The sequence below is a fragment of the Ictidomys tridecemlineatus genome, chromosome 13, assembly GCF_052094955.1.
Source record: "Ictidomys tridecemlineatus isolate mIctTri1 chromosome 13, mIctTri1.hap1, whole genome shotgun sequence".
In the NCBI taxonomy this organism is placed as follows: Eukaryota; Metazoa; Chordata; class Mammalia; order Rodentia; family Sciuridae; genus Ictidomys; species Ictidomys tridecemlineatus.
In genome coordinates this window covers 65,866,132-65,931,608 of record NC_135489.1, presented here as the reverse complement: position 1 = coordinate 65,931,608, position 65,477 = coordinate 65,866,132, and the positions used below count along the sequence as shown (strand labels likewise).

Sequence of the window (65,477 nt, the reverse complement as noted above, 5' to 3'; positions counted from 1 at the left end):
GTAATCCCAATGGCTCAGAAGCTGAAGAAGGAGGTTCACAAGTTCAAAGCCAGACTCAACAACTTAGTAAAGCCCTGAGCAACTTAGTGAAACATATTTTTATGTTTTATCTAAATAAAACATAAAAATAGCTGGGTATGAGGCTCAGCAGTTAAGCACCCCCTTGGTTCTATCCGCTTACTGAAAGAAAGTAAGTCAATAGATGTGGCCAGCAGCAATATTGTCATGAGGTTCCAATGGTGACTTTTTACTCCCTGCCTTTCTTCTACATGGGTTTACTATAGAAGACTTGTACAGAAGATTTTTTTGTTTTTTTCCCTTTTGTTAATTTATTTATCCAGTTTGTTGGATATAGAATTGAACTCCAGAAAGATTAAAGGTCAAAAGAAGAAAAATGAGAATACAAAGCCAATCTGTGAATCCAGAAAACATTATAAACACACCAAAATACAAGTTTAATCAACAACCAATTGTTACCAGAGACATTAATGGGCATGGTACAATGTATTTGAGGCATACTTTAGTGTTTTGAAACTAAAAGATAATAAATCAATCTAAAAAAGATAATAAGCCAATATCTAGAATTGCTAAACATTCGTAGACAGGAACTATAAAAACCACAATAATGACAGCAGAGGTAAGAGGTTGCCATTTAAAAAATCCACAAAGAATGCCAGAAAAGGAAAGGAAATCTAAAGATATGCTTAATTTTCTAGTAACCACCTTGGGCCAGCAACCCTGGCAGGCGGGGAGCCAGGCTGCAGATGTGCGGCGGCGGCGGGAGGCAAAGTCCCGCTCCCTACTCCTGCTCCCTGCAGCAGGGGTAGGCTGTGGCATCTCATTGGGGCCTGCCGCCCAGGCGCTCTGAGGTGAGTGAGCGGCGGGAAGTGTCCAGCGGTCCGCGCCAGCACCCGTCTGCTCTGTCTGCCAGGGACACTTGAGAGGTGAGGACACGCGGTGGCGGAGCCCACCACGGCGGTAACCTTGGCGAGCCACTTCCCTGGAGCCCAGGTGTCTTCGCGGTGCCAGCCCGGCCGAGGGGACCTTGTGGCACCCACCTGCTCCAAGCCGCGCCGGCTGTGGTCTTGGAGCGTGTTGCTGGCGGGAAGTTCCTGGAGGCCTTTGGCTCCTCCAAGCTCTGTGCTCCTGTGCCTATCTGTGTCCCTCTGCTGCCCTGACAGGTGCAGGAGCTGGGCGCTCCTTCTCCTTGCTGAATTCTGGGGGTAGGGGGCGGGCAGAACATTTCCACTGCTGGTCCAAGGACACGGGATTTGGAAATCCTGGAGAATTACCTGTGTAAGAAGCTGGGAATAATTTCTTTAAATTTTAAATTTCATCTCTTAGTTTTCCATTTTGTTGCATTTCTGAGGCAAATGGAGAATCCGTGAACGGCTTTACTAATGAAGAGTTCCACTGCCACTTCCTTGAGGAAGGCTTTACTGTCAAGGACATTCTGAACCACAAAATTAATGAGTGTCTTCTTCTGATGATAAGGGTGCCTTTTATGTTGCAGACCTTGGAGACATTCTAAAGAAATATCTAAGATGGTTAAAAGCTCTTCCTCATGCCACCCCCTTTCATGCAGTCAAATGCAATGATAACAGAGCCATAGGGAAGATCTTACCGGCCATTGGGACAGGATTTGACTGTGCTAGAAAGACTGCACAGTGAGAATTACCTATGCAAATCCTTGTAAACAATCTTCTTAAATTAAATGTGCTGCCAGTATTGGAGCCCAAATGATGACTTTTGACTGAGAAGTCGAGTTGATGAAAGTAGCCAGGGTGCATCTAAAGGCAAAGTTGGTTTGCAGATCAGCTCTGATGATTCCAAAGCAGTCTGTCACCTCAGTGTTAAATTTGGTGCCACACTCCAAAACCAGCAGACTTCTTTTGGAACTAGCTAAAGAATTAAATATTTATGTCATTGGTGTCAGCTTTCACGTGAGGAGTGGGTGCACTGATCCTGAGATCTTAGTTCAGGCCATCTCTGATGCCCACTGTGTCTTTGACATGGGAGCTGAGGTTGGTTTTAGCGTGTATATGCTTGATATTGGTAGAGGCTTTCCTGGATGTGAGGATGTGAAGCTTAAGTTTGAAGAGATTACCAGTGTGATAATCCGAGCACTGGATAAATACTTTCTGTTGGATTCTGGAGTGAGGAACATAGCTGAGCCAGGCAGTTATTATATTGCTTCAGCTTTCACTCTTGCAGATAATCTCATTGCCAAAAAATCATGTTAAAGGAACAGATAGGCTCCGATGATGAATATGAGTCAAGTAAATACACCTTTAAGTATTATATGAATGATGGAGTATTCACAGATCATTTAATTGCATCCTTTATGATCATGCACGTATAAAGCCCCTGCTGCAGAAGAGACCTAAACCAGATGAGAAGTATCATTAATCCAGTATAGGGGACTGACATGTGATAGCCTTGAATGGATTGTCCAGCACTGTGACCTGCCTGAAATGCATGTGGGCAATTAGATGTTTTCTTAAAACATGGGCTCATACACTGTTGCCACTGCTTCTACTTTCAATGGATTCGAGAGGCAAACAATCTATTATGTGATGTCAGGACCAACATGACAATGCTTGCAGCAAATCTAGAACTATTGTTTCCCAATAGTGCAGAAGCAGGACATCAGCACTCTGCCTGTGCCTTGTGCTCAGGAAAACAGCATGAAATCTTATTTGGCAGCAGCAGCGTGTGCCTCCACTAGTAGCTATAGATGCCACTCTGTAGATGTTAACTGCAAGGTTAGTTTAAGTCAAGGGATCTGGGGGGACCATGTTACTTAATTACTGCTACATTTGAAATGTCTTTGTAAGTGCAGGTTTGGCACAGGTGCCAGAAACATGGAAGACTAGAAGGTGGGGTCACACTTATCTGTGTTCCTATGGAAACTATTTGGATATTTGTTTTATATGGATTTTTATTCATTTTTCAAACAAGCTATTAAATAGGGCCCTCTAAGCTGCCAGCAAGCATTTATAGCTTGAACAATGGTAGAATGGGCCAAAAGCTTAATGTTTTGACCTGTTTTGAACATATGTATCATCTAAGAAAGAAGTTTGGGCAATTATGTGCTTCAGCCACAAACAAATTCAAACAAATTAGAGGGTGTTCAAAGAAAATCCATGTATCCATTTTTTTTCCTTAGACAACAAAATCAGAATCTCCAAATGTGTTGATAATAATATAAGAGCTTTAATCAATGTGATAATCAATATGTTCTCATGTTCTGGGTAAGTTTCCTCTAAGTCCTTTGTTAAGTTCTTTGTTATAGTTTGGATCTGGAATGTTCCCTTAAGGCTCATCTGTTGAATACTTGGTCCCCAACAAAGCAGTATTCAGAGAAAGTGGTTGGATAATGAAGGCTTTGACATCATTGGCTGATTATTCCACCAATAGATTCACAAATTGATGGCATTACTGGAATGAGTTGGAGACCATAGGGAGTAGGGTCTAGTTGGAGTAAGTGAGTCCATGGGAACATGCCTTGGAAGACTGTATCTTGTCTCCAGCAGCTTCTTTGCCCTTTGCTTTCTGGCTTCCATAATGTGAGCAGTTTTCCTTGGTCACACCGTCCACACTATGATATTCTGCCTCATCACAGGCTCAGAAACAATGAAGCCAAGTACCATGGATTAAAACTCTGAAATTATAAGACAAAATAAAACTTTTCTCCTGTTTTGGGGTGTTTTTATTAGTGCCTTATAGTTATACATAACAGTGAGGTTCATTGTGACATGTTCATAAATGCATGTAACATAGTTTGTTCTCTTTCAATCCACAGTACTTCCCCCTTCCCTTCCCTCCTTCCTCCTCTTGATCCCCTTTCTAGACTCTATTGGTCTTCTATTTATTTTTTTTAATTTATGCATTAAAGTTATATATAAAATTGTGATAGAACATATTATATTTGGGTCAACTTTATTCCCCAGGTCTTCCCCTTTCATCACTCCTCCAACCTCTACTCTACTGATCCCCTTTTATTTTTGTGAGATCATTAAATTTTTTTTTCTATCTTCCACATATGAGAGAAAACATTTGACCTTTGACTTTCTGAGTCTGATTTTTTTCTCTTAGCCTGACATTCTCCAGTTGCATTCATTTACCAGCGTATGACAAAGCTTCATTTTTCTTTATAGATGAGTAAAACCTGTGTGTGTATGTGTGTGGTGTGGTGTGGTTGTGTGTGTGTGTGTGTGTGTGTGTGAGAGAGAGAGAGAGAGAGAGAGAGAGAGAGTGTACATATACCACATTTCTTTATCCATTCATTTTTTAACAGCCACCTAGGCTGGCCATGAGAGAACATCTTTCATCTGTAGGATAAGTATTTACACTCACTCCAATACACATCAGTCCAAGTGGGATTGTAGAACATTCATTCTTGAGCTATTTGGATCCTCCTGTGAGAGGGGCAACTAATGTAAGCCTCCCACTGGGCCCACCCTGCTTAGAGCCTGGGTCTGAATATGGAGTAGGAGTCCAGGGAACCTGGGAAGGAAGTGAGTCAGAGTGTCCTAGTACCAACATTCCCGCTTCTCTGTGCCCTGGTTAACATTAACATTTTCTACTCCTTCCTAGGCAGGGATCCAGAGGTTTGCCTCCAAGAGTCCAAGACAACTGGGTACCATGAGGAAACACTGGAGAAAAAATGCTGAGGGAAGAGTAGAAATGGGAAGTTGGTCATGTGGAAACTGAATTCTTAAAGAGAGAAGATGCCAATGGGGTGAGTGGCACTTTAAAAATTTTGTCCTTTTTCTGTGTGTGTATATACACACATGTGTGCACGAGCACACTACTGGCATAGAATCCAGGGCATTGCACATCAGATCTCACATTAATATCACATTCTGTAAGCATTGGTATGTATTTATCCTATAGTATGCTGATTTTAATTCTTTTGGCTAAATAACTAGGAGTGGGATATCTGGATTATAGGGTGAATTCATTTGTGCTCATTTGAGAAATCTCCATACTCATTTCCAAAGTGGTGGTACTAATATGCAGTCCCACCAATAATGTATGTGTACCTTTCTTCCCACACCATTGCCAGCAATTATCATTAACTCGATGATTGCCATTCTGAGGTGAGATGAAATCTTAGTTTAGTTTTTTTTTTTTTGTACTGGGGATTAAACTTGGGGCACTTGACCACTGAACCACATCCCCAACCCTACTTTGTATTTTATTCAGAGACAGGGTCTTACTGAGTTACTTAGCACCTTGCTTTTCCTGAGGCTGCTTTGAACTTGCGATCTTCCTGTCTCAGCCTCCCAAGTCACTGGTTTTACAGGCATGTGCCACTGCACCCGGCAGCTCTTAGTGTAGTTTGATTTTGCTAAAAATGTTGAACATTTTTTTCCATAAGTTTTTTGTTCATTTGTTTTTCTTCTTTAGAAAATATCTAATTAGATCTTTTTGCCCATCTTTTAGTGGGTTTTTAAAAACATTTTATTTATTTATTGGTGTTAAGTGTTTTGAGGGTTTTTTTGTTTGTTTTGGGGTCTAAATGTTTTTATTTGAAACAAACAGTTGTACTAAGCAAGATCTTACTTTCCCCACTCCAAACTAAAATATCACAATAGCTGCAAAATTCATTAGGTAAGCACAACCTTCTCATCATGGTTGGGGTAACCTATTTATAAGCAGTTGTTCTTATGTAAAATATTACCCCAGACTACTAGCATCATACAAAATGGTCTTAATACTGTGTGGGGGCAGTATGTTCTGTATGAATTGAAAGGTAGAAGAAGCACAAACACAACCCATTGTTTAAAAAAGCTAAATAATTCAAAGTAGAATTTTCAATCCTCACAGCCACCATGCTGTTTGGCTTCTTCCAAAAACTTGTCAAAACCCAAAGGATTTTATTCCAACTGAACTGGTCTTCTCGGCCTCTCTAAGGTTGAAACCAGAAAACTTGTCAGGAACAAATCTGTTGGTCTTTGTTCTGGTTTCTAGGTCATTACCAAACATGTTCTTGTCCAGATTTTTACTGAGCCTATAAATACTCTGGGCCATATCTTTACCACCTCTCCAGGCTTGATCATAAACATTGTAAATTTCATTCTCTGCACCTAGGAATCCACTGTCCATACCCTTGAATTGGCTGAAAAGCTTTTGGTTATAATGCACTTCACTAGAATTCAAAGGACTAGGTACACCAAGCACTGATATTTCTATTCTCATTTCTCTGCAGCTTTGACCTCTTATCAGAAGCTGCCCTAAGAATATTCCAGTCATGCAGTTTCTCTTATTGTCTATCATGACCGATTTCTTCTCTCTCATGTGCCTAACTATCCTCTTTTTCCACACAGGTCTTGATCCTGCTCTTTTCTCTCTGGATTTTGGGGCCATATTTTAAAAATTTTTCCTTCATATTTCTCCTTTTTTTTTATTTTGTGAGCCATCTTTTGCTACATGTGCATCCATTTCCACAGCTTCATGAACCTTCCGATCAGCAATGTTTACTGTCCAAAGTCCTCTTCCATCAGCAGCTAGACATTTATCAAATGAAATTTTATAATCCTTTGCATTTTTCCAGTTGGAAGTACAAGGAGGAATCTGCCACTCTTGTTGTTCCTTCACAGTAACCTTTTGACTAGGAGAATGCATGAAAGGTGTAGGAAGAATGCAAGACAGGTGTAGGGAATTTTCTTATTAATCTTGAATCTTGAAGGTACCATTGGATCATTCTGCATTTCTATCATTCAAATAACCATCTGTTTATCTCCAGAGTTGAAAGCCACTCCCTGCTGAGATGGTGTGTAGGGGATGTCCTGAGCAGGAGCCAGTTTATAAGCTGCTGGTATTAGCGTGGCTGCGGCAAACTTTTTGCTTACTGATTTCTCTAAGGCTACCCTTGACTTTTCTGTTATCTCTTTAATAGCTTCTTCAGTAGGTCTTTTCTGGATCATCTATATTCATAACCTTCTTTGGAACCAGGTCAGTGAATTTGCTATAAATGACCTTGTCTTTTGACTGTCATTTTTGAGCAATTGAATTATATTTAATTTTTCCTCAGGATCCACCTGAATGGCCAGTGCATTTGACATTTTTTCCCTTTGGTCTCATATCCAATGGATACTGCACCACATGGATCTCAGGAAAAGAACTTAAATTTCCAAAATTCTCTAACAACTGAGATATCCATCCTTTTCTGTACCTGTATCCAGGTGAGGCTTCTCTTTGGGAGGAGACCAGTGAGGTCTGCCATGACCTCCGAGATCTTGTTTTTTTTTTTCAGCCTCAAGCTGCTCTTGAGACAGCTGAGTAGGTGCCCATAAAAAGCTGAGCTTTGGGCAGGCGGGAGTGCCCTCTAACCTACCTGATGCTTCAGGGAAGAACACAGGACACTGCGGCCAAGCCATGGCTCTTGGCCACAAAGACCCTGAGGGAAGACCCCAGCTTCAGTGAGGCCTAGTTCCCACAGCGGGCAGCCGGAAGATGTAGCCATGATCTCAGCCCACGTTGTTTGGAGTTCCAGGCCAGTTCACCGCCTGGGGTGTGTGGACAAAGAAAAAGAAACATGCGGTTACTCAAAGACCTTCCCCCATATGCAGGACCCGAATCCTTTTCAGTTTTTATATACTCTGGATATTAACACCCTGTCAGAAGAGTGACTGGCAAAGATTTTCTCCCATTCTGTAGACTCTTTCTTTACACTCTTAATGAATTCCTTTGCTGAGCCATGGTGTAGTTGGCTGCTGGAATCTCATGTATTCTTCGCTGAAGCATCCGGTGGGTTAGAGGGCACTCCCTTTGCTGTGCAGAAGCTTTTAAATTCAATGACATTGCACATTGATACTTGTTTTTATCTCTTGAGCTTTAGGAGTCTTATTAAGGATATTGAACCAATATTGCATCCTTTGGATGAATCCAACTTAATCATGGTGTACAATCTTCTTAATGTGTTTTTGAACATGGTTTGCTAATGTTTTACTAGTATTTTTGCAATCAGGGATCTTGGTGTGTATTTTTCTTTCCTTGAACCTATTTTTTCTTCTAGGAGTTTTAATGCTCCTGGTCTAATTCCTATGTTTTTTTTGTTTTTTTTTAATCCACTTGGAGTTGATTTTTGTAGAGCAGGAGGCATAGGGATCTAGTTTCATTTTTCTACAAATAGATACATAGTTTTCCCATCACCATTTGTTAAAAGAGTTTTGTTTTTTTCCAATGTATGTTTTTGGCAACTTGGTCAAATGATGACTGTGTTTATGTCTGGTGTGTTTGTCTATGTGTCCTCTAGTCTATTCCATTGATCTTTGTATTTATTTCATTTTTTTTGGTGGGGATACCAGGGATGAAATTCAGGGGCACTGAACCACAAGCCACATCCCCAACCCTATTTTGTATTATAATTAGAGACAAGGTCTTACTGAGTTGCTTAGGGCCTGGCTTTTGCTGAGGCTGGCTTTGAACTCCCCATCCTTCTGCCACAGCCTCCTAAAATGCTGGGATTATAGGAGTGTACCACCCCACCCAGCTTAATCTTCATATTTATTTTTATGCCAATACTGATTTTGTAATTATAGTTCTGTAATATAATTTGAGATCAGTTATTGTGATGCTTCCAACCTTGCTTTTGTTGCTCAGGATTGCTTTGGCTATTCTGAGCCTTTTATTCTTGCATAAAAATTTTAGAGCACTTTTTTTCTGGTTCTGTAAGGATTACATTGGTATTTGATATGTATCTCTAGATTGGTTTTGGTGATATGGTCTTTTTGATTATTTTAATTTTACCTACCCTAAAACATGTTCATTTTTTACATCTTCTAAGGTTTTCTTTAATTTATTTCTTCAATATTTTATAATTTTCATTGTAGAGGTATTTTACCATTTTCATTGTAGAGGTATTTTACTTTGTAACATTTATTCATAAGTATTTTTTTTGAGGCTACAGTGAATGAAGTAGTTTCCTTGTTTTTTTTTTTAATATTTATTTTTTAGTTTTCGGTGGACACAACATCTTTATTTTATTTTTATGTGGTGCTGAGGATCGAACCCAGCGCCCCAAGCATGCCAGGTGAGCGTGTTACTGCTTGAGCCACCTCCTCAGCCCAGTTTCCTTGATTTTTTTCTGGGTAGGTTAATCATTGACACATAGGAAAGCTATTGATTTTTTTTATATGTTAACCCTGCTGATTTGCTGAATTTGTTGATCAGATGTAGACATCTTCCGGTGTGTGTGTGTGTGTGTATATATATATATATATATATATTTTTTTTTTTTTTTTTTTTTGCAGGGGGGCTGTCCTCTGTGTATAGGATCATGTCACCAGCAAACAGAAATAGTTTGACTTCTTCATTTCCTATTTGCATCCCTTTAATTTTCTTCTCTTGCCTCATTGCTCTGGCTAGAATTTCAAGAACCATGATGAATAGGAGTGGTGAGAGTGGACATCCTTGTCTTGTTCCTGATTTTAGAGGAAAAGCTTTCAGTTTTTAAATTAGGTTTGGATTTGTCATATATAGACTTTATGGTATTTAGGTAATTTCTTTCTATCCCTAATTTCTTCAATGCTTTTTACATAACTGGGTGGTGAATTTTGCCAACGGCTTTTTCTGCATCTGTAGAGATGATTGTGCAATTTTTGTTCTTGAGTCTTTGTGATGAATTACATTGATTTATGTATATTGAACCAATATTGCATCCTTTGGATGACTCTAACTTAATCATGGTATATAATATTCTTAATGTGTTTTTGAACATGGTTTGCTAATGTTTTACTAGTATTTTTCCAGGTATGTTCATCAGGGATCTTGGTCTGTATTTTTCTTTCCTTGATGTGTGTTTTTGTGCTTTTGGTATCAGGATGATACTGCCTTCATAATATGAGTTTGAGAGTATTCTTGTTTTTTATTACATATAAGAATATGAGGAGAATTGACATTAGTTATTTAAGAGTCTGATAGAACTCAGGTGGACTTTTCTTTGTTCAATAACTTTTAATTGCTGCTTTAATCACATTGTTTGCTATTGATCTGTTTATATTTCCTATATCTCTTTGGTTCAATTTGAGAAAGACATATGTGTCTAGAAATTTGTAAATATTTTCTAGATCTTCCAATTTATTGAATATAAGTTTTTAAAATAGACCTTAAAGGTCCTCTGAATTTTAGACATGTCTGTGGTGATCTCTCTTTTTTTAATCTCTAATTTTGTTAATTTGCGTCTTTTCTTTCTTTCAGGTAAATTGGCTAGAGGTTTATTAATCTTATTTATCTTTTCAAAGAACCAATTCTTTAGTCCATTGATCCTTTGTATTTTTTAAATTCTCTATTTCATTGATTTTGGCTCTGATTTTTATTATTTTCTGTCTTCCATTGGTTTTGGTATTAGTTTGTTCCAATATTTCTAGGACTTTAACATGTAGCATTAGATTGTTCATTTGGGATCATTCTGATTTTTTTGTGTGTGCTGTTATTGTGTATGTGTACATGTGTGTATGTATATAGGCACTTAATGCTAAATGTTCTCTCTTAAAACTGCCTTCATAGTGTCACAGAGATTTTAGTATGTTGTATCTCTATTCTTGTTTGATTCTATGTTTTATTTATTTCTGATCTCATTTTTCTATGACCCATTCATTTAAAAGATAATTGTTAAATACCCATGTTTTTATGTGGTTTCTATACTTTTTTCCTGCTATTGAGTTCGAATTTCATTTCATTATGACCTGATAAGGTACCAAGGACAATATAATTTTTTCTTTGCTTCTATCAAGACTTGCTTATTGACCTCAAATATGGCCTATTTTGGGAAAAATACCATGAGTTCCTGAGGAACAAAAATTCAGCTGTTGTTGGATGAAATATTATATAGACATAAAATATGCATTCATTTGATTTATAGTATTGTATAAATCACAATTTTATGCATTGATTTTATGCCTGGATGACTTATCTATTGTAGAAGTGGTATATTCAAATCACCCAATGTCATTGTATTGGGGTCTGACTGGACTTGTACTAAAGAAGTGTTTGTTTCATGTAATTAAGTGCACCAACACTTTGGGAATAAATACTTCTTATCATTATATCTTCTTTTTTGATCATTCCTTTTAACATTTTATAGTGACTTTCCTCATCTCTTCTGATTAATTTTTGCTTAAAATCTATTTTATGAGCTATGAGAAAAACTATTCCTGCTTGTTTTTGGATTTCATTTGAATTGATTATATTTTTTTTCATTTTTTACTTTAAGTCTTAAATATATTGGTATTTAATATGAGTATCTTACAAACAGCATATGTTGCTTTGGGTTTTCCAATACATTCTGCCAGTCAGACCATATATATCCAGAATTACTGTGAGATGCCTACTGTTCTGAGACTTTTTGTTTCATAGATTTAATTTATTCATAATTTTACATATTTAATTGCTCTTTTGGAGAGTTTCAACCATTTGAGAGCTCTGGTATTTGTTTTTGAGTTCTTTGTATAATATTTCTTTGGTTTAGTGATCGTGAAATATTTTAATTTATAGTTCCTTCTTTAAGTTGATTTATCATGTATTTTTGTCATAGTAACAAAAGCTGACTAATAAATCTTTCAACTTGCTTGGACTTCTGAAGGTGCGGAAGGCTAATTAGTTTCCTCCTATTAAATATCCTAATATGTTCATTTTATTATTCTTATTTTTTCTCTGCCCAAAATTTCTTATACTTTTGTACATATTCTGGGTATTGACCACAGCCTACCAGATGAAGAAAATGAAACTGAATGTGGTGGTTACATAATATATATATATATATATATATATATATATATATATATTTATATATATATATATTTATATAAATATATAATAATTGGTTATTATAATTAAAGTTATATGACAAATAACTTTAAAAGCATTTTAACAACCAAACACTACCATACATAGGGCCTTGATAATAAAGGTCAACTCACTGAGTGACTCTTTTTAAAGAATCTCAGCTTCATTTATTCTACACACTAGCAATATGCCATATGATGGCATTATACTGTGGTATCCTTTTATTAATGTTCCACTTTCTCTCCTCTGTTTTGCTTTTTAATGGCAATCTTGCATTTTTATATTGCACTAAGCCAACAGACTGTATGGTAGCTAATGACATGTGTTTCTGCTGTCAAAACACATTATATGAAGTCTTCCAGAATTTGAATGTGAAGTCTTAGTTAGCAAATATTTTGCCAATGCTAAAGTATATGTATGCTCATAGATGAAAAAAGTTATTCTAATATAAAGAATATAAACATGATAATGCAGACAACCTATTAAATGCTCTTGTAATGAGAATCTTTTTAAACCTTCTAGTTACACTTTATGCGAATTTCTAATTCCCAGTCTCTGCCACCACCTCTTGTCTGCTAATAAATCTGTAACCATAATACTAAGGCCAGATGTAATTCTGCATTTGTGATGGATGAATCTCATAGAGCAAGTTAAAATATTTTTCCAACTTCCCTGAGTCTTTTCCTGGAATTCAGCTTCAGCTGGGCAGATTTCTCTGGTCACTCTACTGTGCTAACAATCTCACAGTGTGTGAAATGACACCTGCTGAAGATGACTGGTAGTGCAGGCAATATGAAGTACATCAAAGAATGTGTTCTCTTTTGTTCAAATCATAATCTCTGTTCCAAAGAGATTGATTTTAACATTAGAATAAAGTTAGTCTTCTGTCTGGGCTTGTTCTTAACACATGGTTCTTCATCATGCAAGTGACAGCACAGGACTGTTTCACCAAAAACTTAACTATTGATTAAACACCTCTGTCCTGGAGAGAAGCCTTATTTCCTCTATTGATTTGTAATGGCAGAAATGGAGTTTCAGATCTAATACTGCTTAAGTGACACATAAATGTTACTTTGCCTGTTAGCTATGGCTCTTTTTCAAGAAAAGCAGTTTGTTAATTAAATTCTCATTAATGATTTTGTTAAGAAATAATTTCCCACTTCTATGTTCTTTATCTTCTTGATGCTCTCTAATTCAAAATTTTTATCTTCTTTTTAACTTTTCATCTTCATCATCCTTCAATGTTTTCATAATAGATTCTACTTCTCCATCCATGGAGTTTATATTATTGGTTTTTCTTCTTTCCATCTTGAAAATTCTCTTAATCATTATCTGACCTTGGTAGTACTAAGCACAGAAAGGCATTTTTAGTAGAGAAAATGGGGACAATACTGTACTAAAAAGATAGACAATCATCACTGAGAGTCTCTCAAACCCCTTTCTTTTAGCACAAACTATAGTTGTGTTGGTTAAATTGGAAGAATTTTGAAAGCCATCAGACCATCAATGCAGATATGTCCATATGAAATTCACCACTCTGCACTATTTGATGGACTCTTCTCTGTCACACTTCAGCAGCATCCTGAGTTTGTTCCCCACTCCATCATCCCAGATCCATGAACCTCTGGTCACCATTCACCATCAGCCAATGAAAAGCACTGATGGGAAGTGCTATGGGCTATGGATAAATAGACCAGAGTGTTCATTCCATGACCTTTCTTGTCTTCCTAAAAGGTTTTCTAAGGCCACTGCTGAGGTGGCAGCTGTTCTTCCGTGACAGCCTCAGGCCAAAGCCCAGGAATACGTCTTTCTCTGCACCTGATACCTGGAAATGTAATCATCTTTCTGCTGTTGCTGATCCATCAATGGACTCCTTACCACTGCCCACACTTCTGTGAGATATCCCTGCCTCAAAGACCATTCAGCAACTTCTTTTTGTGTGCCATTTATTCCAAGGTGAGGTGATTTTAACTTTGAAATTTGAATGCCATTCTTTTTCTATGAACCTTGGAAGGACCACAAATAGTCTCTGAGAAAACACTTATCTTTCATCCAATTGTGAACATGGCCCTTGAAAGACCATTCCTATTCAGAAAATAGTTCTTCATGGGTCCTTGTACATTCTTTTATAATGTTCAAGTTACATGGAGATAAGATGTTTTCTTCATTCAGTTAGAGCACCAGCATGAAGGTAAGGCACTGAGCCCTACTATAAGAATGTAAAGGCAAACATTATGTGGGCTAAGCCTCAAGGATGCCTTATCTATACTCAGGCCAGATGTTTATTCATACATACATGTCACCTACGTCAGAGTGCTTCGGAGTGATTGATTCCACTTGTGCCTGCAGGCTGCTGTTTCATGGCTCCAAAGAGAATGGCTATGACCTGCATGGCAGTTAATTCTAAAACTGGTGAGGGCCGATAGATAAGAAAAGACAAACAGACACATGTAGAGAGAAAACTAAGACCAGGTGGATTATTATGTGCTTATGGAGGTATAATGACCCAGAGCTAGCTCAGGACATTCATTAAATAGATTTTAATATCAAAATAATTTTTTTGTGTAAAAGTTTCTTCAAAGCATGCAAGATGAAGGACAAAGTTCTGGGTTATTCCAATTATAATTATCAACTTGCACTCATAATTCCCAGCAGCTAGTGTCTGAATTCAGGGTCAAGACCAATAGTGCCATGGCATGCATGGGACCACCTTTCAGAAGGGTGTCATCATAGCAACTGGGCAGTCTAGCGATTTTGCACAAGGAGTTTGCAGCACAGTTGCACTCCTGTGGTCTGCCAGTCAGAGACTGTGATTCAAATCACCACGCCTGATAGATAGTTACAATACTGAAATACTTCTATAGTGGTTGATTAAGAGTCCTGAATGATCCATCCCCTATTGCTGGCATCCCACTGACTCTCTTCTGTCATGATCTATATAGTTCCATGTTCTCCTTGCAGCTAAAGCCTTCTGGGTCAACTCTAGCCCTGCAGATGGGGTCCATTCTCATCACCTGCAGTCTATGGCATTCTTTGGTTAAGTTTCTGAATAGAAAACATTCTTGGAGATCCTGTTTTTATTTCAATTTTTGACATTTTGGAGTTCCTCAGAATTTGGACATTATAATTTAGATTTTTGGAACTAATACACTAAATATTATTTATTTTGACTACTAATGTTTTGAACCCCTTGAATTTTGTACTTGGTCTTCATTTTCTTCACTCTGGAACTCTCCCATCTGTATCCTCACTAGCATTCAGTTTCAAATTGGATAGTGCTAACTGATGTCATCAAAAGGATTAAGATAATGAGAGTGGTGTTAGTTACTTCTGGACACAGTGACAGACTCATGTGGAATATCAGCCAGGGTTTGTTATGAGAAAATAAAAGAGTCCACTTTCTCTGGTTAGAACTCTCTGTCGAAAGGTGTGTGTATTAGGCAGCTTGGGTTGCCATAGCAGAATACCATGACAAGGTGGCTTGAACAACAAACATTAAATGTTCTGGAAACTGTGAGACTGAGATCCAGATGTCATTAGAGTGGGATACTTCTGAGAATTTTCTCCTTGGATTATAGATGACTATCTTCTCCTTATGTCTCCATATGATCTCCTTCTGTATAAGTGTGTCTGTGTCCTCTTCTTTATATGAATATATGTTTTATTATCATTGTAATTTATTAGTTGTACCAATTAATAGACTTCATTGAGCCATTTCCACAGGTGCATTGATCACGTGCACTCTCCCCTTGACCCTCTCTTACCCTCTCCTCTGTCACCCTGTACTGTTCCTGGTCCATAGTGGTCCCTATTCTACTTTTAGGACATTTTTTAAATCCCCCTGGTTTTTGTATTTGAGAGAAAATAGGCTATGTGTGCCTTAACTGTGTCTGACTTATTTCACTTAACTCCATGCCCTTGAGTTCCATCAATTTTCCTATGAATGATGACTGTATTACTCTTTATAGCTAAATAATACTCCTTTGTGTGTGTGTGTGTGTGTGTGTGTGTATTTTTTTAAATTTGTGAATATTTTGAGAGGCATCTAGGCTGATTCCATATTCCCACTGTAAATAGTGCCACAATAAACATGGGCATTCAGGTATCATTTTGTGTGCTGACTTTATTTACTTTTGATAAATACCCAGCAGTGGTATACCTTGATAGTATGGTAGTTCTATTTTTAGATTTCTGAAAAACCTCCATGTGTTTTCTACAGAGGTTGTACTCATTTACATTCTTACCATCAGTGTAAAAGAGTTCCTTTTATTCTACATCCTCACCAGCATTTGTAATTTTTTAAAATTATTTTTTATAATAGCCATTGCAGTTGGGGTAAAATGAAATCTCATTGTCGTTCTAATTTGTATTTTCCCGATGGCTAAAAATGTGGAACATTTTTTCATTTATTTACTGGCCATTTGTATTTCTTCTTTTGAGAAGTATATCAGGTCACTTTTTCCGATTTTTATTGTTTTTACATATTTATTGGTTGTTGAGTTTATGAGTTTTTTAAAGTTTATTCTGCATATTATTTCTTTGTCAAATGAATAGCTGAAAAATATTTTCTCTCACTTTCTAAGTTGTCTTTTCAGTCTGTGAAACTACCCTTCACTGTGCAGAGGCTTTGAAATTTGATCCATTCCTCATTGGTGGTGAGCAGGTGGTATTAGTGCCTCCCTTCCCCTAAGAAATTCAGGTCCCTGTGGACCTGGAGTCCATGATGAGGAGGAGCATCCCCCATGCAGAGGGGCTGAAGGTGGGGTCTCTGTCTATCATTCCTTCTAAACACAGGTGATGAGGGGACATGGGTGCCCCTCTATAGAACTTGCCAATGACATTATCTTGTTAAAACTACATAACACAGAGTGTCCTTGTGCTTAAAAAGTTTCCTTCCAAGAACCTACAGGCTAAGATGCAGGACTAGGGAGCAAGGAGTGTTGAGAGCCACAGCAGAATGGGCCCCAGCAAACTTCCAGCTGCCAGCAAACTTCCAGCTGCCAGCTGATGATTGGCTCCCAGCAGCCCCAGCAAACTTCTAGCTGCCAGCTGATTGGCTCCTCTGCGGTGATGCTCATTGGGCTGTTTCCCTGCCCTTTCAGACCATAGAGCTGCTCATTGGGGGACTTTTTTTGGCTCTGCCCATGCGACCCAGCCAATCGGCCTCAAGAGCAGGAGGAGTTGGGGGGTTGAGAGGCTTGTGGGAATCCGGTGGTGGCAGTTGGGTTCTGAGGAAATTCCTGAAGAGCTCTGTGTGGTATGGCGTGTGTTCTAAAAATAAAGTTTGTTTCTGCTTGATAAGTGGCTGGTGAATTGTGCCTAGCCAGACTGTGGCAAAAGAGGACATGGTGGCCTAGAGTTGTGCTCCTCAAAGGAGGGCTTCATCTGCCAATTGACCAGTAAAACTAATGGCAAATGATCAGACCTGCAAGAAATGAGCCATGTCTGTGAGGACTTTGGAAACTCATTTATTACCCTGCCACCAGCAAGGAACCTTGCCCTGAGGTTTGCAGAAAAACCTTTGGCTTAGAGGTTTTCATTTGTAACAAATACTGAGCAGTCTCTTTTGTGTGTGTGTGTGTGATCAGCTTGTGGTCTTGCTCCACCTTGGGGACATAGTCTGGCTTCGTTGAGACTTTTTGCAATTTTGATGCTCTCTCTAGATACTTGAACTTGTCCCCTTTCACCAAGCTCTCCATCTCTGCCTTCAGAGTCTGGATCTCTCTTTTATTCTTGAGGAGAATCTGGTAAATGGAGTTAAACTCATTGATGATCCTCTTCTCGTCTTCCTTTATCTTGTGTATAGAGTTCGCCTCATAGGCATCAATGGGAACGTTCATTTACATGTATTCCTGTCTCAGCTGTTCCATCTTCCTGTCTGCAGCCTTCCACAAGCTCTGCTACCTGGTTCTTATGTCCTCCAGTGCTCTTGATGCCCGTTGATACAACTGTATGTGATGGTTAGTTTATGTTTCAGTTTATTTTCCAGATCGGGGCAGGTCAGTTTCTGGGACACCAGAGAGGAGGCCTTGTGCTCCACCAGGAAAATGTGGCAGATACACTGGGCATATCTGGGGCAAAATAAGTCCTGCAGGCAGTTGTGCTGAGAGCATTTGGAGTGCAGCAGGTTTCCTAATGGCAGCTGCAACAGATGGTCTTGGAAGGCAGGGCTCTCTCGGGATGTGACAGCAAGTGCTCCTGATAGAAGGAGGCCATGCACACTAAGCAGGTCTTCACGGTCTCCTCCACCTTCAGACAGTGGTCACAGACCACCGGGTGTCTGGTCTGGGGGCCACCAGGGGAGCGTGGTGTCCAGTTAATGGTGGGTGCCTGCTCCAGCGCGGCCTGTAGAAACTGGTTCACCAGGGCGCATAGTGTCATGTTCTTCTGCTCTAGGAACTCTGGGGAGACAGCGTGTTACTTGGGCTCTGGTATGGCTTGCCCTGAAAGGCCCATGTATCGTTCAGGCAACACCTGCAAAAGTTGTGGGCACATGGGGTGGTGGCCGGCTCCATGAAGTGCTCCAGGCAGACGGAGCATGACAGCTTCTCACCAGCAGGAACAGCTCCACAATGGCACCAGACTCCTAGGCCGGAGACCAACACACAACCATCCCCAGGCTGCCGAGGACATTGTATCCTGTTGTACTCAAAGTTTAAATACTCATACACTGCTGTCCTGGCACATCCAGTGGTCTTATTATGGTAGACATAAAACCTACAAGCCATCTAACTGGAGATTGATCCCAGGGGAGTGTTTTACCACTGACCACATCCACAATCCTTTTTATTTTTATATTGTATTTTTTTTTATTAGGGTCTTGCTAAGTTACTTCTGCTCTCTAAGTTGCTGAGGCTGGCTTTGAATATATGATCCTCCTGCCTCTGTGTTCTGACTTGCTAACATAGGCATGCACCACTATGCCCGGATGATCCAAGTAACTTGAAGTTGTGAAACTGAAATCTGAACAGAAATCAAGAAGATCCATTTTGACGAATTGTAGAAGATAGTGTTTCTGTCTAAACTCAAGGATTTAGTCACTGTGTGGAGATTTGAAAATATGAGCAAAATAGGGCTAATGCTTAAACTAAGTGTGTCCTAAACATGTCTCCCAGAGTGGCTTCTGTATATGGTGACCAGTAACCTAGCTTGTTATACAAATTGTAAACCAGTCTAAGGTTAGGAATGCACTTTTAACAAAGCAACTAATTCTCCGTCAGTCACAGCAACTCAGCTTCAGACCATCACAAGCTCTCGACTGATCTGACTATTAGCATATAGGTCAGAAATGCTTACTGCACCCAATCAGAGTGTTTCCATATGGCACTTTCTTTTCTCTGGCAGTGAGTGTAATCTGCTGAGGTCGTCTTTGGTCCCAAGTGCAACCCTGTGCTAGATCCTTTTTGTTTTCTTTCCTTAGGCAAGTTTTGCTAAATTAAGTGTTCTCAATTTTTCTTAAAACAATTCCCATGTATGAACCAATTGTGAGAACCTGTCAATGTTTGGGAGTGACTCAAAGACTATTTTATGACCATCTTTGAGCCATCTAGGAGTAGGGTGAGCTGAAGGACCCAGAAACACAGAAGAGGCTATTTTAGGAATAACTGCTTTTCCCACCACAGGGTCAAAAGATAGACCACAGCTTAAGAAATCTGGGATGGGAGAGATGGTGATACCAAGAGTACTACCAGATGAGGGGATCTAGGGAAAAACTGAGAGGACCAGCCAGAGGAAATACAGGAGCAAGGCCCTGGAAACCCCAGGAAATGCCCATGAAAGTGTCCCCTCTGAATGCATGTGCAGTCCAGACAGTATCCTGTGGGCTCAGGGAAGAGCAACAACCATCAAGTGAAATTTTCTTGCTTTTTTACTCCCAGGGTAGCTGCTGGACTTGAAGACAAGACCACTAGGCCTGTTTGGCAGAAGAGGTAGATGTACCACATACAAATGGAGACATCTACTTGTTGTTTGCTGGCCTGGCTCTGCAAAATTCCAGCAAGCCTGGCTGTTCCTGAGAGAGAAACTTCATGTTTTAATGCAATGTCAAGTTTTGACTATTAACCTGGGACTGGCAGTGTAATTACTGCTACTGAACCTCATTTTGTTCCTGGAGAGAACTAGTGGATTTTTTCTTATCTGAACACAAGCAGGTGAGCCATGGGAACCCTAAGTTTCACCCAAGAGCTGGAGACACCAGTACCCAGGAGCTGGTGTGCATAGGCAGTGTGGAGGGAACAAAGTCAGTTTTGAAGAACTCTATGAATGCAGCTTATTCACAGTGAAAGCAAAAGTAACTAGGATTACAGAAAACAGTCCTTTAACACCAAAGTAAATTAGTAGAAACCCACTAAATATCATGTTAAAAAAAGTGATTTGTAAAATTGCTTGAAAGAACATTTATTTTTTTTCTCAGCACTGTACATATGTAGTGTGTATTAAACATTAGTTTTTGTGCTACAACAGTGTTTAATTCTGAAAACAATATGCAGCAATTGTGTGTACTTTATTTAGCAAGTAAAAGTTAAGTTGGCAATCATGCAGTAAAAATAAAAACAATGATAATATCAACATCATCCAATAGGAATTATGCAAAGTGTTTTAATATTGTAACTCATTTCCTGTTCACTACAATGTTATTAACATTCATTCTTATTTTAGAAAGTGATGTTTGGAGACACTAAATGACTTGCTTAAGTCATACACCTAGAATGTGGAAAGTTTCTGTCACTCTAGGGACCACAGCATACAAAAAATTTGTACACCTCATGAAGTTTTTATTGATATTGGAAATAGGTATTTAAAGTGTTCCTAGCAACAGATTGTGGCAGAAATATAAAAGAGTAGAGGGATGGTATTACTTGTAAAGTTTCAGGAGGATTCCTAAAAGAGATATCTGAATGGTCAACTGGTCGATGGAAAAAAATGGTAGAGATTGTTGAGAACATCAAGGAGCTGGGGGCAGCAATTTCAAGTATTGGACAAAGCGGGGAAGAATAACTTCAGACATAATGTAATGTCACAATGAGAATGAGAAAAACTAATGCACAAAAATGTTTCCTAGAGGAGAGCTTAGCATCTTCTAATTCCCATTCACTGTGGCTGGCAAAGCATTGTTTTATAGCTTTCTGGATGGTATCACTTGTGATAGTATCACTTGTGTTGTTTGCATAACTGTACCATGGGGGTGAGAAGCATGGGTCACATGTTTATGGGGAGATAGATTGTTCTGGATATGACAACTCATCCCAAGGAAGGGGGCCCCAGCAAACCTCTGAGTAATCACAGAGTCCTGTATTTGTTTGTAAAATGCAACAATCCACCTTGGCTCTGGAAATAATTACAGCAATTTATTGTGTTACAAAATGGTTATGAATGTGACCAATCTTGGAGAACAGGGAAGCCATTGGGACTATCTGGAGCTGGATGTGTCATACTGTTAAGGTGGTGAGAAGGACAGAATGTGTAGCTGTGTTTGGGAAAGCTTGGAGTAATTTCTTCCTGTGGGAATTCTTTACATGTAAAAGTCCTTGAAATTGTCAACAGCATTGTAGTCTATTAAGGGGAATTATTCTTAGAGATAACATTGTAGAATGCCTTCCTGTTTTTGTTTTTGCTTATTTGCAAAAGAGCTTTTTCCCTTGGAATATGAAGAAGGAATCACATATTTTACCACTCCACATTGTATTCTGGAGTGCCTGATTCACTGAAGTCAATATGAAACCTTATTAAATAAGAGTCTATTTCAAAACCAAATTTGTAATAGATTCTAGATGTCATTTAGAGAGTCTTTCATCTCTGGATTTAAAAAGGCACTTCAAGTTGGGCAAGGTGGTACACACATGTAATCCCAGATATTCAGGAGTCTGAGGATGATTGCAAGTTGAAAAACAGCCTCAGCAACTTAGCAAAACCCTGACTCAAAATGAAATACAAAGGGGGCAGGGCTGAGAATATAGCTCAGTTGGTAGAGTGCTTGCCTTGCATGCACAAGGCCCTAGGTTAAATCCCCAGCACCACAAAAAAGAATGAAAGAAAAAAGGGGCTTGGGGTATAGCTCAGTGGTATAGCATGTGTTCATACTAGGACCCAGATTCAATCTCCAGTACTGTGAAACAAAACAAATTATTTGCATCAAAAGATTTTGATGTGAAAAATTTGAAAACAAGGGAGATGTATTTTTGTTCTCCAATATCTTAATTTTTTTTGGTTATCTATCTCTTGGTATGTTTAAAAATGCTGAAATATTTATAAGTTTTATAGTAGGTAAATTTTATTAAAATAAAATACAGGTAGCTATGAAGTTTGTAGTATAAATATCTTTGTAATGGATTGAACCCCTGAATTACTTCTGAATAAGGTTCTGGGTTTCTGCCATGAAAATTAGACACACATATCATCAAGGTGACATGTGACAGATGGATATATACAGTGAGTTATGGGAATTTTGCTTTAATGCAAACTGTTCATTGCTGTTTTGCCCAGCTTATTGAACTATGAATTTCTACCGAGGGACAATACATTCAGCATGTCAGAGTAATTAACTATTATTATGAATGCTTATCTGTTTTCAGTCTTTATAACCACCTCTAAAGACTGAGTAGTAATCAATTAATAATGTTAAAAATCAATTTGAAAAGGATGCACTATTCTTTGTAAAGCATTTTCCATATAGAATATTTCCTAATTTGTTTCCTGTTTCTTTGATAACCTAAACTTACCCTGTGTAAGTTCCACTATAAAAAAAACAAATAGTCCAATGAAGAGTATTAGAGGACATCCATGATCATATTTCTCTATTTTATGATTTGATGACATTACAAGGGAGTAGAGTAGAAAAATTAATAGGTGTAAATTTTTAATTATGGAGAATGGGACTTCTTATTGAAACAAATAGACTTAAGGAGTCCTTGTGTCAGCTCTACTTCTTTTAATAAAAGGACTGTGATGCTTTTATCATGATGGATAACCTGAGAGACCCAACCAGTGACACATGCTTGACAGATGTCTTTAAAAAAAATGAGATAAGTACATTGCTTATAACTGATAAGAAATGTGTAATTTTACCAATTGCATCCTTTGGAAAGTGCTGAGGTATAATAATTGAAACTTTTCATTATGGATTATTCTAATATAAATATGATTAAATGTACAATTTTCTCAATTCAGATGTTTCAATGTTCCCTACTAGGAGTTTCATTAGTCTCTGTGTGTATCTCAAACATGGATTAAGTGATATATTTTGAAGGATTCTAAACTGTTTGAAGTAACGTGTCCTTTTCAGCCCTATAATGAATATATAACAGAGCTCAACTGCCTGAGTCTTAGAAAATATTCATTTCTTAGAATTCTTTCCAAATGAAATCTTCTACATAGCTTAGTTTAAGCTATGTTCACTGAAAATTAACACTTTATATTTTGGAAATGTGTAGTATCATTTCACAGCTGGGCAAGGTGGCACATTCCTGTAGTCCCAGAAGTTGGAGAGGTGGAGGCAGTAGGATCACAAGTTCAAAGCTAGCCTCAGCAAAAACAAGGCACTAAGCAATTCGGTGAGACCCTGGCTCTAAATAAACTACAAATAGGACTGAGGATGTGGCTCAGTGGTAGAATGCCTCTTAATTCAATCCTTAGTAGCCCCTCCTCTCCAAAATATATTATTTGAGGGCTTTACCACATTTTAAGGAACAAAACATTACAACAATAAAGGATTAAATATGAACTTCCCAGAGGATAAACTAAGAATATTTTCAGAAATCTTGTTTGTAAAAAAATCTTTTCATGATACTTAGCTTTTTTTATTTGAAAAATATAGCTAATTCTCCAAGTTTCATATTATCTGCTATGTGCAGAATAATGTGCTAGCTGGACAGCCCCCTGGGAGATAGATATGAGTCCAGATGCCTCTTTGCTGCTCAGTTCTTGTCTCCAATGAAATAAAATATGACATTGATGCATTTTACTTGTCAATACTAAAGCTGGACAAACAAGATAATTTCTCTCACTGAAGATTGGCAGCATTTTATTCACGTTTAAAATTCGAGATTCTCTAAAGTGTGGGTCAGAGGTGAGACTGGTGAAAACCCATAGAGGAAGGAATTTGGCAGGTCTGTATTTGGAATCTGCAGTTCCTCTATTCAGAGGCAATGGTATTACCATGGAACCAAAGTTCCAGAGGATTTTCCCAAGCAGAGAACACCATTTGGGAGGCCGTGTCTCAGTGTCTTGGTGTTCTGGGGACAGGACAAGGCTGGTGGTGTCCCTCTTGTGCTTGCAGTTGGTGAAGTGGTTTCAGATCTACTAGGAAGGAGGAATGGATGTGGGGTCTCTGTGAAAGTTCTCCATGTGTTAGGTTTCTTTGGGAACTCTATGAAGTGCCTGTGCAGGGTCTCTTGAAATCTGTGTGAGGTCTCTGTGGAGCTATGTGTAGAGGATTCTCTATAAGAATCTTCTGTGAGGACTCTCCTGTGGTGAGATCTTTATGTATGTCTCTGTGGATTTTCTATGTAGGAGGAGGTCCCTGTGGGAGACTGTGAGGCTTTTGTAATCCTGGGAGGCACTGTAGGACATCTCTGTGGCATCTCTGTTAAGGACTCTCTGGGGCAGGAAGAGGGCTTCATGTTTTTTCTCTGGGTGAGTTCTGTGCGGACAACTCTGTAGAAAACCTGTAAAATCACTGTGGAGGTTCTCTGGGTATGTGGGGCAATATGAGGTCCTGTGAGAATTACTGTGTAATGTTGCCCTGAGAGGTTACAGTGCCATCACCTGATAAATGTGTGTGGTCTCTGTGGGAGGTCACTCTATGGTTCCTCTGCACAAGTTTCTGTGTGAGGTCTTTCTATGCCTATTCTGTGTTAGAGATCTCTTTGGGAGAAGTCTCTGAAGGTGAGCTTTGTGAAGTCCCTGGGAAATCTCTGTGAGGTTTCGCTAATTGCACTGAAAGTCCCTGTACTGTCTCTACTGGTTCTTGTATGGTCATCTTTCCGGGGTCTCTGTGAGGTCTCTATGAGAATCTTTGAAGCTTCCATAGAGTCTGGGAGACTAAGTGGTGTCTCTGTGAGGGAGTGGTGTAAATACTGTGGCATTGAGAAGTTACTGAGGGAGATCTCTGCCTTAGGTCTCCATGAGAGGTCTCTGAAATTTCTCTCAGTGCAAGTCTCTGTCAGAGGCCTGTGTGGAGGTCTCTGTGAGATCTGTGTGAGGATCTGTTCTCTTATTATTTTTTGGGTGTCTCTAGGGATCGAAATCAAGGACACTCCACCTCTGAGCTGCATCTCCAGCCCTATTTTGAATTTCATTTAGAGATAGGGTCTCACTGAGATGTTTAGTGTCTCACTGCTGCTGAGGCTTGTTTTGAAATTGTGATCCTCCTGCCTCAGCCTCCTAAGCTGTTGGAATTACAGGCAAGCATCACTGTGCCAGGCTGTTCCCTTATTTTTTTTTAAAGAGGAGGGGGAGAGAGAGAGAGAGAGAGAGAGAGAGAGAGAGAGAGAGAGAGAGAGAGAGAGAGAGAGAATTTTTTAATATTTATTTTTTAGTTATTGGCGGACACAACATCTTTGTTTGTGTGTGGTGCTGAGGATCGAACCCGGGCCGCACGCACGCCAGGAGAGCGTGCTACCACTTGAGCCACATCCCCAGCCCTCCCTTATTTTTAAGGGGAATCCTTGTGAGATATTTTCTGTGGTGGCTGTCAGAGGTCTCTGTGATGTTCACCATGGCTCTTTGTTGGGGTCTGTGTATGGTTCTATGTGTGAGTCTTTGTGAGATCTCTGGGTGTCAATGGCTTAAGCAGCAGACACTTATTTCTCATCTTGTTGCAGGGTGGAAATGCAAGATTAGAGGGATTCTGATGACCCACATCCTGAATTATAGATACAGCCTTTTCCTTGTATCTTCACAGAGTAAAGAGAGAGGAGAAGTAATTTCCCGTGTTTATGAGGGTTAAGCTCCACTTTCATAACTGAGCTCCTTCCCAAAGGCCCCAACATCCTAACACCATCACATTAGAGATTGAGTCTTCAATATTTAAAGTTGGGGTCAAGACATTTAATCCACAGTGCCCCATATAATAGGAATGGAAGTAGATAATCACACAGACAATGGGCTGAGGAATGGATAACACTTAAAATTCTGAAGATTCATGTTTCAATTTGTTCTTGGTTCATCTTCTCCTGACCAGTGTCTTGGAAGCAAGGACTCAAGGCAAGACTTGGATGACGACTGTAGTGACTGACATGCACTGTACACACCCAGCGCCAAGCTGCAGCACACAGGCAGAATGCGCTAGCAACAAGATTTAAAGTGAAATTGTTTCAAGATTATAGAAAACATCTCTCCTGGACAAACAGTTTTAGGATCCTGTGTATCCATGAGTTTTTCTCTGTTTTGCATAGTTGCCTCCCAGTTTGTTAACTGATATTCTTTTATCAGCACATAGAAATTACACAGAATAGTGGGTTTCATTTTGGTATGTTTGTATATGCACATTGCATAATTTGATAAATTTAAATGCTCAGCACCTCCTTACTCTCCTTTCTTCCCTTCCCTTCATCCCCTTCCTCTATGTTACTGCTCTCATGAGATCCTTTTTTTTCTGGCTAAATTCCACATTTGAGAGAAAACATGATTCTTGCCTTTCTGAGTGTACTTATTTTGTCTAAAAATGGTCTCTAGTTCTATCCATTTCTCTGCAAATGACATAGTTTTATGATTCTTTAAGGCTGAAAAAAAAAAACTCCGTTGTGTCTATATATCACATTTTCTTTATTCAAACATGTATTGACTGATACTTAGACTGGTTCCAAACTTGGTAATTTATACAGTAATTCAAAATTGCAGTTGTGAATTGCTCTTCTAAACATGGACAGGCATAGGTCACTATTCTATGCTGACTTAAATCTTTTAGTTAAATACTGAGGATGAATGGTATAGCTGGGTCATATTGTGGTTCCATTCCTAGTCTTTTGAGGAATCTCTATAATTACTCCCATAGTTGCTATCCTAATTTACATTCCTACAAAGGCTGTATAAGGGTTCTTTCCTCCCACATTCTGACAGAATCTATTGTTATTTGTAATTTGAAATGAAAACTCATTGTAGTTTTGATTTACATTTCCCAGATGACTATAGTTGTCAAACATTTTTAAAATATAATTTTTGGCCATTTATACTTTTGCTTTTTGAAAATGTCTAAAATTTTTTGCCCATTTATTGAATGGGCTTCTGATATTGAGTTTTTTGAGTTCTTTATGTGGTCTAGATATTAATCTTCTGTTAGAATAGCTGGCAAAGTGTTCTTCCCTATTCTGTGGATTCCGTCCTTGTGCTATGAATTGTTCCCTTCACTGTGATGACATCTAACTTTTTGCTCTTATTTACTGAGTTATAAAGTCCTATTGAAGAAATCATTACCTACACCTATATGTTGCAGCATTTTCTTTTTTAAATTGATTTTATTTTTAAATACAAGATAGTGGAATGTATTTATAATTCTGTTTACACATATAGAGCAAAATTTTTCATATCTCTGTATATAAATTATGCTTATACCAATTCATGTCTTTATACATGTACTTTAAATAATGATGTCCACCATATTCCACCATTATTGCTAACCCCATGGCCCCCTCCCTTCCCCTTCCACCCCTCTACCCTATTTAGAGTTTGTCTATTCCTCCCATGCTCCCTTTCCCTACCCCACTATGAATCAGTCACCTTATATGAGAGAAAACATTCAACATTTGTTTTTTTGGGATTGGCTAACTCCACTTAGCATTATCTTCTTCAACTCCATCCATTTACCTGCAAATGCCATGATTTTATTCTCTAATTGCCGAGTAATATTCCATTGCGTTTATATGCCACTTTTTTTTATCCATTCCTCTACTGAAGGGTATCTAGGTTGGTTCCACAGTTTAACTATTATGAATTGTGCTGCTATAAATATTAATGTGGTTGTGTCCCTGTAGGATGTTGTTTTTAAGTGCTTTGGGTATAGGCTGAGGAGAGGGATAGCTGGATCAAATGGTGGTTCCATTCCCAGTTTTCCAAGGAATCTCCATACTGTTTTCCATATTGGTTGCACCAATATTGGGATTTGCAGTCCCACCAGCAATGAATGAGTGTACCTTTTTCCCCCACATCCTTGCCAACACTTATTGTTATTTGTCTTCATAATAACTGCCATTCTGACTGGAGTGAGATGATATCTTAGAGTAGTTTTGATTTGCATTTCGCTAATTGCTAGAGATGATGAACATTTTTTCATATATTCTGAGAAGTGTCTGTCAAGGCCCATGGCCCATTTATTGATTGGATTATTGTTTTTTGGTCCTTACTTTTTGAGTTCTTTCTATACCCTAGTGATTACTGCTCTATCTGATGTGTGAGGGGTAAAAATTTACTCTCAGGATGTAGGCTCTCTATTCACCTCACAAATTGTTTCTTTTGCTGAGAAGAAATTTTTTAGTTTGAGCCCATCCCATATATTGATTCTTGGATTTAATTCTTACACTATAGGAATCTTATTAAGGAAGTTGTGACCTAAACCCACATGGTGATGATTAGGGCCTACTTTTTCTTCTATTAGACACAGAGTCTCTGGTTTAATTCCTAGGTTTTTGATCCACTTTGAGATGAGTTTTGTGCATGATGAGAGATAGGGATTTAAGCTCATTTTCTTGGGCATATAGATTTCCAGTTTTCCTAGCACCATTTGTTGAAGAGGCTATCTTTTCTCCAATGCATGTTTTTGGCCCCTTTGTCTAATATAAGATAATTGTAATTTTGTGGGTTAGTCTCTGTGTCCTCTATTCTATACCATTGGTCTTCCAGTCTGTTTTGGTGTCAATACCATGCTGTTTTTGTTACTATTACTCTGTAGTATAGTTTGAGGTCTGGTATAGTTATGCCACCTGCTTCACTCTTCCTGCTAATGATTGCTTTAGCTATTCTTGGTCTCTTATTTTTCCAGATGAATTTCATGATTGCTTTTTCTATTTCTATGAGGAATGTCATTGGGATTTTGATTGGAATTGCATTAAACCTGTATAGTGCTTTTGGTAGTATGGTCATTTTGATAATATTAATTCTGCCTATCCAAGAGCAAAGTAGATCTTCTTATCTTCTAAGGTCCTCTTTAATTTTTTTATTTAGGATTCTGTAGTTTCCATTGCATATCTTTCACCTCTTTAGTTGAGTTGTTTCCCACGTATTTTATTTTTTTAAGGCTCTTGTAAATGGGGTAGTTTTCCTTATTTCCCTCTTAGAGTATTTGTCACTGATATACTTAAACGTCTTTGATTTATGGGTGGTTATTGTATATCCTGCTACTTTGCTGAATTTATTTACTAGTTCTAGAAATTTTCTGGTGGAGATTTTTGGGTCTTCTAGATATAGAATCATATCATCAGCACACAGTGCTAATTTGTTCTTTTCCTATATACATCCCTTTAATTTCTTTTGTCTAATTGCTCTGGCCAGTGTTTCAAGAACTATGTTGAATAGAAGTGGTGGAAGAGGATGTCCCCATTTTGTTCCAGTTTTTAGAGGGAATGCCTTTAATTTTTCCCCATTTAGAATGATGTTGACCTGAGGCTTTGCATAGATAGCCTTTATGATGTTTAGATATGTTCCTGCTATTCCTAGTTTTTTTTAGTGTTTTGAACCTGAAGGGGTGCTCTATTTTGTCAAATGCTTTTTCTGCATCTATTGAGATGATCATATGATTCTTATCTTTGTGTCTGTTGATGGGATGAATTATATTTATTGATTTCCATATGTTGAACCAACCTTGCATCCATGGGATGAATCCCACTTGATCATGGTGCACAATCTTTTTGATATGATTTTTATTCAATTTCCCAGAATTTTATTGAGAACTTTTGCATCTAGGTTCATTAGAGATATTGTTCTGAAGTTATCTTTTTTTTTTGGTGTTTCTTTGCCTGATTTTGGAATCAGGGTGATTTTGGCCTCATGAATGAGTTTGGAAGGGCTGCTTCTTTTTCTATTTCCTGTAATAAATTGAAAAGCATTGGTTTTAATTCTTTAAAGGTCTTGTAGAACTCAGCTGTGTATCCATCCAGACTTGGGCTTTTCTTAGTTGGTAGGCTTCTGATGGCATCTTCTATTTCATCACTTGATATTGGTTTGTTTAAATTGTGTATATATTCCTGGTTCAATCTGGGAAAATCATATCTTAAGAAATTTGTCGATGCCTTCAATGTCTTCTATTTTATTGGAGTATAATTTTTTCAAAATAATTTCTAATTATTCTCTGTATTTCTGTAGTGTCTGTTGTGATATCACCGTTTTCATCATATATGCTGGTAATTTGAGTTTTATTTCTGTCTCTTCATTAGCACAGCTACCGGTCTGTCAATTTTTTTTTTCAAAGAACCCAACAGTTTTGTCAATTTTTTTAATTGTTTCTTTTGTTTTGATTTCATTGATTTCATCTCTAATTTTAATTATTTATTGTCTTCTACTGCTTTTTCTGTTGATTTGTTCTTCTTTTTCCAGGGCTTTGATTTGTAATGTGAAGTCATTTGTTTGTTAACTTTTTCTTCTTTTAAGAAATAAACTCCATGCAATAAACTTTCCTTTTAGAACTTCTTTCACAGTCCCAGAGATTTTAATATGTTGTATCTATATTCTAATTTATCTCTAAGAATTTTTTCATCTCCTCCTTGATGTCTTCTGCAACCCATTGTTCATTCAGTAGTAATTATTTAGTCTCCAGGTATTGGAGTGATTTTTATTTTGTCATTGGTTTCCAATTTCATTCCATTATTTTCTGATAAAATGTATGTTAGTATCTCTACTTTTTTGTATTGCTAAGAGTTGCTTTGTGACATAGTATATGGTCTATTTTAGAGAAGGATTCATGTGCTGCTGAGAAGAAAGTATATCCACTTGCTGAAGGTTGAAATATTCTATATATGTCAGTTAAGTCTAAGTTATTGGTTATATTGTTGAATTCTATAGTTTCTTTATTCAACTTTTCTTTGGAAGATCTGTCCAGTGGTGAGAGAGGTATGTTAAAGTCACCCAAGATTATTGTGTTGTGATCAATTTGACTCTTGAACCTGAGAAGAATTTGTTTGATGAACATAGCTTCACCATTGTTTGGGGCATATATATTTATGATTGTTATGTCTTTTTGGTATATGGTTCTCTTGAGTAGTATGTAATGTCCATATTTATCCCTTTTGATTAACTTTGGCTTAAAATCTACTTTATTTGATATGAGTATGGAAACCCCTGCTTGATTCTGCAGTCCATGTGAGTGGTAGGATTTTTCCTAACCTTTGATCTTCAGTCTGTGTATGTCTTTTCCTATCACATGAATGTCCTGGAGGCCGTATGTTGTTGGGTCTTTTTGTTTGTTTTTTATCCAATCTGCTAGCCTATGTCTTTAGATTGGTGAGTTTAAGCCATTAACATTCAGGGTTATTATTGAATGTTGAGACATTGATTAATATTATTGAGAAATGTTTTGTATTCCCAGCCATATTTTTAACTTTTTTGTTATTTAACTTGACTTGATTTTTTTTTTTGATTAGTTTTTCCTTTAGGGTACTACCTCCCTCTGCTGATTTTCATTGTTGTTTTTCGTTTCCTCTTCATGGAATATTTTTCCTAGCATGTTTTATAGTGCCAGTTTTCTAACTATAAATTCTTTTAACTTTTATCATGGAAGGTTTTTATTTCATCTTCAAATATAAACCTTAATTTTTCTGGATACAAGATTCTTGGTTGGCACCTATTTTCTGTCAGAGCTTAATATATATTGTTCCAGGATCTTCTACCTTTCAAGGTCTGTGTTGAAAATCTGTCATTACCCTAACTGGTTTTCCCCTATATATAATCCGATTACTTTCTATTGTGGCTTTTAAAATTCTTTCCTTATTCTTTATGTTGAGCATTTTTATTAAAATGTGCCTTGTTGTGGATCTGTTGTGACTTTGTATATTTGGCATCCTGTAGGCTTCTTTAATTTAGATGTCCAATTGATTCTTCATGTTTGGGAGGTTTTCTTATATTATTTCACCGAATAGATTGTTCATTCCTTTGGTTTGGACCTCTATGTCTTCCTCTATTCCAACAACTCTTAAATTTGGTCTTTTTTATGTTATCCCATATTTATTGAATGTTCTGCTCATGTTTTCTTACCATTATCACTCTATGGTCTATTTTCTTTTCAAGATTATATATTTTGTCTTCTTTGTCTGATGTCCTATCTTTCAAGTGGTCTACTCTGTTGGTGATGCTTTCATTTGAGTTTTTAATTTTGCTTATTGTTTCTTTCATTTCAAGGATTTCTGTTTTGTTAGTTTTTGTTTTTTTAGAACCTGTATCTCCCTGTTGAGTTGATCCTTTTCCTTCCTACTTTGTTTATGTAGCTCCTTGTCAAAGTGATCTTTCACTGCCTGTATTTGCTTTTCTATATCTTCCTTGAGTTTACAGAACATTTTAACCATGTACATTCTACACTCCTTCTGTGTAATTTCTTCTGCTGTGGCTGCCAATGATTCTAATGATGTGGTGCCTTGATTTGTTTGGGACACTTTCTTCCCTTGTCTTTTCATGTTGCTCATGTGTCTTCCTTTCCTGCTCTGTGGGTCTGGGGTGTTATTGTTTTTACCCTATAGGTTTGTAGTGCTCTTGTAGGGTTCCAAAATTTCTCCTTTGTGGAGAAGGACAATGTTAACAGATCCCAATATCAACAATATACCACTTATGAACAATTTGTTGTTATTGAGGCATTTACAGTTTAGTATCAATGTACAGAAGTATTGGATTCAATTATTACCTAAAATATAATCAGTAGTTTTGTAAAAAAAAGGTTTATAGTTTCTGATGATGAACAATGAACTGAGAGTAGGGCATAGAACAATATGCTGAGAAGGTAGGATGTGAGGATATAGAGTTAATGTATCTTAAGAAGTGTGAAAGAGAAATCAAATGAAGAGGATTAGCAGCAAGAGAATAGACAGGAAGTAATATAGGGTAGACAAGTATGTGGGAAGACAGTAGAGTACATCTAACAAACACTTATATGTATTTAGAAAAATACAGGAATTTAAAATCATAAAATTTGAAGGGAGAAAGAAAAATGAAAGAAGAAAAAAATATATATATATATTATTCAGACGACTCAGTTCTCAAAATCCTATTTCATGCAAAGTTCTTGATTTCACGTATGTTGGGGATGTGAGGGCTAGAGAATAGAGGTATAGAAGAGAAAGAGAAAAAAATACTCAGAAGGAAGAAACCAGAGTTGTTGCTAGTTTTAGAGATCCGTATCTTTTCTGCTTCTCTTCTCATCCAATAGGCAGGGTTGTCTCTTGTAAGCTGGTTTCTCTGCCCTCAGGATGGTGGAGGTAACCAGGGTAGGTAGACTGGTCCTGGTGCAGAGTAGCTGGAAGTGGGGAATGGCACCCGCCAGTCTCTGCAGGAAGACTGCACCTCATGGGTCTCTTTTTGGGACTGCTTATATGACTTGAGCACCTGGAATTATCTCCCTATCTTGCCTGGAGATTTCCCAGTTCCTGATCTCTCTGTTAGGCTTCAAACTTTAGTCTCCCTCTCCATTAACAATTCCCAATTGAGGAACCTCTCACACGGAGGCTTTTGTGGGTGGTGCCCTGATCGCACTCAGCGCCTGTGTTGGGCAGCTACTGTGTTGTGTTACCATGGCTGGAGAGAGGAGAGGTTGCAAATCTGGTACCTGGCTGCTGGAGATCTGATCTGGTTGCTTCTCCCACCTAATATGGACAGAATGTTGAGCCAAGATGGAGGCAGTCTGCTTTCAGCCCCAGGATGTCTGGTGGGGTAGGGAAAGCTGGGAGGTGGCATTGTGCTGTGTTAGGTAGCAGCTGAGTGACCTGGGTGGGAGTGGAGCGAAGTCTCAGAGATCTGCAGATGTGTTAATAGGTGATTCTGCTAAGGCGCCTGCAAGCTCTGCGTGGCTAGATCTTCGGACTTTAGGTGTTGGGAGCCAGGAGTCCTGCTTGAACACTGAGACCTAGAGCCCTGAGTGGGGTCACAGTGCTGGAGATTTCTTTGGACAGCAGCTGTATAGGGGTCTTCTAACACTCTCCGCTTTTTCTTTTTTATCTTCTTTCAGTTGCAGAGTTTTTGATCTTAATCCTAAATTTTCTCTTCTATCAGTTGCAGAGTTTCTGATCTTAATCCTAAGTCTTTGGCCCAATTGTATTGACTTTTTGAGGGACAGGTATCTGTTTTCAATCTTCTGTGAATATCCAGTTTTCCCAGCATAGCTTGTTAAAGAGGCTTGTCTTGTCTCCAGTGTAACTTTTTGGCACCTTTGTCAACCAGATTCCTCTAGTTGTGCGAGTTTGACTATCCAGGGTCTTTTGTTCTTGTGTACAAATCTAAGGAATTTTTTTCTGGTTTTGAGAAGAGTATCATTTGTTTTTCAATGGCAATTGCATTAGATCTCCAGATTGATTTTGATAGTATGGCCATTTTAACAATATTAAATCTCCCTAACCATGAACATGGGAGGTCTTTTCATCTTTTGGTGTCTTCTTCAATTTGATAAATTTTTTTCAATGTTTTGTAAATTTTTCTGAGAGAAATTTTTCACCTTTTAGGTTAAATTTGTTGCTAACTACTTTATGTTCTTGGAAGCTATTGTTAATGAACATTTTTTTTCCTGATTTCTTTCTCAGATCTATCACTAGTGTATAGGAAAACAATTGATTTCTATATGTTGATTTTATATCCTGCTACTTTACTAAGTTTGTTTATCAGCTATCAGCTTTAGAAGTTTACTGGTGGAATTTTTTGGATCTTCTAAGTTAAGCATAATATCATCTGCAATCAGAGGCAATTTGACTTTTTCTTTTCTATTTGAATCCCTTTTATTTCCCTTTCTTGCCTAATTGCTGTGACTCTTTAGTCACAGGACTATATTGAATAGGAGTGGTGAGAGTGGACATCCTTGTCTTATTCCTAATTTTAGAGGAAATCCTTTCAGGTTTTCCCTATTCAGTACAATGTTGACATTGAGTTTGTCATATATGTCTTTGATTATGTTAAGGCTAGTTCCACACACCATCATCAGCAGGACGATCAGGAGTGTGGCCACGAACACCAGCAGCGTCACCTTGAGGTTGTGCCACATTTTGGAAGAATGATGGATGCCTCAAGCCAGCAGGAATGTAGCAGTGGGTGGGCCAGAGACATAGCAGGGTGCCAGAGGGTACAGGCAGTGAGTACTTCGGGGTAGCACCACCAGGGTGCAAAGTAGCACTACAAGGAGCTGGGAACCTGGCATGGCCTTAGGTCAACCTTCTTTCTTGCCAGGGTGAACAGGGTGCAGGAGGGAGCTGTACCACAGGGTACCGCTATACCTCATGGCTTTGGGGAGCCAAGGACCTTGATCCCTGGAGACACGAGTGGCAGCTGGATGCTCTTCCACTGTGGATACCACATGTCTAAGGAGACGGTTGAGCTTGAGGACACATGGTGGCCACAAGGCCCTGGTTGCCACCCACTGAGGATCCCATGGCTCCCAGGCATGCCAGATGTCAACGTCTCTGGGTGGCTTCTGCAGTAGCTTCTCTACTGCTGATATATTGTATTTCTAGTTTGAGTCTTAGAATTTTTTTAGTTTCTTCTCAGAATCCTTTGATGATCACTCATCATTAGAATGTCAAGTTGTTCAATCTGCATGTCTTGGTAAAGTTTGTGGTTTTCTTCTTGCTCTTGATTTTTAATTTCATTCCATTATCATTGGAATAAGATATATGGAATTATTTCAACTTTTTTGTATTTGCTAACACTTGCTTTGGTGCCTAAAATATAATCTGTTTTGGTGAAAGCTGAAAAGAAAGTGCATTCAGCTGTCATTGGATGAAATATTTTGTAATATCTCTTAAATCCATGTGATTTACAGTATGATTTAACTCTGCAGTATCTTTGTTGATTTGATGTCTGGATGACCTATGTAGTTAATGAGAGAGGTATATAGGAATCACCTGGTATTATTATTTTGGGGTCTATATGAACTTTTATGTAGCATAATGTTTATGTTTTTAGGTTTACCAGTGTTTGGGACATAAATGTTTACCATCCTTATATTTTCTTGTTGGATTGTTCCCTTTACCAATACGTGGTGACCTCCTTTTTTTCCTTTCTTTGCTTGAAATCGGCTTTGTTGAGTATAAATTGGTATTCCTGCTTGCTTTCAGGTTTCATTTACACAAAATAACATTTTTCAGTATTTTACTTTTAGTCTGTGAATATCTTTGATCATAGATGTGTTTCTTGCAATCAACAATAATTGGATCTTGTTTTTTAGTCCACTCTTATGATCTATGTCTATTACTTTGAGAAATGAGATCATTTGAATCCAGTGTTATTATATGAAGGAATGTGTTATTTCTTGTCATTTTGATTTACATTTAATGTTTACTTCTATCCTAATTGTTACATGTTCATCCACAGTTCTAATGTAATTTATTCTTATCCAAGATCTCTTGGTTGTTTTAAATATTCTTCTATGTGTTGAATTATTTTAAGTATCTTCTGTAATGCTGGCATAGTAGTAATGAATTCCTTTCATTTATGCTCATCTTGTTAGGTTTTTTTCTTTCTTTTTCAAATCTAATAGTACAATTCTGATGGTTTATTGGATAGAATAATCTTGGTTGTCTGTTATTTTCTTTCAGAATTGAAATAAATTGTTCTTAAGCCCTCCTGAACATTAGGGTTTCTATTAAGGAATTAGATGTTAATCTGATTTGTTGTTCTCTAAATGTGACTTGGCTTTTAAAATTCTAGTAGCGTTTAATTTTTTTCTGTGAACTGAAATTTTGGTATTGGAATTACAATAGGCTATGAAGAAGTTTTTTTCTTGTCAAGTATATTTGAGGTTCTAAATGCTTCCAGTATTGGGAGGTTCATCTCATTCTCAAGGCTTCAGGCATTTTTGTGCTATTATATCACTGCCTTGATACTACATCTCTGGTCCTTCTTTAATGCCTGTGAGCATTACGTTTGGTGCCTTAATATTGTCCCTGAGTTCTTGTAAATTATGATTGTAGTTTCTTTTTATTTTTCTTTAATACTGTCTGAATGTTCAAGGACAATCACCCTGAGTGATTGTCCTAGATTTGGCAACTCTGTATATTATAAGAGTATATGGAATAACTTATATTGAGGTCTTTGTGTTATTTCTCTCTGTTGTTGCTAGAGGAACAAATGTCCATGGGTGAATTGAGCCTTCTCCCCAGCTGTTTCTACTTGGGCCATGGTTGTCAGGCTGGGGTCTCCTTCCACTCTTTGCATTAAAGTATTGCAGAAGTTTGAGCTTAGTTATGTGTGGAAAAAGATGCAAAATATCCTAGCTGGATTGGGGGTAACACAGTAGCAGAGACTACGCTCCACCACTTTGAAGTGTCGCATCCAATACCCAGCAACTACAGAAAAGGGAAAATAAATGACAGCAACAATAAGAGTGAACAATTTGCAACATTCAAATAAATACCAGGTGTCAATTTTGATATCTACAATACTAATTAACCACAAAATAAGAAGTGGTGGTGTCATAAATTAAAACAGCAACAACAAATAGTGAACTAGATTTAGCATTAAAGTAAACACTAATGTCAGCTGTAACACCCACAGTAGTAATAACTGCAAAAAAAAATGGTGGGAACAAAAATTATGTAAACTATAAAATATGGCAAAAATACAGTTAAGAAGAAATAAAATGAGAAAGGAACGCAAAAGAAAGGTTAGAATATTTTGCCAAAGGTGAAAAATATAAAGTAGAAGAGAGGTAGAAAGTGAAGGCCATAATGAATGGGGGGATAACAAAAGTTTTAAACTGAAACAAAATACAGTGTCAGATTGATAGAGAACAAGAAAATTTAACTATTAGAGGGAGAAGCTGAGAAAATTAACCAAAAAGAAAAAAATTGATCTTTAAAAAACAAAATAGTAAAAGGATAATCAAAAGAGAAAATGATAATATAAAAATCTCTTTACATATCCACAGTGTAAGCCAATCAACATATATGACAAAAACAAAAAACTTGTAATGAAAAATGAAAGAATTGTCTCTACTGATGTGGTCAAAACTGTGGACAAGGACTGATATCTACTACTTATGTCACACTGTCCTTCTTTCCATTTTTGTCTTGAGCTCTGTACCCCTTAGAGAGAGCAAGGGCTTGGGGGTGATTCAACCCTTACTCTTATGTTGCTCAAGAGACTCTTGGCTGGAGTGACATAGGTTCAAAGCTGGTTTAAATGGCTCTTAGCTTCTCTACTCACCCATACAAGGTAGGATGGAGTGGGAAGTACTATCTGCTGGAGTTTGGTTGAGGCAGAGTAGATTGATGCATTTCTAGGTTGAGGCTGACATGGAGTTCTAAATGGGAAGCTCTGGTGGCTGAGATCACATTCTGTGTGCAACTTTGTTGGGTGGAGTCAACTACATAAAAATTAGGTCAACACACTCCTAGAGCCTGACAGATGCTCATCTCTGCTGGTTGTCAGGATCTCAGGTGACTCCTGAGAATTCTACTTGTATGGCAGGGTAACCAACTGCCCTGGGTAAAGGGGGCACAGCAGATCTCAAGCATTTCACCACCAACTATGTTTTTCAAAGGCTCAGTTCTCAAATGCAATCATGTCCACCAACTTGGCTTCCACACCTTCTTCAGCTGGTTGTGCACCAGACTCAAAGGAAAAGTTAGTTGCAGTTTAGTCCAAATTTCTGACCTCAATCCCCTTAGATGAAATCTTCTTCGTTCCTGTTTCAGTGGCTTTCTTCAAGGTGTACCCTTGGTCATATGATAGGAGTTGGCCAAAATAGTCTGGCAATATTTGATTCCTGCAGCAGCACTAAGCAGTGGATCAACAAATATGATACACATTTTGAGAAAACTATCCTGGCTGCATGTGGAGAATGGGTGACATCAAGGGTAGATGTTGTTGTCTCCTGTTTAGGTCAAGAACAAGTCACTTGAATTTGGATGATACCAGAGGATAAATACTTACATGGTGGATTTGAAGCAGCCTTAGAAACATTTAGACCAGAATGACTGACTATTGGGAGACAAAGATGTCAGGGATTCTACTGGGTCTGCCTTGGACAACTGGTAAGATAATAATACTCTATACCTAAGGGACTGGTGTTGGATTATGGATTTGATTTTATACCTGGTACGTTTATGGTGTATTTGAGGATTTATAATGAGGCTCACTAGTTATTAGTAACTCAAAGTTGGGACTGGTTCTGCAATTATCATTCTCTTCTTAGGTGTTAACAGAAGTCACTGGCATGACAAGATGAATTGTGAAATTTTAAAATGAAATCTGTATCTACTTCCAGGTGATGATTTTGGGGAAGATCTTGAAGTATAAGTGAGTTTATAATTGTATGTCAATATTAGAGATGCATATTAACCTTTACGCTGAACACAAAATTACATTTTAACATTTAGTCTAAACATGAAGTTGCATTTCAATAATTGTCCAACTGATTTGGCCTTCTGGCATATCCTAATTAGTTATATAATTATATAAATTTGTTATTCAGTTCAGCTTCTCTGAACCAGAGTAAATTTGTAGATAACTTCATTTGTTTCCTTTCAATAAAAAGAAACACTGCATGAAGCCAACTTTTATTACAAAAGAAAACCCCTGTAGGTTTTATCCTCAAGATCCTTTGCTTTATCTTTCCTTGGGGATATTGTCCTCATCTTGAGCTGGTTTATGACAGCCATTAGTTTTTTTTTTATTGGTTGTTCAAAACATTACAAGGCCCTTGACATATCATATTTCAAACATTAGTTTCAAGTGAGTTATGAACTCCCATTTTTACCCCAAATACAGATTGCAGAATCACATCGGTTACACATGCATATTTTTTACATAATGCCATACTAGTAACTGTTGTATTCTGCTATCTTTCCTATCCCCTAATATCCCCCCTCCCCCCCATCTTCTCTTTTTATCCCGTCTACTGTAATTCGTTTCTCTCCTTGTTTTTTCCCCCTTTCCCCTCACAACCTCTTATATGTAGTTTTTTATAACAATGAGAGTCTCTTTCCATTTCCATGCAATTCCCCTTTTCTCTCCCTTTCCCTCCCACCTCGTGTCTCTGTTTAATGTTAATATTTTCTTCCTGCTCTTTCTCCCTGCTCTATTCTTAGTTGCTCTCATTATATCAAAGAAGACATTTGGTATTTGTTTTTTAGGGATTGGCTAGCTTCACTAAGCATAATCTGTTCTAGTGCCATCCATTTCCCTGCGAATTCCATGATTTTGTCATTTTTTAATGCAGAGTAATACTCCATGGTGTATAAATGCCACATTTTTTTAAATCCATTCATCCATTGAAGGGCATCTGGGTTGGTTCCACAGTCTAGCTATTGTGAATTGTGCTGCTGTGAACATCGATGTGGCAGTATCCCTGTAGTACGCTCTTTTAAGGTCTTCAGGGAATAGTCTGAGAAGGGCAATAGCTGGATCAAATGGTGGTTCCATTCCCAGCTTTCCCAGGAATCTCCATACTGCTTTCCAAATTGGTCGAACCAATTTGCAGTCCCACCAGCAATGTACAAGAGTACCCTTTTCCCCACATCCTCTCCAGCACTTGTTGTTGTTTGACTTCCTAATGGCTGCATATTTTACTGGAGTGAGATGGTATCTTAGGGTGGTTTTGATTTGCATTTCTCTGACTGCTAGAGAAGGTGAGCATTTTCATTAGTTTTTAAACCTTTGTGTCAAGGTTGACTACTGGCTCTTCCCCCATTAATTTGGTATGTGAACTTTCACTTAAGCACTCAATCAGTAGATAATAAATATGTTTAATCATCCCAAAGTAATATTTTAGATTACTTAATATCAGGAAATTGAAGCTAAATTGCATGTGATGAACTTTTTATTTATAAGGTGGATGATATTTTTAACAGTTATTTATCAACATTTTTCCTGGTTCATGGAGATACATAAATTATTATATATTGTTCCTTTGTAGGTCAATCAAGGAATGTATATTTAAAATATAAATGTGCAAATGTTACTCTCCAGAAATTACATTTCTAAATAACTGATGTAAAAAGTTAATTTTTTCTCAAGTCAGACATATTTATGTTTTATGCCTTCTATTATTGCAACAAATGGAGTTTTAATTCCTAGAAAGTTTTGCAGGAAATTGTCTCTTAAAGAATCACGATACCTTGTGATATTAATGCTTGTACCACCAAATCCACTCATATGGAAAACACAGAAAACAAAGAATGCAACAAGAAAGAATTAAGAGTCTTAAATGGATCCCTTAACATGCTACATGGCTTAGATAGAGGGGCTTAAGAAGTCTGCAGGGTGTAGACAAGTGGAAAACCAGGCTTCCTACAGCTTTCCTTTATATATTTTGTTTGCTTCTGAAATGAGCTTTTTTGCTTCTTTCTAACATATATGTGAGTTTTTCATCTTAAAATTGACACTAGTAAAGTTAGTTATATATCCAAATAAATCTGATACATCTGAATAGAAGTAACACACATTTTCAACAAAGCTAGGGAGCAAAGTCACTTACTGTAATCAATTGACGGGATGTCCTTAGCTCAGAATTGCTTAGGTAATTGAAGTTTTCTTCCCCCAGGAAAGCAATAATCTAAACAAGCTTTTATGGATGAGTTTAAATGTTTATTCAGTTTCTGATGTTGTGGTCCTACTACAGGGGAAAACATAGCACTCTGCTAAGGTGCGACATATAGTGGCTGATCAATACATCTCTGTGTTGAATGAGCTAGAAAGAGCCTCTTAGGGGTCTAGAAAAGCACATATTTGCTCATACTAATAATTTTTCTAAAAATTAAATAATATTAGGGGAATAGATCCCTTTATAGTTCTATTGCCCACTTCTAAAAAGGATAGAATATGACATTAACATTGATTTATTCTCACTTTATACATCAGACCTGTGAAAACACAATCTATGTTCCATAGTCTCTGAAAAAGGACAAATGCCATTATGATCAAATAGAATGTGACTAAAAAGTACACTCAATCTCATAATTTACCATACATTTAGAAACACCTGGGACAAGTGAATGGAGATATAACTAAGGTCACTAAATCCAGGTGATTTAGTCTGGGTCAAGTTTGTCCATAGAACTGCACTTTGAAGGAAGTTTTCTGGGATTGAACATAAGCATCAACTAAGAAAGAAGATTGGGCAATTATCTGCTGCAGCCCCAAACAAATCCAAACAATAGATTGCTGCAATGAAAATTCAAGTATCAGTCTCTCACTTATATATCAAAATCATAATCTCGAAATGTGTTATTATAGTAAAATAGGTTTTACCAATTCTACAATCAATTTATCATGTCCTAGTGAAATATCTAAGTTCTTTTCAATTTGCTTAGCCTTTTGAAGATGCAGGGGGCTGATTAGTTTCTGATTTTTATTCTTTTAACTTACAGTGTTCATCATTTTATTATTGCTAATTGTTTTTCTAGCCCCATGATGACTTTTACTTTTGTTTGTATTCTTGATACTGTGCACAGTCTTAACAGGTGACAAGAATTAAAGTAAGTGTAGTTTTAATTATCATAACCAAAATTACATGACTAATGATTTGTAAGACATTGTTTAGAATAGAACCTTTCCACATATAAGGGGTTTCTAACAGAGTTCATCTCACTGAATGACTCTTTCAAAACAGTCTCAGCTTTCTTCATTCTGCACATATCAACATGGTGGCATTATAGCATGATGGTCTTATATTAATGTTCTACTTTCTCTCCTCTGCTATGCCTTTTTTAACCTTTTTTTAATATTTATTTTTTTAGTTGTAGGTGGACAAAATATCTTTATTTCATTTTTATGTGGTGCTGAGGATCAAACCCAGTGCTAGGTGAGCACTCTATCACTGAGCCACGATCCCAGCCCTCTGATATGCTTTTTAATGACAAACTTGCATTTTTATGTTACATTAAGTAAGCAGACTGCATGGTATCAGATTACCTGTTTTCCTACTATCAAATTGCTTTATATGAAGCCTCCCAGAATTTGAATATAAAGTCTTAATTAGCAAGTATTAAATATCTGTATTCTTATAAATGAAAAAAATAGTTATAATAATCAAATGAATACAAACATAGTAATCCAGATAGCCCATGGCAAATTTTTGAAAAGAGAATCTTTTGAAACTTTATGCAGGTTTCTAATTCCCAGTCCCTGCCACCAGCTATTGTCGACTAATTAGAATCAGTGAGAATGTACTGAGCCCCAATGTATTTCTTCATTTGTGATGGGTGAATCTGATAAAGCAAGTTACATAATTTTTTCCAACTTCCTTGAGTCTTTTCCTGGCATCCAGCTGCAGGTACCTGTAGCCACTTTACTGTGCCAGAGATCACCCAATATGTGAAATGACACCTGCTGGAGATGACTGATGGAACAGAGAATATACAGTGGATCAAAGAGTGTTCTCTCGTCTTTCAACCCTAATCTCTATTTAAAAGATTGATTTTAGCATCAAAATAGTCCTCTGTCTGGGCTTGTTCTTAACACATGGTCTTTCATTGTGCAGGTGACAGCTGAAGACAAGGCTTTCACACAGTAACTTGACTATTGATTAAACACCTCTATCCTGGAGAGAAGCCTTACTCCTTCCATCAGAATGTAATGGCAGAAAAGGTGTCTCAGAATTAATAAGCTTAAGTGGCAAATGAGTTTTACTTTGCCTATTAGGTGTGACTCATTTTCAATAAGAGCAGTGTAGTAATTTCCTTGGATGGACATAGCAAAGTACCATAAACTTGGGACTTCTACCACAGAAATTGTTTTCTTAAATTTCCCTTTACTGGGGGGGGGGCTGGAGTAGTAGCTCAGGGATTGAGTACTTGCCTGGAGTGTGTGAGACCCTGGGTTCAATCCTCAGCACCACATATAAATAAATAAAGTAAAAAAAATCCATTGACAACTAAACAATGTTTTAAAAAAAATTTCCCCTTTTTATAGGTACATAGTCATACTGGATTGGGGTCTACCAAATGTCCTCATCTTAACTTGAACATCTCCAAAATCTCTGTTTCTTTATGAGGTCATATATGTGGGTACTGGGTTAAGATCTTTTGTAAGGGACACAATGCAACCCGTAACAAGTCACATATTGCTCTAATCTTTAAATGTAGTCAAATATTATAAAGCCCCTTCTTGCTGGTTGTTCTAATGTCTATGTAACTAATTTTTCTAATGGATCTTGCAGATTTTGTCAGTATGAATTTTCTTCTTTTCCTATTATGATTATTTCTTCTTTCTCCTTCTCCTCTTCCTCCTCCTGGTCCTCCTCTTTTTTCTCCTCCTTCTCCTTCTCCTCCTTCTCCTCCTCTTCTTCCTCCTCCTTTTTCTTCTTCACCTTCTTCTTCTTCCTTTTTATTTTCCCTCAATGACTTTACTAAGAAATAATTCCCCATTTCTGTTTTTAATCTCCCTGGTCTCTGTAATGCATACTTTACTTCTTTTAACTTTGCATTTTCATAATTTCAATGCTTCCACATTAGATACTATACTTCTCAGTTCAGGGATTTTATGTTGTTGCTTTTTATCTTTTTTATCTCACAAATCCTCTTAATTGTTATATGAGCTTGGCAACACTCTAGACACAGAAATGCATTTTAAGTAGAGAAAACAGAGTAAAGTTTTGTACTAAAAAGAGAGATCAATCATCACTGAGAGTCATTCAGCACCTTGTTTATTAAGATTTCCGATTGTGATGTGTTGGGTAATGGGAAGCATTTGAAAGCTGTCAGACCATCAATGCAGACACATACATATGACATTCACAATTCTGCACTATTTGGATCTTTTCTGGATGTCACCCCTCAGCAGCATCCTGTGTTCATGCCACCCTGCATCAGCCTGGCTCCCTGAACCTCTGGCAATGGTTTGCCTTCACCCAATGGGAGACATTTCTAGGGAGAAGGACTAAAGGGGAAAGAGGTCAGGATGCTCATTCCCTGACCTCTGGTGGTCTTGCTTGGAGACAGCTCTGGCAGGGGCTGAGTTCTGAGCCCACTGCTGAAGTGGCAGCAGTTCTTTGATAACAGTCTCAGGCCAAGGTCCAAGGAGCATGTCTCTCCCTATCACTCAACCTGAATCTGCAGCCTCCTTCTAGGTGTTGCTGGTCCATGAATGTATTCCTCATCTTTGTCTCACCTCTGTGAGATGTCCCTGACTCACAAGTCCTTTATCAGGCCCTCTGTGTGTGCAATGTAATCCAAGGTGAAGAGATTGACTTAAAATTTGAATACAGTCTTCTTTCTTTTCATATATATGAACCTTGGCAGGACAACAAATAATCTTTGAACCAATTGTGAAAATGGTCATGAAAGATGATTTCCATTCAGAAAATTGTTCTTCATGGATCATTCTACATTTTGCTAGAACGTTCAAATTACATGGAGATAAAGATGTTTTCTATAGTTTAGTTAGAGCATCAACATTTATTGAGCACCCTGGAAGGCAAGATATTGAGCCCTACTGTAAGAATGTAAAGGCAAAAATTATGTGAATTTAGACTCAAGGATACCTTAACTATACAAGGGGCCATTTATTCATACATAAACATCACCTATGTCAGAGAGCTCTGGAGTGTCTGATTCCACCTGTATTCATAGTCTGGTGTTCTATGGCTTAAACTAATGTGGTTGTATTGATTATTACAGTATTGAAATACTTTGATATTGGTTGGTAAAGAGTCATGAATGGCCCTCTGCTGCCAGCCTGTCCTTGCCTTTCCTTTGATGCTATTTACATTTCCCTGTTTTCCTGGCAACTGAAGCCCTCTGGGTCAACTCCAGCCCTAGGGACAGGGGTTCAATTCTTATTTGCTGCAGTCTGTGCTATTTTTGTGTTTAACTTTTTGTTTTGTTTTGTTTTGTTGGGTACCAGGGATTAAACTCACGGGCACTCAACCACCTGAGCCACATCCCCAGCCCTATTTTTTGTATTTTACTTGTAGACAGGGCCTCACTGAGTTGCTTATCACCTTGCTTTTGCTGAGGCTGACTTTGAACTTGGCATCCTTCTGCCTCAGCCTCCTGAGCTGCTGGGATTACAGGCATGCACCACAATGCCCAGCTGTGGTTAAGTTTTTTAATATTATCCAGTGCATTCTGCTCTTATTTAAATTTTTGACATTTTGGAGTTCATCATAGAGTTTTTGCATTAATTTGGATTTTGGAAAATTGCACATTCATTATCTTGACTTCTATATTTTGGCATTCCTTAAGTTTTCCACCCCATCTTCATTTTCTTCATTTTGAAACTGACCTATCTATACTCATTCTGTCATTCAGTTTTCAAATTGCCAGAGCTGTTATGTCATCAAAAACATTAAAATAACGAGAATGGTGTCAGATGCTGCTAGACAGTGGCAGACTCATGTGAAGGCCATGTCTTCCAGGGATATAGGGCCAATGGTTGCCATGGGAGAAGGCAGAGTCCACCTTCTCTTCCTCTCTGTAGAAAGGGTGTGCAATCGTTTGGGCTGCCACAAAAAAAGTGTTGACTGAATGATAGAAATTACTGACTCAAAGTTCTGGAGGTTGTAAGGCTGAGATCCAGATGTCTTTAGAATGTTTTCTTCTCAGAATTCTCTTGCAGAATTGTGTATACCATCTTCTCCCCAGGTCCTCACTTGGTCCTCCCTCTTGTGTGTCTGTCCTAATCTCCCCTTTTTCATATGTACATATATTAATTAATTAACTATCATCACATATTAGATGTATAAATTAAAGGATTTCATTGTATCATTTCCATACATGCATGTATCATGCATTGACCTTCTTTTTTAAAAATTATTTTATTTTTCAGAGACTTTGCCCACCACAGTAGTTAATAAATATGCAAGGATCTACAGTAGACTTCAGACAGCTTATCTTAATAATAAGAAGAATATGACTTACTTCATACAGTTATACTAAAGATTAAACTGGCAAGCAGTGCTTTGTACACTTATAACAATTGTCAAAACCTCAACAAATGTCAACTCTTGTTCCTTTATTCTTGCAAAGGAAATGGGTTTTGTTTACCAGGGATTTCAGAAGAATTGAATGCACTACCACAACTAAAACATTCTCTGGGGAAGGAGATTGAGTTGAATGGAGTGTTGATATATGTGGTTGCTTATATTCTGGTAATGTATATTTTTCCTCCTCTGGCTCTCTGCCCTGATGAGTATGGTATTCAGTTTTCTCCCTAGGAAGACAACTGACTCTATTTTCTGTCTTGGGAGTTCCACATCACAGTGAAGATGATCTCAGAATCAATTGTAAGATGTTTGACATAAACTAAATCATCTCCAATGTGTTTTTATCTTTCAGATATTTCTGTGAATTCCTGCTCTGTTGAAAGATTTGTGTGTCCAAAAGAAACCATATTGCTGTAACTTTGTCATGTGGTATGAATTCTGATTTGAGAAACTTTTATTTATAAATTATGGGAGGAAATTTTTTTATTGATTTTTCTAAAAAATAAATGTCAGTGGAATGCATTACAATTCTTATTACACAAATACAACCAACACAATTTTTCATATCTTTGGTTGTATATAAAGTATGTTGACACCAATTCGTGTCTTCATACATGTACTTTGGATAATGATGTCTATCACATTCCACCATGTTTGCTAATCCCCTGACCCCTTCCTTCCCCTCCCATCCCTCTGCGCTATCTAGAATTCATCTATTACTCCCATGCTCCCTTCTCCTTACTCCACTGTGAGTCAGCCTCCTTATTTTAAAGAAAACATTCGCATTTGTTTTTTGGGGATTGGCTAATTTCACTTAGCATTATCTTCTCCAACGCCATCCATTTACCTGCAAATGCCATGATTTTATTCTCTTTTATTGCTGAGTAAAATTCCATTGTGTATATAAGCCACATTTTTTTTATCCACTCATCCACTGAGGGGCATCTAGGTTGGTTCCACAGTTTAGCTATTGTGAATTATGCTGCTATAAACATTGATGTGGCTGTGACCGTAGTATGCTGTTTTAAGTCCTTTAGGTATAGACCTTCTTTCTACCTTTGCTCACTCTCCCCTCTCCCTGCTACTTGCTTCCCAAATGATCTTTCTTTCTGAATATATTTTTTGGTTTTTAATTTCTATATATGAGTGAAAACATGCAATACTTGCCTTACTATATCTGAATTATTTCATTTAACAAGATCCACTTCTATCCATTTCCCTACAAATGACAGGATTTCATTTTTATTTAACTGAATAATACTCCATCATGTATATATATATATATAATATTTGCTTTATTCATGCATCTGTTGATAGGAACCTCAGCTGAGTTCATATCTTACCTATTGTGAATAGTGTCACAATAAACTTGATCATTTATGTGTGTCTTTTTTTATTTGCTGATTTCATTTCCTTTGAATAAATACTCGACAGTGATATAGACGGGTCATATGGTAGTTCTATTTTAGTTTTCTGAAGAACATCCCTATTGTTTTCTATAGATATTGTACTAATTTATATTCTTACAAACATAGTATATGGTTCCATTTACTCCATATCCTTACCCGTGTTTGTTTGTTACTGTTTTTTTTTCTTAATAATATGTATTCCAACTCGAATAACCATCTTACTCATTTGGGCAAGATGTAATCTCATTGTAGGCTTGATTTTCATTTCTGTAATAGCTAAAGATGTTGAGAATTTTCACATATATTTATTGGCATTTCTTCTTTTGAGAAATGGCTATTCAGGTCATTTGTCCATTTTTATTATATTACTTGCTTTTTAGTTAAGTTTTTTCTATATTCATCCTCTGTCAGATAAATAGCTACCAAAGATTGTCTCTTATTCTCTTTGTTGTCTTTCACTCTGCTGACTGTAATTTTAGCTGTCCAGAAGTTTTTTTAATTTGATGCAATCCTGTTTATGCATTCTCATTCTGATTTTCTGTGCTGTTGGAGTCATACCTTGGAAATCTTATTTTGCCATGATTTTGAAGTGTTTCCTCTATGTTCTCTTTAGTAGTTTCAAAGGATTCATCTTACATTAAGGTCTTTAATCCCGAGTTGATTTATTTACAGGGTAAGAGAGGGGAATCTAGTTTCAGTGTTCTATATGTGAATAGCCAGTTTCCCCAGCACCATTTTTTGAAGAAGGCTCTTTTTCTTGAATGTTTTGGCACCTTTGTTGATAATCAGCTGCAATGTGAATTTATTTCTGAGTTCTCTGTTCTATTCCATTACTCTACCTGCCTCTTTTTATGCCAATACTATACTGTTTTTGTTACTATGGCTCTCAGGTATAATTTGAATTCAGGTATTGTGATGCATCTAACATTGCTCTTTTTGCTGAAAATTGCTATAGCTACTTTTGGTCTTTATTGCTTACATATGAATTTTAGATTTTTTTCTAGTTCTATGAAGAATGTCATTGGTGTTTTGTTAGGGATTGCAATGAATTTTAGATTGCTTTGAGTAGTATGGCCATTTTAACAATCTGATTCTCCCAATTCATGAACATAATAGGTGATTCCAACTTCTAGTGTGTTCTTCATTCTCTTTCTGCAGTTTTGTAATTTGCATTGTAGAAACTTTTCACATTCTTAGATTTATTCCTCGTATTTCTTCTGCTTCTTCTTTTCTTTCTCCTTCTACTCTTCCTCTTCTCTTTTCCTCTCCTCCTCCTCATTCTTCATTTTTGTGAATGAGATTGTTTTCCTGATTACTGTCTCAGATGATTCATTATTGGTGCATACAAAAGCAACTGATTTTTGCATGCTGATATTGAATCCTACTTTACTGAATTTATCAGTTTTTTTTTAGTGAGAGAGGAGAGAGAGAGAGAGAGAGAGAGAGAGAGAGAGAGAGAGAGAGAGAGAGAGAGAGAGAATTTTTTTAATATTTATTTTTTAGTTCTCGGCGGACACAACATCTTTGTTGGTATGTGGTGCTGAGGATCGAACCCGGGCTGCACGCATGCCAGGCGAGTGCGCTACCGCCTCAGCCACATCCCCAGCCCTGAATTTATCAGTTTTAAAAGTCTTTTGGTGGATTTCCCTCACCCCAGTTTTCTATGTGTTCAATCATATCATCAAGAAACAGGGATAATTTGACCTCCTACTTTAATGTTTATAAACCATGCACTTTCTCTTATCTAATTTCTGTGGCTAAAATTTCTGGTACTATGTTGAATAAGCGTGGTGAGAATGAGAATCTTTCTCTTGTTTTTGATCTTATTGGAAGTGCTTTCAGTTTTTCTCAGTGTAGCATAAAAAGTAGCCTTCACTGTATTGAGATCCCACTATGGATAATTTATTCAGGGTTTTTCATCATAAAGAAATTCTGAATTTTATCAGGATTTTTGCATCAATTGAGATAATCATGTGATTTTTATCCTTGATTCTACTTAGTGCTTTATTACACTTATTGATTTGTGTTTGTTGAACCATTCTTGCATTGTTGGAATGAAACAAACTTGGTCATGCATATTATCTTTTTAATGCACTATTCAAGTAAATTTGAAGGCATTTTATCAAAGATTTTTATATCTATGTTTAGAGATATTGGTCGGTAGCTGTCTTTTTCTGTTGTGTTCTTTACAGGTTTTGTTAGCAGGGTAATATTGCCTTCATAGAATGAGTTTGAAAGCTTTCTTTCCCTGTTTTATGAATCAGTTTGTGAACCATTGGTGTTGGTTCTTTAAAAATATAGTAAAATTCAGCAACGATTTAATCTGGTCCTAGGATCATTCTTCTTTCTTCTTTCTCCTCCTCCTCTCCTCCTCCTCCTCCTCCTCCTTCTTCTTCTTCTTATCCTCCTTTTCCTCCTCCTCCTCTTCCATCTCCTCCTCCTTCTCCTCCTCCTCCTCCTTCTCCTCCTCCTCCTTCTCCTCCTTCTCCTCCTCCTCCTCCTCCTTCTTCTCCTCCTCCTTCTCCTCCTCCTCCTTCTCCTTCTCCTCCTCCTCCACCTTCTCCTCCTTCTCCTCCTCCTCCACCTTCTCCTCCTTCTCCTCCTCCTCCTTCTTTTCCTCCTCCTCCTCCTCCTCCTTCTCCTTCTTTTCCTCCTTCTCCTTCTCCTTCTTTTCCTCCTTCTCCTTCTCCTTCTCCTCCTCCTCCTCCTCCTTCTTCTTTTTCTCCTCCTTCTCCTCCTCCTCCTTCTCCTCCTCCTCCATCTCCTCCTCCTCCTCCTCCTTCTCCTTCTCCTCCTCCTCCTCCTTCTCCTCCTCTTCCTCCTCCTCCTTCTCCTCCTCCTCCTTCTCCTTCTCCTCCTCCTTCTCCTCCTCCTCCTTCTCCTTCTCCTCCTCCATCTCCTCCTTCTCCTCCTTCTCCTCCTCCTCCTCCTCCTCCTCCTTCTCCTCCTCCTCCTTCTCCTCCTCCTCCTTCTTCTTCTTATTTATTACTGCTTCAATCTTAATACCTATCATTAATTTATTTTAGTATTTTATATTCTCTTGGTTCAATTTTGGCAAGTCATATGTGTCCAGAAAATTTTCCATTTTTTCCAGATTTTCTAATTTATTAGGCATAGTTTTTTTTTTCCAAAAATTTCCCTACTGATCTTTTGAATTTCACTGTATCTGTTGTTAAGATTCTTTTTTAAAGTCTTATTTTGTTTATTTGGGCCTTCTTTCTTTTTGTCAGTTTAGCTAAGGGTTTCTCATATTATCATTTCAACAAACCAACTATTTCATTGATGCTTTGTATTATTCTTTAGTCTCTAATTCATTTATTTCTTTTCTGATCTTTACTGATTCTTTTCTTCCATGGATTTTGGATTTGGTTTGTTCTTGTTTTTGTAACATTTTGCAATTTTATGAGGAATCATGATGTTATTTTTTTAAGAAGTTTTTATATAGGCATTAATTCCTATAAACATGCCTCTTAGTACTGCTTTTCCTGTTGTGGTAGTTGTGGTTCCATTTCATTTGATACAAGGAGTTTAATTTCCCCTCTGATTTCTTCCATGATGTCCTTTTCATTTAGTAGTGTGTTGCTCAATCTTATTGTGTTTGTGTAATTTCTGCAGTTATTTCTAGTTTCTTTTCAATGTGATCAGATAAAATATAAGAAATTATTTCATTTGAAAAAATTTGGTAGGATTTCTTCATTTCCTAATATATGGTCTATTTTGGAAAACATTTTTTTATGTGTGCTGAAGAAAATAATGTATATTTTTCAGCTATTGGATGGAATATTTTGTAGATGTTTGTTAAGTCCATTCAATATATAGTACCATGTAAATCTATGTTTCTTTTTTGATTTTTTAAATCTAGATGATATATTTATTGTGACCTATCTTTCTATTTATCTCTAATTATGTTTGTTTTTTAAAATTCTTTGCTTCAAGGCATTGCTTATGTATTTATAAAAATTATGACTTTGTGATGAATTGTTCCCTTGATCAATACATAGTGACCTTTTTTTCTCTTCTAATTTTGTTGTAAAGTCTGTTTTATAAATTATAAATGTAGCTATTCCTTTTTTGCTTTTGGATTCCCTTTGCTTGGAACATCATTTTCCATTCTTTCACTCTGGGTATGTGTATATTTTTGCACATGAGTTAAGTTTCTTACAGACATAATATTTTTAGGTCTTATTTTTTACTCCATTAGGCCAATCTGCATCTTTTGTATGGAAAATTAAAAACATTTATTCAGTGTGATTATCCAAAAGTATATATTTGTTCCTGTCATTTTGCTCTTTTTTCTTCTGGTGGTTTTGAATATTCTGTTTCACATTTGCTAATGATTTTATCTTCCTCTTTTGAGTATAGTATTCTCTTTTGTATTAACTTAGCTTTTCATTACTTTGAAAAAATACCAGAGAAAAACTCTTATTTTGCCTTTTGATTAGAGAGCTATTATTCTTTGGTTGGCCAGCTACATTCCTTTGTGCCTAAGGTAGAGATAGGACATCAGGGCACATGGGCTTGGCAGAGGAATTCTGCTCACCTCCTAGTAGCAGGGAAGCAGAGAGTGACAGTAAAGGGCTGGTGACAAGATATAATCCCCAGGGGGCTAGGGATATGGCGCAAGCAGTAGCGCGCTCGCCTGGCTTGCGTGCGGCCCGGGTTTGATCCTCAGCACCACATACAAACAAAGATGTTGTGTCTGCCGAAAACTGAAAAATAAAAACTACTAAAATTCTCTCTCTCTCCCTCTTCCTCTCTCTCTCTCTCTCTCTCTCTCCCTCTCTAAAAAAAAAGATATAATCCCCAAGGGCCTGCCCCCAAGGATTCATTCCCTTCAATTAGATCCCACTGTCCTACAGTTTCCACCAACTCCCAGTAATCCATTTATATTATGAAGCCATCAATGGATGAATTCACTTATGAAGTCAAAGTCCTCTTGATTCAATCATTTTCTAACAGCCCCACCTCCAAATTCTACTACATTGGGGATCAAGTCATCAGAGTAAGAACTTTTGGGGGACATTCTGGATCCAACCCATAACAAGTGTCTTCAGTGATGCTGGTCTAGTGGTCATGCCTTCCCTTAATATATTCTTAATTCAAGGTCTTTATGTTTCCTTCTTTTCTTGAAGACTAACACTGCTATCTATGTCAGTCTTTTTGGCACTCCACCCCTTATACAGACTACATTTTTCTTTGTAGAGATCACCAGTCAGAAAGGATTATAGTCAATCATAAGGACCTTATTACCTTAATTACTCCTTTAGTGGACCTATTGCCAAATCAAATCACATTCTGAAGTATTGGTGGTTGAGACCACATGAATTTGGGGGCACATAACTCAATTATAATAGGCATGTATGGAGAGTTTGGTTGTCTGTGGTGAGTATCATGGACCTCAGGGCCACCACAGTGTGTGTAGCTGGGATGCTCAAGGGTTCTGTGAATGAAGGTGGGGTGGCATGGCTGGAGGATCTCTGCCTTTGTTTCCCCAGCAAGTGACAATAAGTGACCTCATGCATGAGTCAGTAACAGTCAAAGGACAACCAGGGTCTTTGAGACTTCTCAAGTTGTTGATTGTGTTGATAAAAATGAATAATATTATGTATGTTATTAGTAGTAATACATAATGTAGATTTAAATCCAAAGTGAATATGCAGAATATTATGAATTATTGGTCCATATGACATAACTTAGAAGACAAAACTAGTGTGATGTCACTTGTTGAAGGTAAAACACTAATTTAATGCATCTTTGAGTCCAATCTGATGTTTATCATGATGTTGTGAGAGTAATCAATATTTTAAATATGTGACCATTTTGAAAACATGACTAGAAGCTTAAATACACATTGATTTCACTTTCTTATATTAGGCCCCCCCCCACTAAAATTAGTGATCCCAAAAGGATATTATGAAGCTTTAGTGTGCCTTATTAACACTGTGAGTAAAATAGGGTGATTTTGCCAAGTTGGCCAAGACAGAAACCAAGGTCAGTGTGGGTCCAGCTCTATGGGGAATGACAGAAGCAAGAATGATGTGGTAGGTTTCTCTGAAGTAAAATGTGTCTGATTAAAAGTGCTGTCCTCTGTTAGTATTATCAAAATGACCATACTTCCAAAAACACTCTACAGATTTAACGTAATACTGATCAAAATTCCAATGACATTTCTCATAGAAATAGAAAAAGCAATCATGAAATTCATCTGGAAAATATGAGGCCCAGAATAGCTAAAGCAATCTTTACCAGGAAGAGTGATGCAGGTGGCATCACTATACCAGACCTCAAACTATATTACAGAGCAATAATAACAAAAACAGCAAGGTATTGGCATCAAAACAGACTAGTAGACCAATGGTACAGAATAGAGGACATAGAGACTAACCCACAAAATTACAATTATCTTATATTAGACAAAAAATGAACTGCAGAAAAAAAGCATCTTCAACAAATGATGCTGGCAAAACTGGAAATCCATATTCAACAAAATGAAATTAAACCCCTTTCTCTCACCATGCATAAAACTCAACTCAAAATGGAACAAGAACCTAGGAATTAAACCAGAGACTCTGTGTCTAATAGAAGAAAAAGTAGGCCCTAATCTCCATCATGTGGGATTAGGCCACAACTTCCTTAATAAGACTCCTGTGGGTGCAAGAATTAAAATCAAGGGCTGGGGATGTGGCTCAAGCGGTAGCACGCTCGCCTGGCATGCGTGCAGCCCAGGTTCGATCCTCAGCACCACATACCAACAAAGATGTTGTGTCTGCCAAGAACTAAAAAATAAATATTAAAAATTCTCTCTCTCTCTTCTCTCTCACTCTCTCTTTAAAAAAAAGAATTGAAATCAAGAATCAATGAGATGGAACTCAAACTAAAAAGATTCTTCTCAGCAAAAGAAACAATCTGTGAGGTGAATAGAGAGCCTACCTCTTGGGAGCAAATCTTTACCCCTCACATATCAGATAGAACATTAATCTCTAAGGTATACGAAGAACCCAAAAAGCTAAAGACCAAAAAAACCCATTCTGAACAAATTTGATATATGAATGAGAGTAAATTTGAATAAGATAACAAATAATCAGTTTCCATTTCATTTTTAAATGAATATTAATGATAAAAGTGTAGCTGAGGGTCTGGCTGAGCACTAGCACATTATACTAGTCACACAAATCCCTGGGTTTGATCCCAAGCATTAGAAAAAAAAGTATAAATGTATAAAAACATGTTTCAGGGCAGTAGAAAATGATCCATTGGTGGAATACAAACTTTCTTGAGAGCAATTTAGAAACTCTGATCAAATATCTTTTTTAAAGTTCCCCTACTTTAACCAAATAACTCTATATTAAAATATTTTTAAAAGTAAAGAAATATATAGAAAATAATTTTTTCTTTCCTTTTCTTTTGTTCTCATTCCCACCTTTGGTACCAGAGATTGAACCCACAAGAGATAAAAAACTAAGCTACATCCCAAGGCCTTATTGTTTTCTTTTCTTTCTTTTTTTTTTTAATTTTGAGACAGGGTCTCACTAATTTGCTTAGGACTTTGATAAGTTGCTAGTCTTGCTTTGAACTTTTGGTCCTCCTGCCTCTGCCTCCCTAGCTTCTGGAATTATAGGCACATGCCATAGCATCTGAGTGGAAAATGATTTTTTTTTCTAAATGATATTTCTTGAAATGTTAATTTTAATGAAATAACTCAACATATAAACAAATAGCAACCCCAAATTCTGTTTGTAAAACAAACAGATTTCTAGCAGATGGGGTTTCATGTAGCCATTAAAATTGTGTCAGGGAAAAATATTAATTTAATTTTTAGAATAATCACATTTAATAATGTTATCTTATTTGTAAGAATTTTATATTTTATTCAAGTTTTCTCCCTTGAAAATGCTAACAGGTCAGCAGTTAAAAAAAATCCTTCTTATTTTGACTGTAAATGAAAGGGTTCCACCTCTTCTTTTAGTCTAGGATATAATACCTCAAATTGTGGAGTTGTTGTTCAATTCTGCATTTTCGTGCTTAAACTTTGATACCCTCAGGCTGGGGATGTGGCTCAAGCAGTAGCCCGCTCGCCTGGTATGCGTGTGGCGTATGGTGCGGCCTGGGTTCGATCCCCAGCACCATATACAAAACAAAGATGTTGTATCCGCTGATAACTAAAAAATAAATATTAAAATTCTCTCTCTCTCTCCCTCTCTCACTCTCTTTAAAAACAAAACAAAACAAAACAAAACTTTAATACCCTCTTTTTTAGCTCGTGCATCTCATTTTCCAGATGTGCTTTTTTTTTAACATGTAGTGAACACTGTGAGCAGTGACTTTTTTTAAGCTTTATTATTCTTTGAAGTGATAGAATTGCTTTCTGGGATTTCGACAGGCTAACAAACTGTTAGAAAGAAAGAAAAGAAGAAACAAAATATATGAGTAATTACATATATTAATGCTGTATATTTCACATGCATTATTCATACACTAAACCAATGAGTGCCTACAACATGTGACACACTCTGCAGATGAAGTAGATGGGACCTCTTTTTATTCTTTAGCTTAAAGTCTACTGGAGAAGACAAACATAAACTCAGAAAGATGATATTAAAAAAGAGTTTTGTGATGTAATAAAGGAAACTGATCTACAGAAAGGATTTCCTGAGGAAGATGAGAAGACACTGAGAAATCAATAGAAAGAAGGTAGAGGGTAAAGAACAGTATTCTTTCAAACAAAATATTTTGTAGTGAGAATCTTATGCAATCTGTGTCTATCCCAGATAAAGTTATAGGTACTGATTCAGTTCCTACCTGAAAAAACACAAAACCAAAACACACAAAATTCACTCATACCTTCAGTCATGTTCATAAGGGAAACGCACATATTCCTTCCATATTTTCAATACACTGGACTTTTCCTTCTGGTACATGACTGAAATTTCTCTGCCTTCACAGCTTCTTTTTCCTTCATTTACTTACTTTACTCACTCTCTCTTCCTTTCTCAATGTTTATTCCTTTTTCTCCTCTCCACTTCATCATTGCCAACTCCCTTGTCATGTACGCATGTCTTGTATAGAAACTAAGAAGGACACTCCCACTATAACCTGCAGGTGGACTTTGGTCTTAAAGAAGACAACTCATTATCTTTCTTTCTTTTTCATTACTACATGTTTACTAGGTTCATTTTCCCAAGTATTAGAATATACCAGTGATCATGTTAGAAATCAATATTCTGTCCAAAGAACAGTATGTAGTTCTTAACATGAGCACATCTGTCTGCTTTCTCTTTTGCTGTATGATGTTTCTCTGTAGATGAGTGAGAAATGCACATCTATAGACCATCTTCAGAGAATACCTGCACAATAAATCACCCAATGAGCTGCATGAAGACTTCATAAGCACTCTTCCAGACATCACCCAAATATTGATCTTAAAAGCAGCTATCTAAAATGTAGACAAGTACAGACTAAACAGTCATACTTTCCACAGGGGAAGCTAGCATTTGTGCTTCAGATGAAGCTGAACTCTTTATCTTCCTATGGTTCCTGATTTGGCAAAAGCAGGATGGATGTCACAAAAAAGGCATTCCCTGACAACATGCTAACAAATGTGTATACACTCCAAAGCACAGGAGGAATGATATTCATTGTAACTCACCCGACTTCACATTCTTCATCAAATGTGAGAAGGTTTTCAAGTTTTATTTAAAAGAGTTTTGAAGAATATGCTTCATACTAAATGGGATTACACATTTTAAAAACTCGACTGACAAAGTTTTAGTTTTAAAATATGAGACTTGGGTGTTCTGTTGGGGATCTGACACTAGAATAAGGCCCCTGTCCAGGACACATCTCAAAGGGAAAGATGCACATCCAAGGTCTTACACATGCCAGCCAAGTGAAATACATCTAGATGTATGCTACCTAAAACTTTCCCCGGGAATGCTGGCATCATGAGAAAACAAGGTGAGATGGCATCTCCAAATTCAATCATACCCCCGTTATTGTACCCAAATACATTTCTTTAACAAACTAAAGAGATTTTGATAAAAATATTCAACATATTGACTGATTTTTCTGCAAGGATGAGAAACAAAATGAAAAGGTCACCACAGAAAAAAAATCGTTCGACTTGGAGTGGATAACTAGTTATTTTTACTAGAATTTTGAGCCCTTTGGCAACAATCACATCACATGAATGTATTCGATGGACATTACACTTATACCATTCATAATCCAGGTGGTTATTCTTTATTCTCAAATTTAGTCTCAACTTTTTATTTTTAAAAGTTTATCCACGTGGAAGCACAAGTGACATTTAGAATCATTTTGCCTCCATGACAAAATAAATTTTAGTTGACATGATTTCTAATGCTATTTTCAGGCTCTAACCAGTAGAGTATAGACGTGAATAGTACATTATAATGCCTGAACTCTAAAAGACTATTTAAAATGTATTTTAATTTGGCTTTCTCTACTTTCTTCAAGCAAGAAAAAACAAAGGAAACAAAAAATAAATGTTTTACATGTTGACATACCTGAGGCTGGATATGTTGAGCATCACCAAAACTTTTGTGCTCTTCCTCTGAAGTCATGTCAAAATGGATCTCTGCTGAAAAATGAATACATTTACTCACATTCCTTGGAACTGAGTTAGAAAGAGGGTATATCAATCCAAATACAAAGAAGTAATTGTAATACCAATACAACTTAATATTCTTAAATATGCTTTCCAATTAAGTTTAATGTTAGGTGAATAATTACTGGTTTCATCTTTCCACAGTTTTTCTTTTTCCTTTTTCTTTCTTTGTGTATGCACCTTGGGAGTGGACCCAGGGACTTGTGCATTCTTGTCAAATTCTCTACCCCTTATTTCTATCCCATGGCTGTTTTAATTGGCATTCGGAGTCCTCTGACTGGAATGAACACGGTCATTCTTCAGCCTTGGTCTTCAAAGAAGCTGTGAATAAAGATGCACCCATTTGCACCCAACAAACACTGAGTTCTTCAGGGAGTATTTTTCTTTTCTTTTTCTTAAAAGAGAGAGAGAGAGAGAGAGAAAGAGAGAGGGAGAGAGAGAGAGAGAGAGAGAGAGAGAGAGAGAGAGAGAGAGAGAGAGAGAATTTTTAAATATTTTTTAGTTTTTGGCGGACACAACATCTTTGTTTGTATGTAGTGCTGAGGATCGAACCCGGGCCGCAGGCATGCCAGGCGAGCATGCTACCACTTGAGCCACATCCCCAGCCCCGAGTATTTTTCTTATTCAAATCATCAACCCACTCCTTGTAGATGCATGACAGGATACCGGGTTCAATGCACACCATATTTCCAATATTCATCTACTCATGATCAATGAAATTTGCTCAGAAACAAACTTCAAAATCTACATGGAAAGAAGGGCTGATTCTGGGAAAATGTTGGCATACAGTAAGCTGCATTCTAAGCTGCACCATCACATAGAGATGAAAAAAGTGGGTGAAGAGCTTCTTAGAAAGGTGAGTAAAAGAGGGAATTTATTCAAATTCCTAGAAATTCTGGATACTCAGAAGGTCTTAGGGATCCAGAAATCTGTACCATAAACAAAGAAAGCCCACATTCTGCATTTAAACACTAAAGCAGGTCTGCCTCTGACCAAGGGAGGGAGAGGAGAAAAAGTTGCATTCTAAGTTGTGCCATGGTGTGTCCTGTTAAGGAGAAACCTGAGATAAAAAATGCTGCCTAAACTGATCTGTCAAAAAGACTGCACTATGCACTGGTGCTTAAAAAGTATGCTGTTTTCTCAGTGGGTGATGGAAGTGCTGAGGCTGTAGCCATTCTTGGGAAAGAGTGCCACAGTAGTTTCTTTGGTTCAGTTTCTCTAAATAACACACACACACACACACACACACACACACACACACACACACATCATGACAGTGCCTTTCAAGGGACCTAAGTTGTGTCTGATGAAATGTGGTAGAAACTGATACAGATTAGACTCTACGCACGGGACTTCTAGGGGAAGGGCAAAGGAGAACCTATGTGTCTGACAGCCAATGTAACAAGCTGAAGTGCACTGGGACCTAAGAAGGCAGGGAAAAGGTGCCAGGAATGATGGTTTTTCTGACTACTCACCTCTTGCAGAGACAGGTAGAGGTGACTATCCAGAGAGCAGGAGATAGTAAGAACATGAAATGCTGTAGGTCAGTATTTGTCTTAATGAAGAATTGGTGAGGACTAATGCCAGAGGACAGTGGACGTAGGGGAAAGGCATAAAGATACAGAATGAGGCACAGCTCTTATTAGGAAAAATTTCTAAAAAATTTAAAAAGGTTGGTTTTTCACACTCTAAAGAGAGGCTTACGGTGACATTTTCATGGTAGCTAGATCACTCCAAATGCTGGAAACAGGGAGACTGTAACAGTATAAATTGGTGGAGAAGCAGTTCAGAATGGAGGGGATGTTCCCAGAAACACAGAAAAGAGATAATTTGCTGTGACTAATGACTGACATTGTGGGGCAAATCCTCCCACCTCATTGGGAAAACAACCTTACATGAGGGAAGGCTGCTAGTATTTCAATTGTTTTAACATAGTATTTCCCCAGAATGTTGTAATGCAAAACTTACCTGATTTTACTATCTTTTCTTTCACCTTGCTGAGTCCTTTCCATGGAAGGGGCACTGTGATAGTGGGCTCAGTATGCTTGGAAAGAATATACTACATAAGAATATATACTTCATTCACTACAAAATTTATAATTTAGTATAAATATAGAACTTTAATTACCTTTGTGTGAGCAGATGAGTCCCGTGAGGCTGAAACACAAAGAGGATATACTCAAAGGTGAAGACGACAAAACAATTTCTATATTACTGATGTCTCAACACAGAGCTGAGGTCCATGGTTAGCTGTGCACAAAACTGCTCTATTTCCTGGGTTTCTGTGCTGGCTGTTTTTGGCTGACAACAATCATGTGACTGAAAGTAAATAAAGGAACTTAGTGAATAGGTTTTGTGAAACATGCTGTTCATTTTACAAATCTGAGACTATGTGCCCAATGACCATAAATAAAACAGACAAGGGTACATACCAATGCAAAGATGCAGACTGATGGAAAGCTCAGCAATATTCCATCAGAGAAGCAAAGAAGGGACCTGAGAGATTCAGTGGCAAAGGCAAAGTAAAAACAAAAACAAGCCATAGTACATATCTTAGTAGAAAACAATTGGAAGGATTTAATCCCTATAATTTTAAGTTTGTATACATTTATTCCATTTGTCCTTCCGTTTTTGTTTAGTAAGGCTTAACCTGTGTTCAGATTCCAGGGGAAGGTCAGGTTCATTTCTCAACAACAAAGAGACATATTTAAATCAGTCAGCTGAAATACATACTTTGACACTGAGAGCACCACCACCTATTGTTTTCACAGATGAGATGCTGGTTCCTCTTGTGCATCCTCTTTTCCTGTATTCTCTGGTATAACTGGATTAGAGTTTCGCGATCCCCTCACATGAGAACAGATAGGTCTTACTTCTAAGAAATAAGGTTTGATTGGTGTAAACTTTTGATTGGTGTAAACACAAATATGACCAAGAGTTTGGGTGTTCAAAGAATAAACTGTATAAAGTTTTCTGTTTACAAATGAGTTTGGTTCAGTGTAACTTGACAGTGTTTTAAGTGTATTCATGAAAGGCCTGAACTATCACAAAATTATAATTAGCTTTTGAAGGATGAGGATGTAGCTCATTAATGAAGTAAATTTCCAGAATGCCCAGGGCCATGACTTTATTTTCAAGCAAATACAAAAGAAAGGAAGGAAGAAAGAAAAAAGCGAAAGAAAGAACAGGAGGAAGGAGAGAGAACAGAGAGAAAGAGAAAGAAGTAGCTCTCTTTAAAACAACCAATGATTCTGAAATGTAATTTTTCTCCTCAGAATGACTCAAGTTGAAGCCACAGCAAGCAGTATGTCTGGTAGGTATAGAGAAGATGGTCATGGCTGCAATTTGTCCCCAACCTACCAGCTCTTCATGATTCAAATGATGGATGAGTTACAGTCTCTCACATCTTTTGGGGAAGCTAGATATACTGATAGCCCCTAAATTGCATGCTCTTAGTTTCCCCATTCTTTCCTCCAAGATTAATTACCCTGCTAGCTTCTTTTGTTTCTTCCACATTTCTCCTTCCCTGGGACTTTTCAAAAGCAATATCTTGATCTCTGGTCTGGATTCTTTCCATTTGACATTCTGCCTATAGATTATCCCCACTCCTTCTTAATTCCCTATTTAGGGACTAGACCTAAGAAAACTAAATTCTGTACTTTGAGTCCTTCTCATTCTTCAAGAGACACGAGCAGAATAAAAACAAATTGTACGCAATCACTTGATCATACTTGATGTTCCAGTGGCTCTGCACTTAGTTTTGCTACAGGAAAAACCTTTCCTGACCTCTTTACATGGTAGCCTGCAGATAGTGATGATTGGAATCACCTTCGGCCATAAGGAAACATGAATGCACAGATCATCGAGGTCAGAATGTGCATTTTCAATACGGTTCCCAATAGATAATCTATTAGAGTTTGATAGTTTGAGTCTGAACTTGGTCTGCTTCTCATTTCCCTACCTTCAAGTGCCTTCCAATAATAGAGATAGATTTCTACCCGATGATGTTCCCAAACCTGGAGGATGAGAAGTTCTTTCTTATTCATATACTTGCTGTATTCATTTACTTACTGTACTTACTCTCTCTGCCTTTCATAATGCTTATTTTCTCCCTTCTCTTCTCCACTTCACAATTTCCAACTCTCCTGACATGTATGCATTTTCTCAAAGTTTATTCCCCTTCTCCTCTCCAAATTGTCCAAAGTACAGTTTAGAAACCTATGGATTTAGGTGTCAGTCCATAATCATTTGCACACTTTTCCACTTTCCATCCTGCTGTGTCTGCCCTCTGTGCATCATCCCAGGTAGAAGCAAGAATGTCTACAATTTTACTTATTTTTAAACTTTCTAAATTTGTTTTAATTATGATTTTTTTACATAAACGTATGACTGGACACATGAATTTATGAACATTTCAGTTAAAAAACTTTCTTTCTGCATGATTAATTCTTCACTTGTCAATTCCTTTCTAATGACAACTAAGACAGGAATGAGTGGTGAGAAAATATATTCACACCTTGAGTCATGTGCACAACTGGAAACTCCCATTTCTTTTCACATTTTGAATAGGCTGCTCTTTTTCTTCTGATACATGAATGAAATTTCTCTGCTTCCACATCTTCTTTTTTCTTCATTTACTTACTGTACTCACTCTCTCTGCCTTTCATGATGTTTATTTTCTCCCTTCTCCTCTCCACTTCACAATTGCCAAGTCTCCTGTCATGTATGCATGTCTTGTAAAGAAACTAATAGGGACACTCCTACTATAACCTTCGGCTGGAATTTTGGTCTAAAAGAAGATAACTCATTATCTTTCTTTCTTTTTCATTACTACTTGTTTACTAAGTTCATTTTTCCAAGTATTAGAATATACCAGTGCTCATGTTAGAAATCAATATTCTCTTCAAAGAACTGAATAGAGTATGTAGTTCTTACCATGGGCATGTCCATCTGCTTTCTCTTTTGCTGTATGATGTTTCTCTCTGTATGAGTGAGAAATGCACATGTATAGACCACCCTCAGAGAATATTTGCAAAATGAATCACCCAATGTGCTGCATGAAGACTTCATCATCACTCTTTCAGGCATCACCCAAATTATGATCCTGAAAGCAGCTAATTAAAACATAGACAAGTACAGATTTGAACAGTCACACTTTCCACAGGAGAACCTAGCATTTGTGCTCCAGATGAAGCTGAACTCTTTATCTTCCTATGGCTCATGATTTGGTAAAAGCAGGATGGATGTCATAGAGATGCCATTCCCTGACAATACATAACAGAAATGTATGCATTCTAATTGTGTAACCAACCATATCTCACACCCCCACCACAAACAATGCAGTAAATACTTAATTAGAATAGTCTTGAGAAACATGTAATATTATGTTGCATTACACAAGTTAAAAAATGGACTTATGGAATTTTTTATTGTTAAAATATATGACTTGGTGTGATGAAAGAGTTGGAATCATATGATGTTGAGAAGAAATGAGACATTGTTGGACTTGCCTCATTTTGGTCATCACAGTCTCACAGGATCTAAAAACTTTTTAGTAAATGTTTCACCAAGAAAAAAATTTAGTTTAATAAAATGACAAAGTAGGATGAAGAAATGTTTCTATCTTACTGTTACAAAGCAGAACACACAATTTGGGTAGAGCAATAACATGTTCCTCTGAGAGAGAACTAAAAAGTACACCAATGAAGAAAGATGGTAGCCCAAATATATACAGCACTTCCCAATTTTCAGAGCTTGAGTCACATTGACTGGTGTGTGCTTTCTGGATGAAAAAGAGCAGCTGTGGGAAAACACTGTAGGGAGCCTCAGATGAAATGAAATCCAAAATTTTGGTTTTTAGAATAGTAAATAAACTCATGGGATGTTGTGAATCATTCATAGGCTATGTGTGTGAGCTATGCACATTTGAGTATATGAGGAAAACTAGTCTGAAATAGCTGCCTGATTGGGCTCTATGATATATTGTGTGCCTTTTCGTTCACTCTGCCTGTGATCCCCACACAGCACTTGAGATGAATGTGAATTTCCAAAATGTCAGCCAAATTGCTAACCAAGACATGACAATGCAAATCTCAACCCTCTTAAACTTTACCCCTTGCCTTATTTGAATGGAATATTCTTTAAATGGCTTCTCCCCAATAAATACGTGGGTTTCAGGCATGCTTTCTCTCTTTTGCCTGCCTCTTGTGCCTTTCTCTGGCACCCTTGTGGGAGCTGAGGCTGAGGAATAATCCTGACCTCCCCCCAAAATTATTTTCTGAGTCCATGCAGTTATTTAGTGCCAGTCCAATTCACCTGGAGTGACCCTGATTCCATCAGGTGTCATGACAATAGGAGAAATATCCTGGTCACGTTTTAGGGTAAAAATGCACAGAGTGGAAAAAGGAAAGCTCCCCTCTAGTGAGCTGAGAAGGAGAATTCTACCAATCCCATTAGTAGATGGAGAAAGAAGTAGACACTCTCATACATTGCTTGTGAGCCTGAAAATAAAAACTTCTACTCTGGACAGCAGTGTGGAGATTCCTCATGAAAACTAGGAATATATCCACCTAAACACCAAGCCTTGGTACACCTTGGTATTTATCACAAG

The 65,477-nt window shown here is 37.4% G+C and overlaps 3 pseudogenes; 1 reads left to right on the top strand and 2 right to left on the bottom strand.

The window, feature by feature from the left end:
* Positions 1 to 1,739: 1,739 nt before the first annotated feature.
* On the top strand, positions 1,740 to 2,807 carry LOC144369662 (ornithine decarboxylase pseudogene; annotated as a pseudogene).
* Positions 2,808 to 5,719: 2,912 nt separating this feature from the next.
* LOC144369661 (SNW domain-containing protein 1 pseudogene) lies at positions 5,720 to 7,388 on the bottom strand (annotated as a pseudogene).
* Positions 7,389 to 17,267: 9,879 nt separating this feature from the next.
* Positions 17,268 to 18,524, bottom strand: LOC144369660 (E3 ubiquitin/ISG15 ligase TRIM25 pseudogene; annotated as a pseudogene).
* Between the last annotated feature and the right edge of the window lie 46,953 nt (positions 18,525 to 65,477).